The sequence below is a fragment of the Nycticebus coucang genome, chromosome 8 (genome assembly GCF_027406575.1).
Source record: "Nycticebus coucang isolate mNycCou1 chromosome 8, mNycCou1.pri, whole genome shotgun sequence".
In the NCBI taxonomy this organism is placed as follows: Eukaryota; Metazoa; Chordata; class Mammalia; order Primates; family Lorisidae; genus Nycticebus; species Nycticebus coucang.
This window is the reverse complement of record NC_069787.1, coordinates 114,419,325-114,490,810: the sequence shown is the minus strand read 5'-3', so window position 1 is coordinate 114,490,810 and position 71,486 is coordinate 114,419,325. Positions and strand designations below refer to the sequence as shown.

The window sequence follows — 71,486 nt, the reverse complement described above, 5'->3', positions numbered from 1 at the left end:
GTACTCTACAGCCCATGAGATGTACCTCCAAATCTCTCTCCTAGCCATGCCTTCCTCCCCCTTCACTGCCTAAATCTAGCCCCACATCATCTTTGGACTCTAATATTATTGTGCCCACACACGGTCTGTCTCTCAGAACCTGCAGTTCCTCCTCAACACACCTGTCACAGGCATCTTTCCTATACAGCTCTGATCTTGTCATCCCTGTGCTTAAGATTTTTAAAGGCACAAAGCTTAGCTCAAATGTCAGTCCTTTTTGAATGCTTCAAATGGTTCCCCCTGCCTAAAGGGAATTAGTCATCACTACCTTCAGAGTCCTCATCTTCATTCAGATGATAAGATAGTATTAAACACATTTATGATGTGTGATGCATAGTTATTACGTGTTGTGTTTCTCCCCTCTGAGCCCCAATTGTGTCTGCCCTGATTGTTAAGTATCTGGTCTTACTCTTAAATAGTCAATATCAATCAGAGTGCTTAGTGCCCTGTTAAATGAATGTTAACTGTATTATTGATTTAGAAATGAATAAATTATAATCATACAATATCATGTGCTAAAACAAACACTAATCATATATATTTTTCAAATATAAGAACATTTATGAGGTATTTTACAACAAATAACTCTGCTGGAAGGAAAATGGTAGTAAGAATCTGTGCCTGGTATTTCTAACCTCAAGCAGAAGATGCCGAATCTCCCAGAAACTTTGCTACAAAGAGATTTTTTTCAGACCAGGCTTATATTCTGCAACGGTGCAGAGGTCAGGTAACTAAAAGATTAACTGCACTACACATTCCTATTTTGAAGACTTATCTGACTATTTCTAAGGCTGTTTCCTTCTGTCTATTTTTGCTTTATCCTTCACACTGCTGTCATTGAGAATGTTAATAGCCTTTAAAGAAATCAATATCCTGCCATCAGGCTCTCCCAAGGAGGGCAGCACAGGTCTGGCAGGTGAGTCAGAATAGTCCTGGTTATGGAAACAGCTGCAAACCTTTCCTGGGGACATCAGCTGGCATGCAAAAGGGCAGAATGTGGCCTTAAGATGAAACTGAATGCACAGTCAAAATTAATTTAACTTATATTTTATTTATGACTCAATGAATTAATAATCAAGGATATTTGCATGGGCAAGTTTTTTTAAGCCCTGTTCTTTGATTGAATTAGTATTTCAAAAGATATTTAAAGTATTAACATAATATGGCACATTAAAACAAAACCCAAAAATTGGTTTCTGAAAATTCTTTATACCTGAGACAAGAATTACCAATTCAAATCGTGCCCAGGTAGCAAGCGATACCACACTTCCTTACACAAACTAAAGTCTACCCATGACAAATGTTGTTTTGAGGAAATGTTATTGTAAAATTGGAGCCTCTGATCTAAAGCAATGTCCTTCAGCATAATTTTTCTAACTCATATCTAAGAATCCTTTCCCGGTGAGCTTCTACTATGGTTCGACAGTGATGGAGTGGGTAGGAACACAAACTGTTTTTGTTTCAGGACACTGAGGCATGTTTAAGTAGCTCTTGATTTTCTGAAAGAGGCAACCCGTGTTACTAATGAAACTGAAACCTCCTTGACCCACCCCACACCTTTCATTTCTGTTTGACATGTATATGTCAAAAATTGCTTGCAATTACTTTCATATAAATTCATATACAGAAATAAATAATAGTTTTTGAGGTCTTTGTATTTATATCAAGGTGAAAGCATTACTATGAAACTTATTTTCACTTAATTTTGTCTGTAACTAAGAACAAATAGCCAAAAGTGAAACTCTATCTCTGCCCCTTTATCACCTGAGTAAGCCCAGGCAAGTTACTTAACATCCTCTGTGTTCTTTCTTCTCTCATAGGGTTTTGCAAGGTTTCAAGGGTACCAAACTTTTTTCTTTTCTGCTACACATTGGAAGGATAAAAGTTGCCTTGGGCCACATATTAAATTCACAAACATCAACAAAAGCCGAGGAGCAAGAAGAACCAAACAGGTTCATGCATATTTTTTCCAATATCCAATACCACAGATAAGCGAAACAGCCCTCAAATAATCTTCATGGGGTTTCAGGACTGCAGGTTGGACAGTCAAGGCTGAAAACGTTTAGAAGAGAACAGATTGCTGGCATGAAATCTGCTATGTATTGGTCGATTATTATTATCAGACGCTACCATCTCCTCTATTCTCATTAATTCCTGATTATTATTCCAGATTCTGGAATCCCTGGGGAATTCCTTCATCGGGATTCCACTGGAAATCTTCTCTATCTCTTAACTTTAAATATCTTTTGCACACTGGCAGTTCTCAAGTTTACGTTTCTGAGTTGGACCTCTCCCTTGAACTCCAGACTCACAGATAAAGCTGCCTCTTCTGCCCCCTCACAGGATGTCCAATAGACATCTCAGACCCAGCACGTCAAGCCTGTGCTCCAGACCTCCCTCCACCCACCACTCCTTCCCTCTCCTCCTTAATGATCATGCTAAAGCCCTTGGAATCTTCTGCTACTCTTTTCTGGACTTGCCATCTCACATCCTATCCATCAGAAAATGCTGGTGGCCCTCTCTTCCAAACACATACATCCATAATAGAAGCTCTTATCCCAACTTCAACCACCACCCTCTAGACACAGCTACAGCCATTCTTAACTGGTTATTGATAATAGCTCCCAACAGCTTCCCCACTGTCTCCCTGGCCCTCTTCAGCCCGTTCTCTGCACAGCATCAGCCTGATTTCATTGAAATAGGAGGCATCATCCTTCTCAGAACCCTGCAGTGGCTCCATTTCATGCAGAGGCAGAGCCAGTCTTCACACAGCTGCAGGCCTTACCTGCAAAATCATCCTCACTTCCGATCCCACACATCCACTGGCTGTGCTCCAAGAGCCACCAGGCACGCTTTCACCACAGAGCCTATGCACTTACTCCAACCCTGGAAAGATTCTCTTCCCCCAGATTGGCACATGGGTTCCTCTCTCACATCCTTCAGATATTTGCTCAAATGCCACCTTCTGACTCATAAAATGGTATAATGTACCCTTGTAAAATGCACCAAATTTACTAAGTGTAGAATATAATGTTTTAACACAATAACTAAGAAAATGTAGTGAAGGCTATGTTAATCATTTTGATCAAAGTATTTCAAATGGTATATAAATCCAGCACATTGTACACAGCTATGATTTAATACAAAGAAGGAGAAGAAGAAGAAGAAGAGGTGGGCGGCGCCTGTGGCTCAGTGAGCAGGGCGCCGGCCCCATATACCGAGGGTGACGGGTTCAAACCTGGCCCCGGCCAAACTGCAACTAAAAAATAGCCGGGCCTTGTGGCAGGCACCTGTAGTCCCAGCTACTCGGGAGGCTGAGGCAGGAGAATCGCTTAAGCCCAGGAGTTGGAGGTTGCTGTGAGCTGTGTGAGGCCACGGCACTCTACCCAGGGCCATAAAGTGAGACTCTGTCTCTACAAAAAAAAAAAAAAGAAGAAGAAGAAGAGGAAGAGGAAGAAGGAGGAGGAGGAGGAGGAGGAGGAGGAAGAAGCTGCCCTAACTTGGGATTAAATGGGGGAAACTAGCCCATGTCTCCTAGGGCTAAACCACTCAGCATTCCTTTGTAAACTATGTTATTCTAAGACCCAACAATCCTCTAATAAAATAGTAAGACCCCCCCAAAAAAATGGCATAATGGACACTGGAGACTTAAAACTGGGGTTTGGGGGAATGAGCTGGGGGTTTTGAGGGATGAAAAATTACCTACCGAGTATAATATATGCTATTCAGATGATGGGAACACTAAATCCCAGGCTTCACCACAATACAATATATACGTGTAATAGGATTCAGTTTGTACCCCTTCCCTCTTCTGAAATTTTTTAAAATGCCTCTTTCTGATCAAAACTTCTCTGATCATACTTTTTAAAATTACAACCCATCCTTCTGGCATCCCCACCCTGAGTTTGCGTTTCCTCTCATTCCCTGCTCTGTTTTCCACCATAGTACTCATTACAATCTTTCTCAGTATTTCCTTTTCGAATTTTTGTTTCTTGCCTATATCCCCCTGTTATAATGTAAGCTCCCAAGGGAAGGTATTTTTGTCTTTACCTGCAGTGCCAAGAATAGTGCCTGGTACATGCTAGCTACTCAGAAATACTGATAATAATGAGCATCAGTAAATATTTGATAAATAAACACCAAGGCACTGTGATGTATTTGCCCATTCCCTTGATGACCAAACATCTAAGTTGTTTGCTGCAATGTCCACATCTCTGTCTACATTCATTCCCTAGAGTACATTATCAAACAGTAGAAAAGCAGAGTTGAATATTTGTACAAAGTTATTTTAACAGTTACTGCCCAGTTGGCCTACAAAAAGTCTCTAACAACTTATATTTCAAAGAACGGTATATAAAAGAACTCCTTCAAAATCCACCTCTCATATTTCTGTCCTTAAATCTTTAGTTCCTTTTGTATGGAAGAGTCTCTCTGTTCTCAGCCCCTAGTTATTTCTCGGTGAAATCCTACCCATCTTTCAAAACCTACCTCAGCCGTTATTGCCAGAGGCAATCAACCCACTCTTCCTATTCTGAGTAGCACCCAGAAATCAGAATTTTTATTCAGTGCTTCCAGTAATTCTGACTTTATTCATTCATAGCACATAAGGAACACTGTTATTATGAAGTACTGAGGAAAGTACCAGGACTTCGTGTTGCAGACTCACATCTCACAAGTAGGTTTGTAAAAAATCTTGGTAGTATTAGGTGATCTTCCCAAAATCTTATGAATATCCCTAATTGACTCAGTAAACCTTACTTCAACGTAATTCAATGACTATAGTTTATCCCAATTAAATTAAGTTGAAGAACTCAGAAGAGTTTCTTGTCTCAATTTACGGAAATATGAGGCAAAAGAGTTGTGCAGCTCTCAGCTGGAAGGGAACAGGGCTGCCAGGGAAGAGAATATGGTGTCCAGCACCCGCGCACATCACACCCACACAGAAGACCTAGCACAGATGTTCCATCAATCCCCATTTTATAAAGATGGAAACTAATTTTGACAGTGACGAAGAAACTCACCCTCCTAGTAACTGGTAGAATTCAGATTTTGAACCAGATCTTTCTGGCTCCAACATTAATGCTTTTTTCCAACCATCTCCCATATGCTGCAAAAGGTATAAGTTAGCATGTAAAAAAAAAAAAATGTGTTTCTTGAGATGAAAATATATCTAACACTCATTTAATACTTATGTAACCTACCACTGGTCATTTCTTGGGGCTTCAGCTTCAGATAAGAGTAATGTATTAAAAGGATATAACCGTGTTGACTAAAGGAAGCCTGCAGAAGTGAGACCAATAGGTGCTATCTTCCAGGAAACGCCAAATATCAGTTCATGATTTCAGATGCCACTCACCAGTGCCCCCAGATAAAGACTGCCATGTGCACGGTATCCAAAATGCATGGCTAGAGAAGTATTTAGAAGAAGGCCCACGTTCTGCTTTGGTACCAGCACACAGTGAGACATAGAACTTAAGAGTGGTATCATAGTGCCTTAGTTCAAGTCCTGGCTCTCCCACTTCACTAGCTATTAGAATTCTGACAAACAGTCAGTCTGTCTCTACCGAAGTATCTCATCCAGGGAATGAGAGTAATAGTCCTTTACTCACGGGGGAATTAAATAAGCAAATGCACCTAAAGTGTTAAGTTTTAACTGCCACTCATCAAATCTAGGTTATTATTAACTATGTTTATTGTACCATTGTGTATTCAAGTAGCCAATATAGACATCTAAAATTTCCACTCTTTTGCAACCAGAAAAAAGGATTCAATATGCTTAGGTACAATGGGCCAAGCCAGCAAGGAGTGTGTGTTCAAACTCCACTCTAGTAAAAGCTTAGAGTTTGACTCATTTCCAGTTTGTGCTGATTTGGTATTGTATAACTATTAGCTACATAAAATCCTTAGGGAAATGGTAACTTTGCTTTTTGTGTGAGAATAGAGATATATGATCTTCTTATTCAAGTCGGAAAACTTGCTATTTGTTCTTTTTACTGTGAGTAATAGTACATGCAATAGTTTATTCATCTATATGACAATACTGCTTATTTGATATTATATGTATTCTCAATGTTTTATTCTCCATGTATTAATACCCATAAGAAGTTTTCTTTTTTACATTAATGCATTAAGATACTGTAAGTAGTCATGGTTTATAATAAACTGATATTTGTTTTCATAGGAAAGGTTCTGCTAAATGTTAGTGGTAGAATCAAATCTTATGCTATTCCAATTAGTAAAATTAAGATATATGTGTATAGTCATGTATTTTTAATAAATAATAATTCATAATACCATCATTTTAAATAAACTTAGAAAATTTGATGTTTGATATTATATTCTACACATTGCATAGGGACTGTTGAGTAATCTTCGACCAGTCATTTCTGTGGGGAATGCCCACACTATACACTATCTTTGTGAATCCTCATCCAAGACTAGAGTTTAATTGTATTTCAAAATCAATGCCAGGTGCGGTGGCTTACACCTATAATGCTAGCACTCTGGAAGACCAAGGCAGGTGGATCCCTTGAGCTCAGGAGTTTCAGGCCAACCTGAGCAATAGCAAGACCCTGCCTTCACTTAACATAGGAAAACTCAGGCAAGAAGATCACTGGAGTCCAAGAGCCTGAGGCTACTGTGGGCTATGACTCCATGGGCATTCTGCTCATGGTGCCAGAGTGAGACAAGAAAGAGAGAGAGAGAGAGGGAGAGAGAGAGAGATAGATAGATATCAATGTCAATTATGTAAAAAAAAAATTCTAATAATGTCTGTTCACTGGAAGATCTAATTAAGCAACTTAGTCAACATTGCTTGATCTGGTTAATTTTTAAAGTGTAAGTGATGTATGTTAATATTTTTTTGGTGAAAGCTAATTACCATTTAACTTAGATGTAAGAAAGCATGTAAATGTATTCATTTCCACAACAAAAAGTTTGTAGCAAGAGCCATTACATTTATATCTCATTAAAGGTACTATGGTGCCCTGTGACGTTTTGAAAAGCTGAAGTATTTTGAGGTCCATTTTTCTGAAAGATAATTAGTGATTTTGAACTAAATCAGGAAAATAAGGGTTTGAAGTTACCATTCTTGTTCGGAATGCCAATAACACGAATCAGCTGCCTGGTATCTATCATCCACAAAATAACCCAAAGGTGTTTAACCTCAACTTCATGAGCAAGCTTGCTTACAACAAAGCATGTGTAAGAGTAAACAAGTAATTCAATTTTCACAGTTTCCAAAAATAATTGTAAGAAAATGAAACTTTCATTTTGTTAGCTGCTGTTAATTACAAATTACTTTCATCTACCATTTCAAAATACCTTGGAAAATGGATAAAAGCCATTCGAGACCTAGTTCATTTATTTTATCTAACTTCATTCATCAAACAATCTGTGTTTCTGCACTTAAATTTCTATTTGTAAACTGCTACAAAGCAAGTTTATATTAGAACATTAGGCTGATTTTGTAAATAGCAAGTTTCTCAGTTGTCGCTATGGAGGACAAATGGAGTATCAAATTAAATTTTTCATATTTATTTTCTTGTGAGACCCAAACTAGCATTTCAGTGACTTTTATTCAAACTCACTACTGCTGAATTGCAAAATGTTGTCTTTGTCCTTAAGACCATGACAGAGAACTTTATCTGCATTCAAACTGCCTGCTGGTTTGTGGTATTTCAATAATAAAACAGCAGGACTGAAGGCTCATGATGAGAAATCTGACTAATTACCTGTTAGATGATAGATGGTTGTAACTCGGCAGTGCCAGTCACTGAAAACAAAACACTTCGAGATATCAATCAGCTTCCTGACAAATCCAATTTCCCTCACATTCACTGGACAATAAATGGGGATTTTATCTCTACCTCTACATAGCATGGAGTTTTAACTTTAAAATATGCATAATGATATTTTAATAAAGTACATTCTTAAGTAAATTAGTACTTAAATACCTGACATATTCATATTTCAATCTCGCAGCTTTTAAATATAATAGATAGATAGTGGAAATAATTAACATTATAAATCTCCATTGTATTCCACTGCACAGGGCAAGGTGTACTTAATAGTAGTTTTCCTATTTTCTTTCCACATTTACATTTAACTCAAATTATTCACAACAACTCTAATGGCTATGTTCACTCTCTTCATTTTTTAAAAAAAAAAAAATTGTAGTAAATGAGTTAGATGAAATTTTACATGAGATTCAAAAAAGCAGGATGCCCAATTAACACTGCCACATATCAGCATGTGGGCAGAGTTTAAACCGAAGAGGGACTGAAGCACGGAAATTGGAAGCTGGTCCAGGGAAACACCTCGTTCTCAATGTGTCTTGTAATTGTTCAATGTTCAAATTTCAACATTTGAAATTTATGGTTCACCCTAGTAAGTTATAACCCTCAATATCTTATTCTTTGTTAAAACCAGGAAATTTCAAGAGGACAGAATAGAGAATGGAAGAGAGACTGCTTCTATTTATAGAAGAAAAATGAATTTTGTTTGCAAAGATCTAAAAGTTTGATAGTGCATAATCTGAAACTAGGCACTTTCAAATGTTGTTGATACAATTTCATTAAAGGACAGTTTGGCAATCACCATCAAAATGTAAATATGTAGAAGCAGCAGTCTACTTTAGGAATGTCTCCAGTAATGATCTTCATATATCTCTAGGAATGCTCACTGCAGTATTGTGTTTAATACTAAAAAAAAATTGAGACAAAGTCTAACTCTGTTATTCTGAGTGTCATGACATCATAACTCACCTGTAACCTCAAATTCTTGAGCTCAAGCAGTCCTCTTGCTTTAGCCTCCCAAGCAGCGGGGACTACAAGCATGCATCATCATGCCCAGCTAATTTTTCTTTTCTTTTTTTTTTTTTTTTAGTAGAGAGGGGTTCTTACTCTTCCTTAGGCTAGATTCCAATTCCTGAGCTCAGCCAATCCACTCGCCTCAGCCTCCCAGAATGCTAGGATTTTTTAACTGGAAATAACATTGTATTTCGCCATAGAAAATTGGTTTAGGCTCAGCACCCATAGCACAGTGATTAGGGAGCCAGCCACATAGGCGGGTTTCAACCCAGCTAAAACAACAATGACAGCTGCAAAAAAAAAAAAAAAAAATATAGCTGAGCATTGTGGAGGGCACCTGTATTCACAGCTACTTGAGAGGCTGAGGCAAAAGAATCGCTTAAGCCCAACAGTTTGAGGTTGCTGCGAGCTGTGATGCCACTGCACTGTACCAAGGGTGATATAGTGAGACTCTGTCTCAAAAAAGAAAGAAAGAAAGAAAATTGGTTTAATAAGATATGTAAGGCTGGGTGCAGTGGCTCATGCCTATAGTCTTAGCCATCTGAGAGGCCAAGGTGGGTGCATTGCCTAAGCTCAGGAGTTCGAGACCAGCCTGAGCAAGTTCAAGACCCTGTCTGCACTAACTATGAAAAGCTGAGGCAAGATTACTTGAGCCCACAAGTTCGAGGTTATTGTGATGCCGTGATAGTCTACCCATGGTGACAGTCTCAAAAAAAAAAAAAAAAAAGACATGTACATTCATTTTAAAATTGTTAAAAGAGTAAACTTCAAATGTTCTCATCACCAAAAAATGATGTGCATGAAGTGATGACTCTGTTAATTAGCTTGACTTAATCATTCCACACTATGTGTGTATATAAACATTGCTTTGTGCATCATGAATGTGTACAGTTTTTATTTGTTGACTAAAAAATAAACAAATTTTAAAGATATAATTAAAACTTAAGAATAAACGATATTTTGTTCATAAATAAATGATTAATAAAATATGTGTATTCATGCAATAGACCACTACTATATAGCCAAACAGAGTCTTTAAAAAGAACAAGGCAGACCACTGAGTGTTATTTTGGAGCCCTGTACAAGACACTTTTTACATGAGAAAGAGTCAGGTACATCTGAACTTTTGAAAAGACTGCAAATTAAGGGATCTAAATACAAATATATGTTTGATTGTGGATAGAAGATTCATGGATTCATACACAGGAAAATGCTAATTATATTTGCCTAAAGGAGAAGAGTTGGGTGGGCTAAGATACAGGACATACTTATATACAGGCACATAAGTAGGTCTGTTTTACTCTAAAGTCCAATTATTTCTCGTTGTTCTATAGTCAAAAGCTTGGAAAGGAGGAAAGGGGTATGTCTTTTATAGCAGCCTGAATTCTGCATTTTTCTAACATAAGTATGAGAACAGAAGCAAAAGAGATAGCCATTGATATTAATAAGCTGAACTTGAACTTGATCACACCCTGAGGCTGCCAGCATGGCTGTGGCCTAGTCTGTAGCTGAGAATTGTGACTGAGGACTACAGCATCTTATTCAAGTCATCTGGGAGAATGAAAGTTCACTCTGTCAGGGAAGCCTATCAGCCTTATACTACATCTACCCAGCCAGGGAAAGAAGGGGATGTCCAAGAACTACAGAATGTAGTAATGTTCAAAAATTAGGAAACTCATCCCCAGCTGATCTTATACTAGAATTTGATGAAGATATTGGAGATAAATCCTTTTTCCAGAACAGTAAAACACATGTTAGTATACACAAATACACACATTCTAACATGAACATGTACACACACACACAAACGTACAATGTCTTATCCTTTTGTGCACTCCTTCCAGGACAGAATTAGACATCTGCAAAAATAAGAGAAAATCCAAAAATGACCAAATGCATTGTCAGGGCTAATTTTACCTTAAAAGAGAAGTGATGTATTCAAATAACACATGATTAAGAAATGTGTGTGCGTACATATTCACACATACACAAAGGCATTAGCAAATTAAATACGAGATCAACAGTGTAAAACATAAAAACCTTTCATCCTAATGTGATGGAAAACCGAAAGTTTGGACTTAGAATGACAGGCCACTTTGGAATGATGGCATATAGAAAGCAAAGATAAAGTCCAAGAAGATATAAGAAATTTGAAGTAAAATGTTTACCTGTTTTCAAATGGTACCCAAGGCCAGAAATGTTTAGGTACAATAGGGCTCTAGATATTAAATAACTAGAAAAAGAATAATCCCTTTACCTTGTAACATCCTTTCTTTAATTAAATTTTTATATGCATTCATATATATTTTCAAATTATGTTTAAAGATTAACTATGAAAACTAAAAAGCATTACAATGATATTAAACAAGAAAAATACAAATAATCATAATTTCATATAAGAATATAAGCAATTGATATGCTTACATTCTGGTGGGATATCTAAATTGTATATTTTTGTAGTTTTCATAAAATTAAACCTATACTTACCCTATCAACAAAGAATTTCACTCTTAAATATATCTATCCAAAGAAAATAAAAACTTATATTCAGCAATGACCTGTACTAAAATGTTCATAACACATTTGTTCATAATATCTCAAAACTGGAAATAATCTAAACAACCACCAACAAGTATATGGAGAAACAAATTATATATTTATATTATCCAGTGACTACTGTGCAGCAATAAAAGAAAGATTATGCTGAGCACATAAGTTCACATATGAAAGAACACACATTGTATGTTTTCGTTGATCTGAGACTTCAGAAAAGGCTAGAAAATTATTCTAGACATAAAGCATCCAGTCCTGGATCTAGGACTTCACGTAAAAGGATGTGATAGAATGTGTTTTTTTGTTTGTTTGTTTTTGTAGAGACAGAGTCTCACTTTGTCACCCTTGGTAGAGTGCCGTGGCGTCACACAGCTCACAGGAACCTCCAACTCCTGGGCCTAGATGATTCTCTTGCCTCAGCCTCCCAAATAGCTGGGACTACAGGTGCCCATCACAATGCCCAGCTATTTTTTTGTTTTTGTTGCATTTGGCTGGAGCCGTGTCCAAACCCACCACTCTCAGTAGATGGGGCCAGTGCCCTACTCACTGAGCCACAGGCACCATCCTAGAATGTTTTGGAGGCATCATCCTGGAATGATTGTGGAGGTTGTTACGTAAGTGTAAACTTGTCAAAAGCTTTTGAAACTTTTCCACAGATGTACTTTAGCCCAAGAGACAACTGCAAATTGTCAGACTTCGTATAAGTTAATCAAAAATACATTTTATACTTGCATCTGGGAGCAACGGCTCACACCTATAATCCTAGCACTCTGGGAGGCTGAGGCAGGCAAATTGCTTGAACTAAGGAGTTCAAGAGCAGCCTGAGGAAGAGTGAGACCTTATCTCTACTAAAAATAGAAAAATTAACTAAACATTATGGTGCATGCCTGTAATTCCAGCTACTTTGGAAGCTGAGGTATGAGGATCCTCTTAAACCTAAGAGTTTGAGGTTGCTGTGAGCTGTGATGACACCATGGCACTCAACACAAGGGCAACAGAGTCAGATTCTATCTCAAAAAAAAAAAAGAGAGAGAGAGAGTATATTTAATAATTTAATGAGATTAAAATGGATAAAGTCTAGTCTTTATTATTAATCCATACCTAGTGTATGTTTTTAGAAAATGTTGAAATTGGACCTGTGTGTGAAGACTGAATGGAGATTGCCAATATCCGTAGTATAAAGGATAAAAATTGAGACTGAGTATTCATATAAGATATTGAATAAAATCGTGGCTAGGAAACCAAAATATAAGAAAACATAGAAGGAAGTAAAAAAAGTAAAAAGGTAAGACTTAATATTCATCATACTCAGTAGGTAAAATACAAAATAAAACAAGTATATCTAGGAACTAATTACTTGTATTTCCGAACTATATATATACTGGTACTACACAATGTGCATTCACAGATATTAACAAAAAAATTAATATAAAGTTTAATCAAAACATCAAAGAAACTCGAGCACAACAAAAGTATTTTGAGTCTTTAATAAAGTTATCCACGTGTAAAGGTCATGCTTCCTTTCTCTGTGATCATGTGTTAACTCAAAATCTGCTTTAAAAAACATAGTTACAAAAATACACTTAATACACGAAAAAAATGTCAAAGTATCAGTACATGACAGAGATCTTCAGAAAATTGAAATCTGGGAAGAATCCTCCAGTTTTGTAGCATGTTAATGATATAACACACCAAAAATCACCCAAGAGGCAAATGGATAGACAAATCAAGATCTGAAAAGATTTGCAGTGCATGCAAACGTCTTGGGGACAGGACACAATTATAAGAGGGCCCTTATCTAACAAATGCAATCAGTGTAACTTAATTCTTTGTACCCTCAATGAATCCTAAACAATAATATATATACACACACACAAAGAACTGAAGGACCAACATAAAAAAAAGAAGTAAAACTGTAAACTGAGATTGATTGATTTCCATGTGGAAACTGAAGATGACAGTACAATTGATACAATTCAATCAAGTTTGGTTTCTTCTAGATAACTGCTTTCATAGATATTACCCATTTGTACATATAAATTTTGGTATCTTTTAGTTTTAAAATCAGTTTTGAAAATCTGATAATTATACCTCTTAAGTCAAGAGATGAACACTATCTAATATAGAGAATGTTTTTAAATGTCTTCCAAAGACACGCCCTATGTAAATGGACTATGGATACTGTATTTGTGTTTTGTTAACAATTTGCCATGTTTTAAATAAACCCATTTTTCTGACAAATTTAAAAAATATCTGAAAAGATGGACATGGCTCGGTGCCTGTAGGTCAAGTGGCTAGGGAGCCAGCCCCATACACTGGACCTGGCGGGTTCGACTCCAGCCCTAGCCTGCCAAACAACAATGACAACTACAACAAAAAAATAGCTGGCATTGTGGTGGGCACCTGTAGTCCTAGCTACTTGAGAGGCTGAGGCAAGAGAATCGCCTGAGCCCAGGAGTTGGAGGTTGCTGTGAGCTGTGATGCCACAACACTCTACCTAGGGTGACAGCTTGAGACTCTGTCTCAAAAGAAAAAAAGAAAAGAAAAGAAAAGATGAACATAGTTGAAGGACTAAAAAAGAAACAAACTTTAAACATATCTTTGTCTTTTTTAGACACACATATTTGGTGGTCCCCTAAGAAACAACAAGTATGTAATGATTCCTGAAAAGTTCTCAAGAAGTGACGTGTCTCTACTGTGTTAGTACCAGGAAACAAAAGCACAAGCTCCTGGTGGACAGTGAGGGGGAAAAAAGAGGCTAAAAAGAATTCACGGCATTAGAAAAAGTATGGGCAATTTGAAACATAGTGTGTTATTAAACAGGGGTAGCCTGGAGCTAAGCTAATATTGATTTAAAGAGCATTATTGAAGAATCTGGAATTTTCCTTAGAATAATACATAAGTGGGGAGTGGGTGACAGTCAGAAGAAACATGAGTGACCACTAAGTGACAGCTGCTGAAGTGGGGCCATCAACACAGAGGGAGATCATCATACCATTTGCTTAGTTTTTTTATATACTTAAAATGTTTGCTGATATCTTTTTTGAAAAGCAAATTAAAATGTAAGTGAAAAACAAGGAGAGGAAACAAAAAGGGATGCTAAGTTAAGATGTCTACATAATTTATTGTCCAAATTGAGGCATTCTGGGAATGAAAGGGAGCAGTGATCATAACTGCTATTGGACTAACCCAGGGCTGTCTTCAGGACCTCTGGAACATGGGTCCTGGGTTTCCACTCCAGGATATGTGGTCACCCACTACACTAACCATCAGGTTCCAAACATTAGGCTAATGGGATTTAAGATATGTTACAAAACAGGAAATGGAAGGAACAACTTGTTGTTGAGAACAGTTATTTAGGTCATCAGCAACCAGTTGTTTTTTCAAGTTTCTGTGAAGAACTGGTCTCACATGATTGGCATGTCCACTGATCCTTCTGCACCACATGTTACAAACTGCTGGCCAGGGATTGGATCCAGCTTGCAAAAGTGTCTGTTTTGTTTTGCAATATGTTGGGCTACAGAGAGCTTTTTTCTTTTTTTTTTTTTCCTAAAGAAAAACGTTGAAATCATTGGCAGTATTTCCAAGCTGAAAGATGTCATAGTAAAATCCAGATTTCTAGCTTCCGTTAAAAATTTTGAGGAGTACAATGCAATCCCCATTAAAATACCAACATCATACTTTCAAGATTTGGAAAAAAATAATTCTTAATTTTGTATGGAATCAGGAGAAACACCATATAGCTAAGGCAATAAAAACAAGGATGGGGCATTAGCCTATCAGACTTTAGGCTGTACTACAAGGCCATAGTGACCAAAACAGCATGGCATTGGCACAAAAATAGAAACATAGACATCTTGAATCAAATAGAAACCCATGAGATGAAACTAAAATCTTACAGCCACCTGATCTTTGATAAACCAAACAAGAACATTCACTGGGAAAAGAATCCCTATTCAATAAATGGTGCTGGGAGAACTGCATAATCACATGTAAAAGACTGAAACTAGACCCTCACCTTTCTCCACTCACAAAAATAGATTCAAGATGGATAAAGGATCTAAATCTAATGCATGAATCAATAAAAATCCTCGAAGAAAGTGTGGGGAAAACACTTGAAGATATTGGCCTGGGGAAAGACTTTATGAGGAAGACTCCAGTGGCAATTGCAACAACAACAAAAATAGAGAAATGGGGGTTTAATTAAGCTGAATAGTTTCTGTACAGCTAAGGAGACAACAACCAAGGCAAATAGACAACCATCAGAATGGGAAAAGATATTTGCATATTATGAATCAGACAAAAGCTTGATAACTAGAATCTACAGAGAACTCAAATTAAACAACAACAACAAGCCAACAATCCCTTATATCAATGGGCAAATGAGATGAACAGAACCTTCTCTAAAGAAGACAGATGAATGGCTAACAAGCATATGAAAAAATGCTTGTCATCTCTAATTATCAGAGAAATGCAAATCAAAACCACCCTGAGATATCACCTAACTCCAGTGAGAAGGTCCACATCGCAAAGACTCAAAGCTGCAGATGTTGATGTGCTTGTGGAGAGAAGGGAACACTTACACTGCTGGTGGGACTGCAAACTAATACAACCCTTTTGGAAGGAAGTATGGAGAATCTTCAAAGAACTCAAACTCAATTCCATTACTGGGCATCTACCCAGAAGAAAAAAATCATTTTATCCTAAGGACATCTGCACTAGACTGTTTATTGCAGCTCAGTTTACAATTGCCAAATTATGGAACCAACCTAAATGCCCACCAACGCAGGAATGGATTAACAAGCTGTGGTATATGTATACCATAGAATACTATACAGCCACCAAAAAGGATGGTGACTATACATCTTTCGTATTAATTTGGAGAGAGTTGAAATACATCCTTCTCAGTAAAGCATCACAAGAATGGAGAAGTGAGAATCCAACATACTCAATTCTGATAGGAGGACAATTGCTAGCACATGGTGGGAGGGGGCGAATGGGGGAGGGGAGAGAGAGTAGGAGAGAGGGGGCTAGGGGGCCACGATGCGTGGCACACCTCTTGGGGGACTTTACCCAGCAAATGTAAGCAGTGTAACATGGCTCATTGTATCCTCAATGATTCCCAAACAATTAAAAAAAAATTTTTTTTTGAGAGTATTAGCACTAGGTGGGCATTGTCCCAGGACAGGGAATTGACTGGCACCCAGCATTCTCTCCCCAATCCACCCCACATATTACCTCTCCTCAGGGATTTCTAACATTAGACTGCTCTGCTCTCATTTTTTCTTTGGTTCCTGCTGGATTTTCACCCTTCCTTCTCCATCAAGTTCTCAATGTTGAAACAATGAAAGTAAGTTTGGCTGCAGATGCTGTCATTTTATAAGCAATTGGAAATATAAAGACCACATAATTAATCTGGAAAGTTCTGAAGATTTGTAGGGGTATCGTACTACTCCTTTTTAAGAAAGCCCAACAAAGAAGCTAATTCTATTTAAAAGATTTCTCTTTAATTTTCTACATTTCATATCATTTCATAATTCCCGAGGTAATTTAGCCTGAACTTACATGAGTTCAGAGCTTACAGAAATCTCTTCCCAAAAATGACAACATCCAAATTTCACCTATTGGCAAAATGCACAGAAGCCCAGCCCAATATTACAGCTGCTCACTCTGCCTCTTTCAATAAGCCCACAACGTCAATGGGTGTCACTGCTAGCAAATCTTCATTAATTACAAGCTGCTTAGGAGTAAGCAGCTGTACGATGTGGGAGGTTGGGAAGAGACAGGTCCTTTCTTCCTAAGAGAGAATTTAGAAATAAAAGGGGTTTCCAGCTACAAAGCATTCCAAACTAGGATGAGCTGTTTTTAGAGTAGACAGCATCAAAAAGCAAAGATGCTCATATGGACACTGGTACCCAGACAACAGCTAAGGAAAGACCTTCACTCCCAGCACAAAGGAGTTGGAGAAGTCCAGGAAGATTCATAATAGTGCTTTATATAGTTTACAAATATATATATATATATTTAATTATATAATATATAAATATTATATAATAATATATAAATATTATATAATAATATATAATTTAATTATATTATATATAAATATATTTCTTGCCAAAAGATTTGTGACCTGAAGTGATGTCTCTCGTTAAGGTGATGATTGCTTCCCTGACATTGGTCCCTGTCCAGTTTTGGTTTCTGTGATGTAATTCCTGCTGCAGCCAGGTTTATGTCCACCTTTGTTTCCATATGACTATTCAAAATGCTTCAGTCTCCCCACTACCTCTGTATCACCACTGAACATTGCATCTATGCCAGTATGTTTAGGGTAGGGATGATTAAAATTCTTGGTACTAAAATAGAAGAGTTAAAATCTATTTAGACAACCATCTTTAACACTTGGTAGTCATTCTCAGAATCAAAAACCATGCAACTATTAAGACAAAGAAGATAGACACATAAATAACAACATGAATCCCAGCACATGCATATTGTTTGGTGACAAAGTTGCATAATGTTGCCTTTTTATGATTGATAACAGTATGTATTTTGTTACCAATCTTGGAATCCTCTCTATTGTCTCCATCAAAACCCCTCCTAAAACATGCACGGTCGTGTCTACCTGACTGTTGAGGTTCAGTCATTAATTACCTCTGTGTTACTGAAGGGAAAGACCAGTTATTTTTCTTCATCTGAGTTGGCCTGCCACCAATATCTGGCATAGCTGGCCACTCCCTCCTTGAGACACTTTCTTCACTCGGCATCCTGGACACCACCCTCTCCTGATTTCTTCTTTCTTCATTCACTCTTGCCCAGTCTCCTTTGCTAGTTCTTCTACATCTTAATGACCTCTAAATGTATGCCCCAGATGCAAGATTTGTACCTCTTCTCTTCCCTCTCCACATTCATTTTGGTGGTCTCATTCACAGCGTTACTGCTTTCATTATCACTTGGCCAATGGTCCATAAATCCAACTGCTTGTTCAACTACTCCACACAAATATCTGAAGGCATCTCTAATTTAACACTCCCCAAACTGAGATTCTGTGATGTGTGTGTGCACACACCTTCCCACAATCTTCCTCGTCTGGATCAATGAAAATTCCATTCTTCCAAATATACAGGGTCAAAATCTTGCTGTTATCAACATAGACTCCTCCCTTTCTCTCTCATCACAAATCTAAATGGTAAGAAACTCCATTGTCAGAATCAGTGCAGACTCTTGACTCCTACATACCACTTTTTCTGTAACTTCTTGGTTCGAGTTTCTGTGCTCTCTTGCCTAAGTCACTGCCAGGACTCCTAACATCTGCCTCCCGTCAACCTCCTTCAGTCTCATCTCAGCACAGAAGCCACAGGGATGCACTTGAAACATATCAGATCAAGTTACTTTGCTCAAAATCTTAGTGTCTTCTACCTCATTAAAAATAAAATCCCTCAAGAATGGAAGAAAAAGTGTCCAATGTACTCAGCCCTACTATGAAACTAATTTATGGCTTTCATATGAAAGCTATAACCCAGTTATAACCTAAGAATATGGGGAAGGGGAGAAGGAGGCGAGGGAGGGGGGAGGATGGGCAGAGGGAAGGTGATGGGTGGGATTACACCTGCGGTGCGTCTTACAAGGGTGCATGTGAAACTTAGTAAATGTAGAATATAATTGTCTTAACACAGTAACTAAGAAAATGCCAGGAAGGCTGTATTAACCAGTGTGATGAAAATGTGTCAAACTGTTTATAAAAACAATGTATGGTGACCTATGATCATATTAATGTAACAGCTATGATTTAATATTAATAAAAAAAAGAAAGGAAGAAAAAAAAATTTTTTAAATAAAATAAAATCCAGGTTCAGGGCCCATACTACAGTGGTTACAGCACCAGACACATACACCAAGGTGGTGGGTTTGAACCCAGCCCCGGCAGCTAAACAACTGTAACAAAAAATAGGTGGAGGGAGGGTAATTGGTGGGACCACACCTACTGTGCATCTTACAAGGATACATGTGAAATTTATTAGGTGTAGAATATAAATGTCTTAACACAATAACTAAGAAAATGCCATGAAGGCTACGTTAACCAGTTTGATGAAAACAGTTCAAATTGTATATAAAACCAGCACATTGTACCCAATGATTTCATTAATGTATTAATGTACACAGCTATGATTTAATAAAAAAAAAAAAAAAAAGCCGGGCATTGTGGCAGGTACCTGTAGTCTCATCTACTTGGGAGGCTGAGGCAAGAGAATCGCTTAAGCCCAAGAGTTAGAGGTTGCTGTGAGCTGTGACGCCACGGCACTTTACCCAGGGAGACATAGTGAGACTCTGTCTCAAAAATATATATATATTTTTTTTATGTAGTTTGTATTTTAAACTAAATGTTATTACAAGAGTCAAAAGATAAATTTTTACAGTTTATAAAGCATAAAGTTTATAGTAAGCTAAGATTAATTATTAAAGAAAGGAAATTTCTATAAATTTACTGTAACCTAAGTAGTGTTTATAAAGTCTACAGCATGGTAATATGCTGCTAGTTCTACACATTCACTGATCACTCACTCACTCGGCTGGACCACCTTCCGGTGCTGCAAGCTCTCTTCACAGTAGGTATCCCATAAATTTGCACCTTTTCTTTTATCTTTTATACTCTATTTTTATAGTAGTTCTTCTGTGTTTAGATACACAAATGATTACCGTTGGGTCACAATTGCTTGCATTATTCATCATAGTAACATGCTGTACAGGTTGGTTAGCCTCAGAGCAGCCGGCTATACAATAGAGACCAAGTGTGCAGTTGGCTGTACTACCAAGTTGGTGTAACTGCACTGTATGATGTCCATACAACAACAAAATCACCTAATGACTCATTTCTCAGAACATATCCCCATGGTTAAGCAATGCGAGGTTGTACTTAACTTATTTAGTTTTGTTTTCTTCTGTCCCTTAGAATGTAAGCTCTAGGAGAGCTTTTTCCACTTTATTCAATGCTGAATCTCCAGTGCTTTTAATTAATGTTTGAGGAATACAAAAAAGAATCTGTATAGTAGTCGATGAGTGTACATTCTATGAAGCATGTGTGCGTGTGTGTGTGTGTGTGTGTGTTTCCAAAGCAAGTTAAACTTTAGGGAGAGTAGTGTAAGTAGGGAAAGGGTGAAGGGGTCATGATTGGCAGTGAGTGAGGAAGGCTGTCAAAATGATACTCTTCCCCTCTAAGTATTGTTTCAAGTTTTAAAATGTGATATAGTGATTAATTACTTTTCCATCATGGGACAGCAATCATTTGTTAATAGTAATATAATGCATCACAAGAGCATACAGTGGACCAGGACATACATTTAATTCAAGTCGGGAAAATCAGATTATCTCTTACAAGAATTGCATTAAGAATTGGGTCATTAAGAGAGTAAGGCAGTCAGAGAACTGTGAGGTCTAGAAGCACAGGACATATGGGATTCAATTTCAACCAATGCCAAATATAAAGTGGATTTACGGAAAAATAAAGGGACTATCAGAAAAGAACGTTTATGTGAAAAGAAAAACAGAGCACTAGGTAGAACAGACATGAGGATGGAGATGCAGGTGGCCTCCTACTTTTCAGCGCAATTCATGTGCAGAAAATACATTGTTTCTTGTCCATGATGTTTCTTTTAAATAAACAACTTTTTTTTTTTGGTAGGGACAGTCTCACTTTACCGCCCTCGGTAGAGTGCCATGACGTCACAGGACTCACCGCAACCTCCAGCTCTTGGGCTTCCGCGATTCTCCTGCCTTAGCCTCCCAAGTAGCTGGAACTACAGGCCCCTGCCACAATGCCCGGCTATTTTTTTGTTGCAGTTCGGCCAGGGCTGGGTTTGAACTCGACACCCTCGGTATATGGGGCCAGCGCCCTACTCACTGAGCCACAGGCGCCACCCACTTTAAATAGAATTCAATGGCCAGGTTAAAAAGTTTACACCTGTAATCTCAGCACTTTGCGAAGCCGCTTGAGCCCAGGGGGTTGAAGTTTTATCAAGCTATGATAACCATCAGTGAACTCCGTCCCAAACAACAGAGTATGACCTTGTCTCAAAAAATACATACACACATTAATAAGTAGCATTCTATTCCTTGAATTTAGAATCTTGACTTAAATACCCAACATCTTTTCCATAGTACAAACTAAGGCAATATCCCAAGATTTTTTTTTTTAACTGCAAAATACCTCAATGTTGAATCCATGTCATTTTTTTTTTTTTTTTTGAGACAAGATCTTCCTCTATCACCCTGGGTTAGTGTGCAAGTGGAATAATCATAGCTCCCTACAGCCTCAACAGCCTTGGCTCACACGATCCTCCTCCCTCAGCCTCCAGAGTAGCTGAGACTACAGGTGTGTGCCACCCTGCCAGGCTAATTTTTGTAGTTTTTGTCAAGTTGGGGTTTCACTCTTGCTCATGCTGATCTTGAACTCCTGAGCTTAAGTAATCCTCTTCCTCAGTGTTCCAGAGTGCTAAGATTACGGGCATGAGCCACCACACTTGGAAGAATCTATGTCTTTAATAAAAAGGTAGGAGAAGAGTAAGACCAAGGTAGATTCTTGCCTCTGCAGGAGTCTTCAAATATCTGCTAATTTGCATACCTTCATTTTATCATTTTAAGGTTCATTGCTATTAAAACTATTTTTTATTCAGCAAAAGCTCTTTAATTCTGCCATACATTCTCACCAATTAAAAGAATTGTTTTCAGCCTCACTATTACAAATCCTTGATGGGGAGAGTTGCATGTAATTTGCTACTAATAACGAAGTACCTACATTTATTAATTGTTTCCCCTTTTAATAAATTCAAGTGATTTATAAATTCTCATATGCATTCATGAGTAGAGGAGAAAATAGTGGACTGCAGGTAGCTCCACACTAGCACACTGTCCTCCGCTGGGCTTACGCTATCCCAATCCGCAACCTGGAATGTCTAAAAAGTGCGTCTGACACAGTGGAGCCTAATGGTGCCACCTTCCCATCACACAGAGAACTTGCTCACAAAAGCATTATCTGGCCCCTGAAGCTCAGGTAAACAACCAAAAAATGTCTACCACGTCGCCCAATCTCTGTATTATTCCATTTATCTAATACGTTTTTTATTTGCTTCTTTGTTTGCTTGTTTTTCATTCCTACCAGAGAATATACGTTCTTTGAGACCCTAAACCCAAGATACCTGTTTTGTTCATCACCAACTTCCCAGCACCATACAATACATTCCACCTGTTACAATATAAAAACCCTTGTGAAATATTCATACACATGAAAAAGTTAAGTGAAAGATTTAATCGGCATGCCGATCTAGTTTCCGCCCAGGGCCTTTAATCTCTCATTCCTAAACTAGAAACTCCTACTCTAGTTCTTTTCACGATTGCTTCCTGCACTTTATTTGGGTCTTTGTTAAAATATTGCCTTCCCAGAAAGACCACCACTAGCTGCACTGGCTTCTCTCCCTCTCTACCATTATAATTTAAACACCAAATGTGACAGCATTGACTACCTGAAGTCACCTTTCCAGTGTATTCGTTCTGTGTTCTTGTTGTCACCCTCCCCCACACTAGAATGTAAACTTCATGAGGAACTTCGACTTGTTCATCACGGAATCTCCAGAAGGTAGAAGAGGTCCTGGCACATAACACGCATCAGTGCCTGTTTGCTAAATACACAGATGAAAGTTTGAAAATTGCAGTTTTAAATTACATATATGCCCACACATGGTATCATACAAATATTGTGATACAAACAACAAACTAAATTGCTGTATGTGCAAGTAGTTTTGTTTAGTTTTGTTTTTTTGAGACAGAGTCTCACTCTATAGCCCCTGGTAGAGTGCTGTGGCATCGCAGCTCACAGCAACGTCCAACTCCTGGGCTTAGGCAATTCTCATGCCTCAGCCTCACAAGTAACTGGGACTACAGGTGCCCGCCATGATGCCCAGCTATTTTTTTTTTTTTTTATTGTTGCAGTTTGGCCGGAGCTGGGTTTGAACTCACCACCCTGGGTATATGGGGCCAGCGCCCTACCCACTGAACCACTGGGGCCAGTGCTCTACTCACTGAGCCCAGCGCCCTACTCACTGAGCCATAGGCGTCACCCGCCTATGCAAGTACTTTTTTAACAGTTAAACTTCACGCAGATACAGATCAAAAGATTGCCAAGTTGTCTCGGCACCTATGCTCAGTGAGTAGGGCGCCAGCGGCATGCGCCGAGGCTGGTGGGCTCGAGTTCAGCCCAGGTCTGCTAAACAACAGTGACAACTGCAACCAAAAACTAGCTGGGCGTTGTGGTGGACACCTGTAGTCCCAGCTACTCAGGAAGCTGAGGCAAGAGAATTGCTTAAACCCAAGAGTTTGAGGTTACTGTGAGCTGTGACAACACAGCACTCTAATGAGGGTGACATAGTGAAACTCTGTCTCAAAAACAACAACAAAAATAGATTGCCAAGTTGTATTTCTAGATGCGTCTGTGTATAAGTGGCTTATGATCAGTAAGTGGTTCACAACTACCCTCATTTGCTTCGTTTCAAAGAAAAAAATCTTTTCTTTTCTTTCTTTCTTTCTTTTTTTAAAGACAGATTCTTGCTCTTTCACCCAGGCTGAAGTGAATATCTTGTTGCAATCTTGCCTCCCAAACAGCCAGGACTACAAGTATGAAACCCATGACTGGCTTTTTTTTTTTTTTCTTTCTGTGATGACACAGTCTCACTATGGTACCCGGGCGTCTCTTGAACTCCTGGACTCCCTCCCTCCCTTACCAAAATACTGAGATTACAAGCCTGAGCCACGTTACCTGGCCAAATTTTTTTCACACAATTCGCAAAGGAAGAAAATTTCTAATCCAAAAATTCCCTCATATGCCTCCTTCTCCAAACAGCATTAAGTCATATGTCACAACAGTCTCAGATTTAAAAGGAAGAAATAACGCAAAAAGTGGAAACCTAATAAACACACGTATATGCAAAATAAAATAAAATAAAATTTTAAAAAGGGAGAAATAGATCCTCCTCTGCACTGGAAAGTCAAAATTATCACTACCACAAGTCATTAGTTACTGAATTGGCCCATAATGAACTGACTAGAACAGTCAAATAGGGAGATAGTCACTAAGATTAGATGGGTTCTAGAGAGCAGCACCCTCCCCCGCTGTAACCATTCCCAGTTAATTTATAAACACCTATGAAATCTCCCTTACAGTCATTATCTTTTAGAAGTCTTTTCTGATTCTGACATCAACCATTTGGTCAGTTAACAGATATCTGTAAAGCATCTGTTATGTAGTAAGCATATTGGAGCACTAGAAATATATCAGGGAACAAAACAGAGAAAAATTCTCATCCTGGTGGAGCTTTCATTCTAATGGCATCAGATTCACTCTAAAGACAGGTAAATGTAGAGATGGTGAATATAAGTTTGATAGATATGACTATGTAGACTCATAGATACCACAACAGGTGCAATGGGTGATCTACTATATAAATGCATACTTACTCTACATCTCCCAGGACATTCAGAACATAACTAAGGAGCATATTTGAGATTTGAACCAGGTTATGTTGCTTTCTAATTGTTTTTCTGTAACATTATGTGTACATGTTACCCTCCTAATGGTTTCCCCTTGGACAGAAAATGCGTTCTTTATTTTCTTTGTACTGTGTTCATGGGGCAAGTTGTACAGTGCCCCTAAACAGACAATGAGTTCATTAACTGATTGTTTGTTAAGTAATACATTCCATTTATAAGGTGCTTTTAACTTTTCAGAAGGCATATTCAAGGTTGGGCACGATGGCTCATGCCTATAATCCCAGCACTCTGGGAGGCTGAGGCGAGTGGAGCGCCTGAGCTCAGGAGTTTGAGACCAGTCTGAGCCAGAGTGACCCTGTCTCTACTAAAAATGAAAACCTGAGGCAAGAGGATCACTTGAGCCCAAGAGTTTGAGGTTGCTATGAGCTATGAAGCCATAGCACTGTACCAAGGGCAACAAAATGAAACTCTGTGTCAAAAAAAAAAAAAAAAAAGATGTTTTTAGTCATTGAAGTAAAAATTAGAACAGAAGGTATCAGAGGCTGAGAACAGGAGGGGAAAGGGAGGGAGAGGCAGAGATTTGTTAAATATTACAGATTTAGAGCTGGGTAGGAGTTCTAGGGTTCTTTGACATTGCCAGCTGACAATCGTTAACGATAATATATAATTTTAAATAGCTAGAAGGAGGGTAAATATTGTTTCCAACACAAAGACATGATAAGTATTTGAGAAGATGGCTATCCTAATTACCCTGATCTGATCACTATACATAACATATACATTATACATACACTGAATCGCAATAAGGGAATGAGTGTAGCACAAACAGTATGTTTGAGACAACTAGCTTTGTTTGCTAAGAGCCAACCCGTGCTTTTTGTTTGTTTGTTTTTTTCCTGAATCTCTAACAAAGTTCAGACTCTACAAGGTGCAGCCATCAGGCAATTTTAAAGCACATTAATACAACTAGGAGAAAAATGAGAAAACTTAGGACCAGAGAAAAACTCAAATCCAAGGGAACCGTCTGGATCTTTATTCAATGATTTTTAAATTTCACTTTGTTAAAATGCAGGTTTCTGAGCACCACCCCTAATCCAGACATTCTGATTCATTAGACTTGAAGTGAAGCCCAGGCAACAAAATTCAAACAAGTAGCTGCTAGAGGATTTTGATGCAAGATTTCTGGGAAACACTGGGCTAGAGAGAGCTCACCTGATAACAAAAGTTGGGAATGTCAGTCAATTCAACGCATGCCTTCCAAGTTGGACATGTTCAGGTATGTGTTGGTAGAAAATGGCTTTTACAACAGGCATAGCACAAGTGATAAGATAAGCGATTATTTCTGAGTGTTGTAGGAATAACCACTATTGCTGAGAAGTGTGGACCAGGATCTAGTTTCAGGGAGGAAAGAACTAGAGTATTCCTAATATCTTATTCCCATGATAGAATCTAGGACTGGTTGTACCTTGGAAGGTTAAAGCAACACAGGAAAAAAAAAACAAAAAAACCTCAGAATTCCAATTTGTGGGCAAAGCAAATGCTGGGAGGAAGATAATTTTGCCACTTTCAAGGGCTCACTTGTTCTCATCCCTAATAGTCCAGATCTGACTAGAAAATAGGAAAAGATAATATAAACTAAACATAAAGGCCCGCCACGAAAACCTAAATCTAAAAATCATAATTTAACCCAAAATGTTATACTGAATTATAGCTGAGGATCCTGATGTGTTTTCAAACTCCAGCAAAAATGGCATGGAAATCAAGTCCGAAGGGCAGGTGTGTTACAGAGGAAGGAACTATGAGGTGGGAGTTAATTCTGAACTTTAAGAATTTGTTTCCCACCAGGAAAGTGGACAGACCAGCATTATGCTATAACAATAATCTCATTTTAAAATCTATAACTATCATTATTTTTGCCACACACTGAGAGAAGTTCTGTCATAATCAACGCAGGAAACAAGTACAAGTGGAATGTAGCAACTAGATTTTTCCAGAGATGTCAGAACAGTTAAGTGGCAAGCACTTGAGTTACTACATGTTTAAATTATTAAATATTTTTCTTGCAAAGTATTAGGAATTGATATCTAATATTTAAGAGCACCTAGGAAAATATTAGCCTTTATTTAACCAGTAAGAATTATTTTATACGTGTGAAAATCAAGGCTGAGAGAGGTTGGTTGGTTTTGTCCGGGGTTAGGGAAATACACTTTTACCTTTCTGATTTTTAAAGTTCAAATATTTTCATTCAGTTGACTTCTCTGCTAACAAATGAATGAGTATGTCAACCCTTTGGTGAGATTTTTCACTCTTTTTATCCCATTTTTTAACCATTTCAGTAAGAAAAAAATCCAATCCATATTATCATAAATTCCAACATATCCATCACTCAGAAATGAAATTCTTGGTTCTTCTTACAATTGCTCACCCCTCACCCAAGGTTATTTGAGGCAAATTTCAGCCATCGTATCATTTCATCCATAGTTCAGCATAGATTTCTAGAATAATAAGTACTCTCTTTCTTAAAACATAGCCACAAAATACGGCTTTATAATTATAGTTTGATAATTTAAGAAAACATGACATTTAAATCACAATGAATAAGTTCATATTTATTATTTTAGTGATAATGGAATGTTCTTCTAGGTGATTTGAAACTGAAGTCCAATGATTTTTACTGACACTTTCTCAAGCATAATAATTGAAAAAAACAGTAAAATTTCCTATTTTTTATTTTTTTTAATTTTTATTAAATCATAGCTGTGTACATTAATTTCTACTCATCAAATCTCAAACTCAGAAACTTTTGAGTGAATTATTTTGTTTCCTTATAACTCTTGGACATGGGAATCATGAAATTCCCCACTTGAAGCTCCCATTTTAATTGATTATGTGATAATCAACTGAATTATTCTTCCCTCCGGAGAACGACAGAGCTTCTTGATTCCAGTGGCTAATAAAGGCTTTGGTATTGGAAGCAGTATTTTATTCAAAGGAGTGAGAATAATGATCCAAAAGCCCAACCCAGCCAGAACACACTAGTAGTCTTTAAATATCACTCTGCTTTGTAGCAAACATTGACAATATATCAGTTAAAAAAAATAAATATTTACATAATCAATAATATGATGTCTAGGATGTGCTTTAAAATAATCCTGAAGGAAAATAGTGAATTGCGGTAGAAACAAATCTAGATTGACCGTAAGATGATAAATGTTAAAGTTGAATGATAGAAGTTTATTACATTATTCTCTCTAGTTCTGCATTTAAATTCATTCAGAATTTTAAAATATATGTATATAAAGAAAAAAGGAATTACATGAAAGTGATAAAATACACACAAAACAAAATTCTCAAACACACTTTGCAAGCCCTCCTCCCCAAATCCACTCACCCGCAGGGCTAGCAAGGACTAATCAGACTGGTGTGTGTTTCATCACTGTTCAATTGATTCAAAGAACAGCAACAAAGGAGAAAAAAAAACAGAAATCTGAATAATATATAAACTGACCTGTTATTGCTACTTTGATTACTTATAGATTAGTCCTATTTAGAGCTTTTACAAAACTTGAATGCAGCCAGTTTCAAACAATATGAATTATTCTTTGGTTTCATGGGGTGACTATCAGATGTTAAAAGGAGGACATAAAATTTTCTTGGAAAATATTCCCAGTGAATAAAATCAGCCTCTGGAAAAGGAAAAAACATTGGCTTAATATTGAGAACAATTTGAAAATCCATGAGAAATGAGTCAGTATGTTGATATTTCCATAGTAAATATTTTAAAACTGAAAATGAATAAATGAAAATAATAATAGCAAGGAAAAGGTTTATTTGTTAGGGACTGTATTTAAATAAAACATGTAATAAAATAGAGGAATTCTGCACAATCCTACAAAGTGCTCCTGGTAACTAATCAATGTCCTTTTTTCAAATATTTCCCTGGAGTTGTCAGACCATGGTCTCTGTTTGGTCTGACCCCCTTCAACCATGAAAATGGACATCCTGGGAGCGAAAAAATTCTGCTCAGCCCCTGGGTCCAGTATTCACAGGGCCTAACCTCAATCCCCAGACCAGCAGACTGCAGATGGGCGCTAAACTGCCCCCCAAAGACAAAGGCCTAGTGAGGATACAGGTAACAAGCTTGCAACATCACTGCTGCCATCCTGAGAAAGGTCTTTTAAATTTTCATATCACCTTAGGTTCCAGAGCATGAATGAGGTAAAGGAAGGGACAAGAAGGGGAAGAAAGGGGGGGTGGATGAAGGAGAGAGAGAAGATAAGTTTGTGATATATGTTGTTCTTATTTAAAAGAGCAAAGATGCCCAACATCTTCTAAAGAGAATTAAAAAGTTAGAAAATTTCTCCATTATATTTTGTTTATACTTCTCTTATGGCAAATACCATATTTTACTTTTCATTTGGTTTAACTGTGTTTGTCTCTTCTGTTATATTCCTAAAGGGAAGAAAGCATTGGGAATTTATTTTAGAAATGCCATATTTGTCTTTAATGTTTGTGGGGTTAATTAATTAATCAATTAATTGATCCATTCAGGTACAGTCAGCTGACAGGTAAGTAACAAGCACCAACTACATAACCTGTAGATTGAATAATACAGGCAATATATTTTATTTCTCTCTTCGTACGGATTCAGTAATGATAGTATGCAGATTTGTTATGCTTTCCTCTTATTTTTGTTTCTTTACACGGTGGAATTTGTATATTCGGTGACTAGAGGAGTCATATTTTACACCTGTTTACATATGGCTAGAACCTAAAGTTCACACTCTACTAAATGCATGCCCATAAAATGTTGAATTCACTGTTATCTCTATCCTGTAAGCACGTTCTACCCCTGCTTTAGAAAAATATGCTTTCTAATTAATAAAAACAAAATTTTAGAAGAGTATTTTATTTCATTTTCAAACTAAGAGAGCAAGAGAGGGTTTCTCTATCCTCCCTTGTTTAGAAGAGTGCTTTTTACTGAAACAGGTCTCAGAAAAGAAAAACCCTAAAAATGAGATTTTGCAATAGGAATTGTTGGCCAATTGCATTTATATCTATATGGGATAAATATATTGCCTTGATTTAACTTTTCACAAATAATACTTTATCTTTAAAAGTTTTTGTTTTAATCTGTAAGCAAGAATTAGCCAAATCACTACTTTGAGAGCTCCATTAATGTTGAGGAACATCTTGTTTAGGACACTGAGGTTCACAAGTAAAAAAGCTAAGAACCAAGAGTATCAACTGACTTTACCAGGTCAGAGAGTGAAATCCTTAGTGAGGCAGCACCAAAAATCATGTAACCCCATAGAACATTGTCTAAATTGTACAAATCCCTTATTTGAAAACCTATACAAACATACCCAATGATCTTAAAATTTGTCACTTCAATTATTGTCTTAAATCTGCAAATATTTATTGATTCAGTAACCATAATAATATTAGCTGACTTTCTTTTTCAATCTAGTGAATTGCCTAGGTTTTTTTCACAGCCACAGTGTTACATAGTGTGGAATATATCTTAGACTCATAAATTCAGCCTGCCATCCCCAAAATACCTGAGCCTCAGGAAAGATTTACAGTACATATAAGAAGTAGCACATAAAATAGAAAAACAGCACTGAAGTTATTGAATGCTCATTAACTATTGCCCTCAATTCCAAGTATTTTTCAATCCAGTTGACACACATTTTTTGAAATTTTTAAATACAAGTCTAAGTATTACAAGCCATAAAAATAGATAATAATTATTTTAAAAAACAGTTTTGGAAACTGAAACTTTATTTGATTTTATTTACCCAAAATGAGGTTCTCTTTCCTTTTTCTTTTTTGTACACAAGTACCTCCTTTTTCTAATATTTTTTACACACAATTCCTGGAAATTTGTATTGGTGTAGGTTTGTGGAATTAATGCAACCACTGACACTTTCTAAAATTCTCCTTCAGAAGAATTTAAATTCTACAAACATACTTTATATAACAGTGAGCGTCCTCTTTACCCTTGTCTTATAAAATAATCTTTACACACTTCTGAGACATATACATATGTGTTAAATATTCACCATATCATTATTGGTTAAAAATAAATTAACTAATTTCAGAATAAAATCATTACCATTCTACTTCTGAATAAAAATCTGTCTAGGGTAATTTAAAATTTTCAAAAGAAAATTTAAATTTAAATGTCGTTTGTTGTTTTTCTGTCTGTTAAATAGTGAGCAAATTATTTGCCTCGTAAAGTACTTTTCTTGATATTTCTATCTTCTATGGAAGATACTGGGTGTAGCATTTAATACTGACTGTATGGGTACAGACAAATTTACATTCAGATTTACGAAGGTACTTTGATATTTTCAAGAACTGGTATTTACTGACAATATGCAGTGTACATATGAGTTGTATTTTTATACACAGATTCTTCCAAATCTGTTTTTAATTCAATTAGCTAATTTCAAGGAAATTAGTTTTGACAAATATAATATTCAAGTCATTGAAATTTGCAGATAATTGTTCTCACTTATGTAAAAATTCTTTAAATTCGGGTGGGTTTTGAAGTTAAATTCTAATTTTGCTTTGTTCTTTTTTCAGAAAATCACCTCACTGTCACCTGTGGAATTCCGTTATAAATGGCGTGATTTTCTTTTTCTTTTCGGGGAAGAGTCCAAGGGAGAATTCGCTTCCCAATGACCCCACTCTGCCCTGTGATTACTAAGCAATGATCCTCGGAGCAAGCTTTTGAAAGTGTATTGGTACCAGAACCGAGAACTGGTGGGTTTTGAAGAAAACATTTCTGTGTAAAATGTACTTTAAGCTAGTTTAAGATAATTCCTTTTAAAACAAAAAGGAAAAAGGAAGATGCTTTTGATGTTACCAGTGAAAGATTCGTTTCTGAAACTGCCTTGCACTGTTCATGTGGCTTGGCCCTATCAGTAGTTAATAACAAAAATATTATCAGACCTTGGGCAAAGAATCTGACCAAAGGCAGAGTGTGAGAAGAATAAGATAAATCCACCCTTAGGAATGACTCCCTTGATTGACTGGGATGATTAAGCACTTCTTGCTTAAATCTGCGGGGAAGTTTTAGCAAAGCGGGTTCCCACATGAACTAATATTGGCACTTCCACGAAGAATCCCCCAAACCAAGTAGAAAGCGCGGAGCTCCTACCTACAAAAGAGTGGACTCAAGGGGCAGGTCTGGAGGGAGGAGGGTGAGAGGTTAGCAAGGATGCTTTGAGAAACGGAATCCCTATTTCTTTCCCTTTCCTGCTCCTCCCTCGCCAAAGGGAAAGCTTGCGCTTTCTTTGCATCATTTAGTGCCTAATAATTAATGGTACCCGCGCCGGTCGCCCGTGGCCTGGGCTCAGGTTAGAGCAGCCGGCAGCCCCTGACGTCAGCGGCCTCGCTGCCTGCGTCAGGTGCAGAGCGGCCACCGGGTGGCCCGGGCCAGGGCTGCAGGGACTCAGCGGAGGAGGCCCAGGCAGGCCTGAGGCAACCTCAGAGGGGGCAAAAGGAACTCCCCTAGTGCCCGCCAGAAAATGCTGTAGCGGTTAGAACAGCAGCTTCTGTGGCTCGGGGAACTCCGGGACTCCCCAGGCTGAGGCCGGATCGGGAGGCCCAGTCGCTGTACAGGCTCCCGAGACTAGACCAAGGTGGGACTTCTAGTAAAAGAGGCCAGGGAAAAACTTCGAGCAAGTCTGTGAACAGTGAGCGTTGCCTTTCTCTCACTCTTACATGGGTCAACGTAATACTGTTTTCCATAGACGCTAATATGTGGGCCTTAAAAGAAAGGGACGCCCCGTTTCTGCCTCACTTTAGCACAACTTGAAAGCTGGTGCTTCTGTGGTGCTTCGCGTCTCTACGCTGATCCCTAGAGATCAAAGAGATCCCAGGGAAGGAGGGTGCTAGGACCCTCCACGGAGGGAAAATGCACTGGACCTCCCAGTTAACTCGCCACAACCTTGGCTCTCTCCTTGCTCTCCTATCTTCCTCCAATCTTTCCTTCTTTTCCCACTCTTCTCTTTAACCTTAGACCAGATTTTAGTGATCTCCCACACTGAGGAGTTCTCAAGTTATGGAAAGGCTTGATTTGCCAAAGGGGGTCATGGCCTCTACTGTCCAAAAAAATGTGTTTGATCCCTGCAGTTACCCATGTAGTAAAGGTAGGGAGACTAGAGTTTGGGGGAGCCACAGGCCTGCTGCTTGGAATTGAGTCTACAACAAGCTTTATAGCTCTCCTGGGCCCTATCCTATTTGGATTTCTTCGACATAGAGTTTTGGAAAATGATTTTCCTTCCCTAGAATCCCTAAAGTATCTTTTTTTCAAGATAATAGTTGCCTTTCTCATTTAATTTTCCATCTTTTTCATCTACATCGGGAAGACAGAGGGAGTAAAAGTGGAGACTCCTTAAATAAAGATTTGAGGCCAAAGCTGTTTTTTGCATGTTTTCTCCTGGAATAAATTCAGATCCCAGGAACTGCCTCTGGCAGCCTGGGGAAAACCCGCAGTGGAAGACAACAGTCAGGTGCTGATAACTGGTACAGCCAGTGCTGCCGCCATCCTGTCCCCAGGACGGCAGCTGAAGGAAGTCCGCCAGTGGAGGCTGCAGGGCTCAAAGAACCAACATGGTTTTGTATCATCCTTCTGCTTCCACCCAAAGAGGGGCTGGGGACCAGGGCAGGAGCAAATTCCTCCCCCTCTCCAATTGAGAGCAGGTGTCAGGCTGTTATTGGGGGACAAATAAGGAAAGCATTTTCTGGTGGTCCATTTTAAAAACTTAGAGCTTTAACGACAATTTAAATAAAAGAACACCTTTTCCCTTAATCAATAATTACTGGGGGAGCTGCCTAATCCTCTAAGCAAGTGGCCTCCCAATCCTGGCCACAGGGACATCTCCAGCTCCAGCCTACTCTGTGAGGCCCAGGTTCAGCTGCTGACTTGGTGGCCAGTCTGCCTTCCTTTTCTGGGCTCGGAAGGCTGGGGATAATAAGCTGAACTAAATTAAATCGAGACGTGTCAACTTTTAAAAGCCTTCAAAAACCTGTGACTAACTCCTCCCAGAATGCCCCCACTGACTGGCAGATATAAATTGTAACACTCTAGTATCTCCAGTGAGCAAAACAAAAATATACATATATGAATAGCAAAAAAAGTATTGCCATAACTGTGACATTACCTTTACAGCCTTGACTGATGCTGGGATTTCTCAGAATTGCAATCATTAAAAGGAGATGATTAGCCTTGCTTATAAGCATCACCTCAAAGTGGAGGCTTGAAGCATTTCAGGAATTATTCAAAGAAGGTTTTTTTGTTTTGTTTTTTGTTTGTTTGCTTCTTGATGTCTTTTTTTTTTTTTTTTAAGGAGCTAGGAAGTGCCTTTTACACGATGTCCTTCGCTGCTCTTTTCAGGCAGTGATTGGCCCACCTGACACTTGATTAAGCCCCAGGACTTAGAAAGATCATTTCCTCCAACACTAATTTAAGCGAAATCTGGATTCAGAATGTAAGTTTACACGCCCAGCTCGAATGTCTAATGTATCAAATCCTCGTTAACTAACGGCTGGCTCTGTCTCCGTGTCAGCCAAAGGTCAGCCCCGTGCAACAGGGCAGCGTGGTTCAAAAGCCCTCTTCCAGCATCCTGCCTCCCCATCCAAATCCATCCTTCACGTTTTAATAATGGAGCATGAAGCTCCAAATAAAATGTTAAGGTTGTATCCCCCCACCCCTCTTTTTCTTTATGTTAGGTATATGTACACGGCGTGTTCCAAGGCAACTAGTGAAAAAGTAAGTTTATTTTTTTCCAGTGGAAAGACAGTGGAATTAGTGGACAAGATAATTCTTGAAATGTCCTTAAAAGCCATGTATATTTGAGAAGCGGTGATTCTTAGAAATCTTAACTTAAAATAATTTCACAGCTTTCAAATGGAAACTTTGATGGAGATTTTAATGAATAGAAACTGCTTAGGCAATTCCTCGCCTCTGCTTTCCCTCTCCATTTTCAGAGACCATCAAAAAGCTTATTCTTAAAAGATAGCTTTAGGGTCCACAGGATCAGGAGGATTCAGGAGTGCGGGACCGGACCCTTTTCACTCTCGCCTCTCTGGGGAGCCCCGCGACATTTCTAACTATCCTGGAGTCCTCAGCGTTCGTACACCCCAGCTGCAGAGGCCAAATTGATGCGACTGCTCCAAATCAGACCAAATTTTCAGCGCGCGCTTAAGGCCACGCGTGCGCACGCCATCGCGCGACGCGTCCTCTGGGAAGGTGGCGGGGCGGGGTAGGAGAAGAACGCGACTTACCAGGTCTGGGGTCTAGATTTCGGGCAAGGTTGGCAGCTGAGAGAGGCCAGGCAGGCAGTCCTACCGAAGACGGGCAATTGGGGCAGGGCTTAGGCACTAGTGGTGGGGGGGGAACGCCTGTCCGGTTTGGGGGTCCCCTTCACTTGGCCCCTGTCGGTGTTCCCTACTGCCGTTTCCACAGACTAAGCTCGGCCTGGCTGGGGTAGAACCCAGATCCCGCCTCGCCGGCATCGAGCCTCAGCCGCAGACCTCGGGGACGCCCGAGGCAGGGAGGCGCCTCCCCACTCTCCAGCCGAGTAGAGGGGAACCGCCTGGCGCTCCTGGAAGCTGGCGGCCAAGCTGAGCAGCCGGACAGTCCGCGGCGCCCGGCCGCCGGCTTGCAGACCCCGGCTCGCTCCTGCCTCCGCCCCTCCCTTTCCTCAAGTCCCTCGCCAAATGAAAAGGGTTCTTTGGGCCTTGGCCTTTTGGAGAAGACGCGGGAACCCACGCTGGGTTTCAGCTTTCTGTGCAGAGGAAGCCCCACAGTTCTTCATCATTAGCTTAAGAATCTGTAGAGTTTAGATCGCCCTCCCCCATATTCAAACACAAAGGGACCCAAGTCGCGAAAGGGTTTCTCCCGGGGTGGCCCCTGTGGCGGAAGTTTGATAGAACGCGGGGTTATGCGCTCCTTGACCAGACGCTGGGCACTCTGGCCTCGGGACCTCACGCTAGAAAACTCGAATTCTCGCGCCTTGGACACTTCCCTCCCAGTCACCTGCCGGTGGGGGCGGGGAATAGTGGCTTCTGCCCGGTGTCTGTGAGCCTAGCGCTCGAGCCGCCATGAGTGAAGGTCAGGGAGACAGGCAAAGACGGGCGAGGGAAGCGCTCTTTGGTCATCCTCGAGTTACTGGGTTCTGAGCCTCGGAAGTTGGGTAGAAAGAAAGGCGTTGTCCTGGCAAGAACGTTTCCAAAACCCCTCTTCCAGGGACCTCAGGCTCAACGCCGAAGAATTGGAGAGCGGGAGGTATCAGGTAAAAATGTTATTTGGCCTCATAATACAGAAGCGGAATGCCTGGCTCCGGCTTTGGGTTAGACTGCACTGGGAACCGGACAGTAACCCAAGGTCTCTCCTGTTGGCAGTGAGAGGAGTGAGAGAGCAGGCTCCACAAAATGAGTCTACCTGTTCAGTTGAAAGTAAAATCTAGGGGCGGCGCCTGTGGCTCAGTGGATAGGGTGCTGGCCCCATATACCGAGGGTGGCGGGTTCAACCCCAGCCTCGGCCAAACTGCAACAACAACAACAACAAATAGCCGGGCGTTGTGGCGGGTGCCTGTAGTCCCAGCTACTCAGGAGGCTGAGGCAAGAGAATCGCCTAAGCCCAGGAGTTGGAGGTTGCTGTGAGCTGTGACTCTACAGCACTCTACTGAAGGTGAGACTCTGTCTATACAAAAAAAGAAAAGAAAAGAAAGAAAGAAAGTAAAATCTAGAAGATTGGAACATGTCGGCAGCCGCTTCTGAGCCAGGATTCCATCTAAAACACTCACAGACATAACTTTCTAGAGACACAGGTACCGTCCACTGTTCCTCCCCTTTGTTTGCAAGTGTTGGCCTCTCCACCAGGCATGTGCTTGCTCTGGAAATGTCAGAGCAAAATACCACCCAATGTACAGAACCCAAGAATGTCATCAGGAAAAGAAAGGAATAATCCGGCTCCTGAGCCCTACAGGGGGTCTCTCAGCAAACCCTCCCTGCACGTTCCCTTCTGCAGGCCGGGGCAGTTCTTCCACCATCACCACGTTTGCACCACCTAACGGGGGGACCACCCCAGCTCACAGGGCCGCTGACTAATATTATCTAGAAAGGGTCAAGTGAAAACCCTAGCACAGTAGTTCAACCTAATGGCTCCTACTCTCCCAGAGGGACGGTCGGGGGTTGGGCCACACAGACAGAAAGCAAAAGAAATTAGGTGAAGAGAGTGAAAGTGAGGGTGAGACAAAGGCAAGCAGGCTCCCAGACTGGGATCTGGGCAAGGGAAGACTCAGTGGGCTCTCGGAAAACACCACTGCCGCCCCCCTGCCACCCTGGCCGGGTTCTGTTCAGGGGCCCGGTGAGTCCAGGGGACGTCTTCCCAGCGGAACTAACGAATATGGAAACAGCCAGGGAGACAGCCCCCAGCTTGAGAGAGGATAAGAGGCGGAGGAATCATCAGTGGCCACGGTATGAACCAGCAGCCCAGCCAGCCCGAGCACCGTCTGTGGCCTGCTGGGCTCGCGCACCCCGCAGCCCCGGCGCCAGGCTGAGGGAGACCCGGCCAGGCCCACTCGGCTCGCCGTTCGGATGGTTGTGGCCGCAGCTTGCTCGCGCCTCTGCTGTGTGCCGGGGATTGTGAACTCACTTAAACCAGTGTGGTTTGAAAACATACACGTGCAGCTCCTCCGCCACTCTACTTTGGGAGCCAGGCCAGCGACTTTCACAGGCCAGAGCCTCCGCGCAGTTTCCTCCACAGCCCGCGAGCGCTGGGGGCGGGGTGGGGGAATCTCATGCATATTCATGAGCACGTGGAACCCCGGGCCACAGGCCGCGCATGCGCGCTGCTCAGCCAGCCGGCCCGGTCGATTCGCAAATTTCCCTGCCCGGCTGCGGGGAGGAGGGGGGGGCCTGGGCGGAGGTGCTACGGAAGAGTCTTTCTATTTCAGCCCCTGCACTTACACCCAAAAGCTGTTTCCACAATTTTAAGAAATTCTCCAAAGCAAAAGTTTCCTTTATGCACATCTTACCCCACCCCTGACCTTTCTCCGAAACTTTCAGTTTCAGAGGCGAGACTTTGCCCGGATGGACAGAAAAATTGAGAAAGAAGTCGCGGTGTGAGCTCTCATCGTTTACGTCCGTGTTTTCTGTAGATTAACGACAATTGTTACACAAAAGACAGACTGTAAAATAATGGTTTTTAAACATGTTTACGTTTGCTGAGGTCGGACGCCTTTCAAGGACTTCGGCGGTGGTCAATGTTTGAAAGACGCGATTGCAATGTCTTTATACCCATGCTCAAGAGTTGATTCTTGTGTGTGCCGTAGGTGAAACACCACCTGTCACAGTGACTTTCACAACCGCGGATTCTCCTGCATGTGGTTGTAGAGATTTGCCCTACAGCCATCAGAGGCAGCCATGGACAGTTGACAGTCCTCTCTGCCATCTTCACTGCCAAATGCCATTTCCCTACTAGACAGCTAAATCTTATTTCTTAGTCTTGAAAAACTCACCTTTAATATACCATCCATTGGAAACTTCATACTGTTTTAGCTCCTCGCCCTAAAGTGGAAATCAACCCTAGAAGTTGATGACAGATTTCAGCTTGCACAGTAAAAACAGCCCCTGGTTTGGCCTCCTCGTGTTGAAGAAGATATTCTGGAGCAAACCAGCCTTGCATAAATTTAAGGAGAACATTATTCCTATGTTGTACCTATAATACCATTATATTTGCAATAAACTTTGAGGAAAGGGCTTGAATGTGACATAAGAAGTGAGGATTTTTTTTATTTCTTGCCCCAAACCAGTAGATACCACTTGAAAAATAAAGATGATTGTACATTTACCCCATAAAAATCTTACTTTCTATGTCTAACCAGTTCAAATGGGTACATATTACAGGCAATGTTTGGGGTGATTAAAAAGCTAAAAGAGAATGCACCATGGGTTATATGAACATTTAGTGGGTGGACTGGTACAATTGGGGTCAATCTTTCCACTGCCACCTTATTTTCAAGAATTCTAAAACCAAAGAGAGTGCTATCATCTTCATGAAAACAACAGATTTTCTCCCTACCACGAACACACAGTTCTGAACACTGGATGCTAGGAGGCATCAAGAACTCTGTACCTAAAAGAAGAGGAGAGAAATCTGCAAGTCGTATTTTAAGTTGGAAAAAGGAAAAGAAATGTATGCTGGGCATGTGTAAGATTTATGTCTGCATATCTAGGCCAAAAACAATCAAAGGCACAAACTCAGCGCCTCTGAGTGTGTCAGACTTCATACAAATAACTCTTAGAAGTATTGTAAACTGAGTATCTGCTCTTTAAAGTCCAGGGCCTTTTCCAAGTCACATTCTGAAAAGCATTGTTCTGAGATACCAATATCACCAGCATTGACTCATAAGGGGTCCCAGACACTGATTAAATGCTGCCCTCAGAAGGAAAGCTTCTGCAAGGTTTGAGGGCTGCAGTGAGGTATTGGGGAGACATAATCCTATGGCAAGCCCTTTAAAAGTTCTGAGAAAACTCCACAAACAGATAAAAAAAAAAAATCTAAATGCCAGACTCATCAACAAAGAAGGTTAGGGTTATTTTCATTGTCAGCTAATGCATAAAAAAAAAAAAGGCAAAAGAAGAAGAAAAAAGCAAACATAAGCATATGGGGCAATTGAAAGGTTATATCTTTCTTTTGGAGGTGGTTTGCTTCTTAAAGGTTAACGTGGATGCTTGACTTTAAAAAATCAAAATCATCAGCTGCAAAAGCTTAAAGCAGTTGGGGGTAGCTTTTGAAGAAGAAAACAAAGGATCTGAAATGTTTGAAAATTACTCAGCCCCCATATAAATGGTGCTTGTGCATTTATATGCTTGCTGTATAAATGTACACATACCACAACTCATTTCTCTCCATTTCTCAAATGTGATTGCTGGTACTCAGGCATTTTCTGTTGATAAAACATAACTTTTTAATAACTTGTTAGCTGTTCTAATCATTTGATAGTATCCAGAATACAATACAGTTGCAGTATGAACCAGGACGGCCTTCTGCCTAAGTCAAAATCTACAGCTATACACAGAAACCAGCCATTTGCAGCATCTTCAGCTCCTGCTAAATAGAGTCTAACAATATATTTTGCTGTTCACATTCATGTATTTCAAAACCTAATAGCCCATGAAGAAAAGTATGAAGAATACATCTCAAGAAGCAGACATTAAAGGTACCAGCAAAATAATAGACTACATTTAAGTTGGAAGCATTATTTTAGGCAACCTATATCATTAATGAGTTTCTTTTTGTGTGGGTTTTGGAAGAGAGAATTCAATGGGGAACTGCCATAAATGTTGGCTATTATAAAAGTCTCCTTTCTGTGAGTGAGATAATTCATAAACATACACATATACACACTGTATCCCTGAAATAGTTTTTGAAAAATTAGTTGGCCTTCAAAGTCTAAATAAATACTTGAAACATAAAGTAGTTTTGAAATAAAATTACTACTGAAAATTACTTTTAAAAATCCTACTTAAACCAGATAGCATAGTGTGACATTTAATTATTGCACTATGCTACTAAAGCAAAATAGACATCAGGTACATAACAAATAATGAGACTTTTGATTCCAAATTTGTAGTAAGTTGGAAGAATGGTAAAAGCAAATATAGTCTCATCATATACTATCTTCTTAAATCTATTTACAAAATTACAAAAGTACCATTATGATTATGATTTTCATACTTATATCAGGTGATATCTGGTTCCCAATCTGATCTCAAGGATTGTTGAGGTGTTGTCTTGCCTAGAAAGATAAGCTATCTTTACTCCCCTTTCTATTTTTGACTATGGGACCCAATGTCTGGAGTCACTTCAAGTACTACGCTGTTAATTTCAAACCTCCAAGGCCAATTAGGGCCAGTTTTGGGTTCACAACTTTTTGGAGCTAGCCGCAATTCCTGCTTAAACTTCCTTAAATCTCGCCAAACATTGCAAGGTGGCGCTCTTTTCATGAAAGGTCCATATTACTGTTATAAACAATACCATTTTTTTTTTTTTTAAAGTCAAACACCATCCTCCCCAGGTCTGAATGTGCTACAGCAATGCAGCAAATCTCTTACTGCATCAAGATGATTTGTTGACTAAAAGTGACAAATAACAAGTAGCAAGAGATAAAAGAACAAGTCAACAAAGGATTTTTAAAGAGAATTTAACATTTTTATTCTGTTACTGGTCAAAATTTCCTCTAAAATAGATGTATCATAAGAAATGTTCTTACTCTGTGGGGCTTTCCTTCTCAGAGTCAGTATGGCCTGTGGCTTTCTGAACACACATAGTGTACCAAACAAGCAGGTCCACTTTCCTCTTTGCCTACAGCAAAGTCAGTTTCTGCAGCCCATTCTAACACATCCACACCCCACACCCTTGCAGCTACAGGCAAGGGCCTGATTTGTGATCTCTGGCTATGCTGTCTGCCTAATGGGGCGATCATGCAAGCTACAACCAGAGACAAAGAAGCCTGCGTTCCAACCAGCGCAGCTAACTTCGCGGAAGCAGCATAGCCTGCAAATCTATCAAACTAAACTGCAAGAAAGACAATCTGATTTAGAGAAAAGGCGTTCTGCTACAGTCATTAAGCACAAGTAATTTAGATTTTTTTATATTGTCTCCTCATTTACAAATTTACTGTATCAACGCCAGCCAATGGAACGAATTTCTTAAGTAAATGAGAAATAAATAAAAGAAGATAGAAAGATAATCAAATTACATAAAACAAACCTCTTCTCTAAATGTATTTTTGAGAGAACTAATAATAGTGGCAAAATTATAGGAATAATAACATATAATAGGAAGTAATTAATTTAAATTACCATCGTTTGAAGAAATATAAGTAAAATGTTTTATGGCCATTTACTTTTGTACAAAGAAGGAAGGCCTGGAAACGCAGGCACTGACATCCTGAAAATTACTTATGGCCGTAAGTAGTTTAATTGAAGACAACAATTTAAAATATGATATTGTAAATCTGCAACTGGGTTTCAGCCTGGGGAATTTAATTTGGGGGGCAGCAGAACCTTCTCTGCAAGTTCATTTGCAACGCTGCCAAGCAAACCCCTGAGCTTCTCACAATTCGCCTGCATTAATATTGATGTCGCCTGCGCAATCTATTTCTGTTATTTTTATGGTTGTTATTCTACATCTGCAAAGGTCATTTAAATTATACTGCGGCCGAAAATTTGTTTCATAAATTTTGATATAAATACTAATTACACTCTCTCAGAGAGCCAGCAGGGTAGCATTCATTTATCACGTTTATATGACCTGCAATGACAGAAAGGGAAGGCTGGGAGACTGAGAGCTTTCCCCGATACCCACTAAGAGGGGCAGAAGAGGCAGCAGGTTGCTGGTGAGTGAAGAAGAAATTCCTACCACAATTACCGAGATTTAAGAATCTTTAATAAGGTACGAAAGGTTACCAAACAGTTCTGGAAACTAAAGTGTACATACGAATTCTAGCCATAAATATTGAAGAGCTGTAACATGGATAAACCGGCCCTTTACATGCGGATAAATATGGAAACTAGGGATTATATACATTATGTGGTTGTAGCTTTTGCCAAAAGTAACGGACAGTTATAGTTTATATCTTTTTTTAATATCACTTTACATAAACAAATGGAACAGTTTGACACGGAGATCCAGGCTCATACTATACGAATTCTTGACAGGACATGAAACAACATTTTACTGCACTAAAGTACTTAGACTTTGGGACGAAATGTTTGCACTTTATACAAAAAAAAGCACATTAATACCAATAATATTCTGTTAGGTCGACGTGGAGACTGTAATCGTACAAAGTAATTCACATTTTGGTACACATTTACTAGAACATTCTTGCCATTCAATACAAACAGTTGGCTTTCGGCCGGCCACCCACCCCCTCCCCCTTCCCCTCCCCCTCCCCCCACCCCTCCCCAATGCAAAGACCACAACTCCACGATCCCACCCGCCCGCTCCAACCAAGATATAACTATTTACAGAATTCAACAGTACAGTTTTAAGCTAATAATTCTGTATTTACAAGAAAGTAAAGCCAAAAAAAAAAAAAAAAGAGCTGAAGCCCCAATCAGGCAAGAAACCGGCCTTTCCGAATTGGCGGCCTTTGGTCAGGCAGCCGCCTCCTCCTCCACACCCCCCTCCCCGTGGCTACCAAGTCTTTTCCAAAAAATAAAACAATACAATAAAAAGAAAGAAAGTGAAAGAAAAAAATGTAAAATGCTTTGAGGCTTCCTCCCTTAGCGTCCTAGGTCTATTGGCAGATTTAAAAAAAAATAGGATTGCGGGATCTGTGTGGGGGCTGCTTTTATTCGCTGGGTTCTTTCAGTAACATCGTGTGTACGTGTGTCTCAGTCTCTTAAATAGGGTTCTGTTCGGTGTTTTGTTTCTGATTTTAAACGTACCATTCGTTAAAATTGGAAGAGAGAGCGCTGTGGCCGGCTGTGTGGTGGACGGCGGAGGACGAGGGGGACAAGGAGCTGGCGGCGGGGTTGTCTGTGGAGGGAGACACGATGGTGGGCGGCGTGGACGACTCGTAGCCGGAGCTGGCGGCGGGCGAAGGCTGCGAGCCCTGAGAGGAGGATTCATGAACCTGTAGAAACAAAGTCTCGTTTTTTACGGACATTAAGAGTCGGCGCGGCGGGTGAAGGCCCCGAGCACCCTCTGCTTCTGCAGCCCCGGGCCGCCCCGACCACAGAGAAGGCTCTGCCCGCCGGAATGGGGTTTAATTTTTCCTCCACAGTCCTGCAGAGACCATGCTCCAGGCAAAGACCGCGCCCCCAGGACTCACAAAAGAAAATTAGGCTGGGAAGGGGGAGACAATTGGAGGCCAGAGCCGGAAGGCCCCCTCCTTGAACTTGGCTTGCCCGGGTTGAACAGAGAGCTCAGGCCTGGGCGCAGACCCCAGCTCTTCCACCCAACGCAGTCAGCGCAACCGCCGCATCTTTGCCAAAGACAACCCACTGCTAGAGCCCAAGCTCCCAACGTCTGGGCCAAATTCAGCAGCGGCCTCTGTCTGCTCAAGGGCTCGCTTCTTTTCACTTTTGTTATGAAACTGTGAATTTCAAACGGCCCTTAACCGCTTTCCAGCCCCCGGCCCTGCCCTTCCTGCCCAGCCCCGCTCAGCCAAGTGGAACTGTCGCCTTCCCGCTCGCGCCTGCCTGTCACTCGCCTCCCCACCAAGGCCTGAGAGCAGAGAGGGCTCCTTCCTCCAAGGCCGGCGGCGAGAGCGCCGCGATTACCTTCATGTGTTTGCGCAGTGAGCTTGGGTGCGTGTAGGATTTGTCGCACATCTTGCAAAGATAGGGCTTGTCGCTCGTGTGCACGTGCATGTGCTTCTTGCGGTCGCTGCTGTTAGCAAACCGCCGGTCGCAACCCTCGAACTCACACTTGAAGGGCTTCTCCCCTGATGCAAAAGGAAAGAAAGGGGTCTGATTAGAACAAAACTCGTGGCCATTTTTTAAAAAATTAAACAAATGGAGAAAAAAGTAAAACAAAATAAAAAGCCAGCACCCCAGAATTTGCACTTTGCAAGCTTAACAACCCGGGACTGCAACAAATTCATCTATCTGCGCTGGAATTATAAATAGCTTTACTGTATGTTAACTGCCAATACAATGAGATCTGCATTTTCTTTTTAGGTTTCTTTTAAATTACTATTTGTAGTAGTCTTTTTTAGATTTCAAAGTAGCATCAGGTCTGGAAGCTGTTTCTTCTGCCTGAGGCTATACATTCAATTTCGGGTTGCTTCTACCCAGCTCTGGGTTTCTAGTTTTCGCCTTCCGGAGCCGTTTCCCCTGCAGTTTTGCTCTTCTCTCCTCCCCCCCCCACTCTCCCGGTAGCTCCATCATCGCCCCCCTCCCCCGTATACATTCACATTTTTATAGCATAATCTGGGCGGGAGGGAAATCCGCGCTGCAAATTCTTCTCTGGCTCCAGCGTTAAACCCGGAGTTCCAAGCTTAGGTCTTAGACCTTTTCGGACTAAACCAGAACAAGGAAGGAAACCGAACCCCCAATTTCTTGGGCACAAAGGGCCCAGAATGTCTTGCCATATCCCAGACTACAGCCCTGTGCTCCCGGAGAACTTTTTTGTAACTACTGCCGAGCTGTATCTTTATTATTTTTAAAGCCAGAACAGGGAATCTCGCGTTTTGCAAGTAGTTCCCATACAATCTAATGGACAAAAAGAACTTCCTCGTGTTCAGCCAACTCTCTCCACCGCTCAAATCCACTCTTAGAACCAGTCACTACTAAAATTGGGCTCTTCAAATATAAATAAGTCTCCAAAAGCCCCTTCAATCCTGAATTACTTCCTTTCCCCCAGCCTTTCTGTTTCTTTCTGTTATGTTTCTTTCTGTGTCCCTTAATCTGATCTGTTCAATTTTCTCAGCCCTTTCCTGTGGCAAAATCCGATGTTGGCAGCAAGCAAGCCTACAGATTTATCTGCAGCCTGAACGGCTGGCGCCTCCACAGTTGCCCAGAGCCGGTCAGCTTTCCTGGCTTGGATCGAACCAAGGTCTCCACCACGCCAGGCTTGGGTTTCTATTCTCCCGACATTTTTTGGTCTTCCTTTAAAATATCTATATCCCCATATCCTTCTCGTCAGCCCTTGCTCTGTGTTTTGGGGTTTTTTTTTTCATAATTTCAAGCCCCAAACTAAAATTTAGCTCACACTTAGGCTGCCTGCCTGCCAGAGTCTGTCTGATACAGGGCACCCACCAACGCTGAGTTTGTAACCTAGCTCCTAAGTTTTAAATGTTGGGGCCCAGGCCCCGGATTGGGGGGGGGTGGCGTATATCTGTTTCCGTACCTGTGTGCGTCCTTTTGTGGATCTTTAAATTCTCGGAGCGAGCGAAGACCTTGCCACAGCCAGGGAAAGGACAGGGGAAGGGCTTCTCACCCGTGTGCACGCGGATGTGGTTAACCAGTTTGTATTTGGCTTTGAATGGTTTGCCCTCGCGAGGACACTCCTCCCAGAAGCAGATGTGATTACTCTGCTCCGGACCGCCGACGTGCTCCACCGTGACGTGCGTGACCAGCTCGTGCATGGTGCTGAAAGTTTTGTTGCACGACTTTTTGGGGTTGGCCAGCTGCTCGGGTTCGATCCACTTGCAGATGAGCTCTTGCTTGATGGGTTGGCGCATGTAGCGGAAGAAGGCGCCGGCGCCGTGATGCGCGGCCATGTTCACGTTCATGGGCCCGTAGCCGTGTAGCTGCGGCGCGGCATAGTGCTCGGATCGCGGACTGGTCACTTGGCCGTACTGCTCGGGCCGCGGGTACATGTCCCCCGAGAAGCCGAGCCTCATCTGCCCATTGACCACGTTGGGCGACGCGTGGCCCGCCGCCTGCTCGTGTAGCCCAGGGAAGAGGAGGTGGCCCGCGGCGTCCGTGTGGCCGTGTGGGCCCCCGAAGCCCCCGGCCGAAGCAGCGAAGAGGCTATGCTGTGCGCTGGCTGCCGCTGCCGCGTCGCCAAAGCCCCGGTTGCGGAAGAGAAAGTCCCGCGTGGAGTTGAAGGCTGCACTGGAATAGGAGCCGACGTGGCCAGGGTGGTGGTGATGACCCAGGGCCGCGGCAGCCGCGTACCCCGGCGCCTGCGACGTGAAGGCCGTCTGGCCCGCCGAGGCCAGTTCGTGGGAACTGGGGTTGAGCTTGAAGGCGCCCATGCCGTCTGCGAACGGGTTGATGCCCAGGCCCACGTCTCGCTCGGCCACGTCGCCCGCCGAGTGGTGGCGGGACGCGCCAAAGGTGGTCACGCCGATCGCTGGGTACTGGGGGCCGGCGTCCAGGAGCATCGTGGCTGCTCGGGGCGAGCCCCGGCCTCCCCCGCCCCCCCCACCCTCTCCCGCCGAGGAGGGAAAATCGGGAGGAGGAGGAGGAGGAACGAGAGGCGGAGGAAGAGGAAGAAGAAGAGGAGGAGGGAGGGGGAGTCGACCCACCTCGCGAAATCCTAGCCTGCAGGCTGCAGCGAGGCGCGCCCGGGCGCTTGCCTGGCCAAAGCCTGGGAAGCCGGACCGCTTCGGGCCGCGAGTACCGCAGGCTCCAGCTCCCGCCAGGCAGACCCAGCCGGCCCCGCTCACACTTTGTCGCTGCTCAGTCTCTGCCGAGAGGGCCCTGCATCAAGGTTGCCCGGGAAAGGCATGGAGCATCTCAGCCCCCCAAAAAAACTTCCTCCTGGATTTGTGGCATACAGGAATGTGAGCGCCAGAGCCGCTACTGCTCGCTCGCTCTCAGCCTCGCGCCGCGCGCCCCTCCTCACTTCTCCACCAGCCCCTCGCCCTTTCTTTTCTCTCTCTCTCTCTTTCTCTCTCCTTTTCCACAGGCTTGTCTCCTCGCTCTTTCACTCTCCTTTTTTCCCCTCTCTGCTTTTTGCAAAAAAAAAAAAAAAAAAGTGGGGGGGGAGAAAGAAAGAAAAAGCCAAAGAAAAGGCGCAAATCATGCACAATATTGTCTTTTGCGGTTTATCTTCCTGGGGAGAAACTTTCACCTCCTCAGCCGGGCGGTGAGCGCGAGACTGATAGCAGCAATCATTCCTGCAGATAAATGAATTGAAAGGACGACACCGTCCCCCCCTTGATGAATGGGAGCAGGGGGAGGTGTCACGTGCTGCCGACGCGGGCTCCCATTGGTGCGCCCGCGCTCCCCCCGCCCGCAGCCGCCGCGCCAGCGGAGGGCGCGCCGAGGCGCTGCGCACCTCTCATTGGCCCGCCTGCCTCATCAATCCCAGGTATTGTAAAGCGCTTGACATCCCCTTTTGACAAACAGAGCTGCCAGGAGTAGCAACTTTTTTTTTTTAAGCCAAATTTTTGCCTTCTTCTCACGGATTTTTTTTTTTTTTTTTGCCACGATTCCTTTTCCTTCTCGCAGTCATATACATTCCCACCACTACCCCCTTTCTCCCTCTCGCTTGCGCTCGCTCTCCTCCGTCCTAAAACTTGCTTTTCGCCGAGCGGTTAGACTTCGGGCGTCGCAGAGACGAGGCTAGTAAACCGAGCAAAGGCACTTCCAGAATGTCCCGATTCAGCAACTTTCTTTCCTTTCTTTTCTCTGTTCCCCTCTTCAAGGGCAGCGAAGGAGGCTTTTGTTATTTGCTCCTTTTGAAGTTTGCTTCCCTCTTGCCTGGTCTCCCTCCTGTTTATAATTTAATATCTCCACAGCACATGGGCACTCGGCTCTCTTAACTAGAAATGTGGTTTCTCAGTATAACCCCCAGCCTGGATTTTTCTGACTTTTATCAGATCACATTTCCCGCTCACCCGCCCCCACAGCCAAATAAACACAGGTGGATGAGAGCTCTTAACTTTCCAGGTTATTGAGGTTTGATCTTTTTATGGGAATTTTTTTTGTCGATTTTCTTTTCTTTTCCCCCTGTGTGTGTTATTTCTCTCTCGTCTCCCACGTCTGCCCCCGCTAGCCCTCTCCCTTTGCACTCCTGTTCTCAACCGGGGCCCCTTTCATTCAGGTAAAACTGTAAATTTCCCAACACGCCATTGTTTCACTGGGCTGCCCAAAGCTCCCTAGAGATCCCCAATACTTTTTTGGTATTTAAATCCCCAATAGATAGGACCAATGTAAATTTTGTGACATTCAAACCTTTTCTAGTTCACAAATCAGTCACCCTTGTCACAGTTATTGAAATTCCGAAACTCGCCACACCAGGACGGTGGAAAAAGCGGGCGCGGTCTTTGTTGCCGATCAGGCTTTTGATCGCCAGAGAAAATTTACTTACCTTCAGATGAGTGAGCAGAAAAAGAAATAACACTCCCTTTGATTTAGTTAGGAAAATGCAGACATTTGGATTCAGTGCAAACATACAACTCTCGCTTGTTTTCGCGATGCGGCCCTCGATTAACCTGTCTTTGCCTAGCGCAAAGTCTATTCAGCAACTGAGCCTAGTTGCTTTTTGTCCGGTCCACAAAGAACCATTGACTATATATTAAAATGATTGTTGAAAGGTAGAGAAGTATAGCACTTAAAAGCAGGAAAAAAATCCCTGTGACTCAATCAATTAAGCCGAGAAACATTTATGCATTTCAAAAAATGCACTCGGATGCTGGGGTTTGGGGGGGGATGAAGGTTGCATTTCTCCGCAGCTCTGTTTAAAACCCAGCAGCCTGGGCCGAGGGTTTAGCCTAAGTGTCTGCATATTCATTAGGTCTAATTATTTTCTAGTAAGGAAAACACAAAAAGCCAAGAGTCGGAATCCTTCAATTTGCCCTTTGTTTCTAACTTCATTTGGCTTCTTTGCAGCTGAATCAGAGCCCTAAACTCTTTTTTCAGACAAAGAAACCTCAACTCATCTTTTCACAGGCGGCCGGGTTAGGAAACTCACCAATGCCCCGGCCAGAAGAAAATGAAAATGATTTTTTTTTTTTTGGCCTGGTCTCCAGTGAGAGCTGCACAAGCTGGAGGAAGGCAGGGTCAGTGTCTGCAGCTCCTGTTTCTGGTTTCTTGGTCTTCTCACCGACTAGATTCTCCTTTGGGACTGGCGAGTGGGGCTACCCTTTCCCTGGGTTCTTCAGTCTCAAAAGTCCACTTGCAAGTCTGGGATGATTTCCCGGTCTCTAAAGGGATCTGGCTGAGCATTTGCGCTTGTTGTGCCGGGAAACAGAAATTCGAATGACAAAAACAAAACAACAACAACAAAAAAAAACTCAATTGTTCTGTTTCCAGCAACAAGTCTCAGTCCAAAAGCCCAGCATTCCCCCAGCAGCTTAGAGTGCAGCAGAGTGAGGGGTGGAGGAAAAGGCTGGTACTTGGCTCTTTTTGTTTTAAATTATTATGCACTTTTTTAAAGATATATTGGAGCGGCTCAGTTTTTGCTACCTACAAGGGGAAGTGGGATCCTGCTTTTCCTAGAGTGGTGAAAACCTTATCAGCAAGAACTTTTCTCTAGAGGCTGTATTCCTCTCATTAGGGAGAACAAATATTGAAGCCACCTCGCCTGCCTTTCAAAAAAAACAAGGGAGGGGACCTGAGGGGGAAGGGTGGCCACTGGGAGGGGGAGAGAGAAAATAATTCTTCAAAAAAGAAGTCAGTTCTCTCCTCTTCAGTCTGTGGAAAATCCAACGGGGACGTTGACAAGAGGGTATTTTTAGGAAAGGCGTCCAAATATACAGGGTAAGAGTGAATGTGAGAAAAAAAAAAGTTGTGGGTTGTAGAAGTTATCAAGTGGGATTTGCGGCGCTCTCTGCAGGAAACACGAGCGGCTCCAGTTCAAAGCCACATGCACCAACGTGACATATAAGCCATTAAAATATCATCCTGACGGCTCATTTCTGCTTCATCATACATTCCCTAACTGCTTCCCGAAAGCTGGAAAAGGAGAAATGAAGGATGACCGCCTCGCTGGAACCACAAAAGAGAGGCTTGGAGGGATTTGTGGTCCCCCCTCAGCCACCCCGAAGTGATGTGCAGAAATGAGGCGATCCCGGCAACAGGTGGAGTGGGGTAAGTGCGTGAGTCCAGGGGGCAGACAGGCGAGAACTGTACCCCCAGCAGCTGCGTTGCAAGAGCCCTCATGGGGGCCATTGGCACCCAAACCCCAGTGGAGGAAGAGGCCCAGCCAGACTTTCTCCCCCAACTCCTTCATTGCCCCCACCAACCGTGGATACAGGCCCCACCCCGCCGACACTAAGGGGAGGAGGGGGCCCTTCCGCAGAAGGGCAGCGCTGAGAATGAGCCCATCTCTTCTTCCTAGGAGGTAGGGAGGAAAGGGGACAAATGTGGTTCCCACTGGCATGGGAACCGAGAGCAGCTTGCTGCCCGCCTGCCTTCCTTTTTCTTCCTGTAAATCCCCTGGGTGCCCCACCACGGGGAGAAGAAGGGTAATCGCGGCCCAGAGCTTTCCTCCCCAGAAGCAGAGGGGGAAGTTGCTGGGAGGGAGCCCCTGCAGAAAGCGTTTCGCCCTGCCCCCACGGGGATAGTCAGGAGGGCCTTGGCTTCCCCTCTTCAGGATCAAAGAGCCAAGTTAGCCCACCTGGCAGCGAGAAGATGGAACTTCTCCGCCCTAACCTGGCAGCAAAGGCGGGTCCTGCCTCAGGACGCCGGCCGCTGAGATTGGCGCTGTGTGTGCAGCCGACCGTGGTTGCGGGACTTGGCTTTCTTTCTCCCGGTTGCGAATCAGGGCTGCGACTAGCTCGCTGGGGAGCAGGCCGCAGCCCCTAAGACTCTGGCCCCTATCCTGGACCCCAGGGGAACTGGAAATTAGGGGCAAGTGAGAAGGCCACAAAGTTGGGCTGTGAAAGAAAGCTAGGGCTGGCGCAAAGGCTGGACCTGAAAGTGAGGGGTTGAGGAATGGTTCACTGGAACAGTTGGGAGTCAGCAAACTGTTAAGAACCTAGACAGGGCTGCCCTCGGCTGGTACTATCTCCAGGAAACTCTTTTGGATGCCAAGGTCTTATTCTCCCCTCTTTCTAACCCTATTGGCCTCGCAGCTACCCACCACTGCACCACCGTCCAGCTTTTCCTTCCTCTATCTCAGCTGCCTGCAAGTTGGGGGAGGGAAGGATTCAAAAGGAGGGTTAAATGTCCAAACTGAACCTGAAGGTGATCCGCTAATGCAGACTCTACTCTGGGCGCCCAGAGGCTTCCCAGACTCTGGCCGGAGTTAGGGAACCTGAGCTCCTCCCTCTAGGGAACAGGGGAGCGAAGGCCCTTGCACAACCCGGTATCACAGCTCCAACTCCCTAAGCTACAGGGCCGGATGGAGAGGATCCAGAAAGGAGCCAGGTGCGGCCGGCTGGGGCAGCGGGCAGCAGGCAGAGGCCCGGAGTCGTTTTCGTCTCTGGCTCCCGAATTCCCAGTTTAGGGTTTTTGCTCTGCGCCCGCCAGGGCCAAGCTGTAGCCGACAGGCGACACGCTTTTGCAGCGGCGCCTGATGGTTAATCAGTGTGGAGCCGCTGGGGAACTGAAGCCGCTGGCTGCCGCTGACCTCTGACCTTGGGCAATTCTGGACCGGCTAGGTGGGTCCCACGTCGTTCAGGTGTGCATTTTGCACGTACCCTCTGCCCCACTTTCTTTGCTCTCATGTGGCACTCTCCGTCACTGGGGCGCCCTGGTCCCTTTCCTCTTCTCCAGGTGCAGTCAGGAATGCAATTCTAAAAAGTCTCCAGGATGGGCTCTTTACTAGTAATTCTGTGGCCCTAGCTGATGTGGGGAGAACGTGTTGGGGGAGAAACCAAATCAAGACCTTTTTGAGGCTCCTGTATCCCTGCAAACTCTCACTTCAGGGGCTCTTGGGACTGATTCCAAATTTTCTAATCTCTTCTTCAGGACTTGTTTGCTTGTTCAGTAGCATCAGAATTTGAACCAAAGGAGATGTTTATTGTGTGGTTCCTTATACAGGCAGGGTCCTAGAATTCTAGGAGAGCTTCTTAAAGTCCCCATTGCCTGCATTAGACCGACCTCTGTACCGTGCATTTGCATGGCTATGGGTTTATAATGAACCAAGGACTGCAGGACTTAGGGTAGAAGTGACCCAGACCTCTTAGAAGTTGGGCTGGGGGCAATAGACAGAGGTCTCTGGGGAACCTCACACCCTTTGCCTCAGAAGAAAAAAGTAAATTCTATTATTGCCAACCAACCAGGACTTTTCCGTGCCAGACATCCTGCCATGAGGAAATTTCAGAGCGAGGACGCCCAGCATGCTGCCCTTCTGTAGGAATGCAAAGTTGGGCCTCCTTTCTTTCCTGATTTGAGCTGGAAGGAGCTTATAACCTTTGGGGAAGGATGCCTTTTGGTTAGAAACAATTGAAAATAAATAAAACCTTCTGGGAAAAGGTGAGTCTACCCCCTACCTCCCAGGCCTGGACCCAGAAAAAGAGGGGAAAGGGAAGGGTGAAAACTGCCAAGTTCATTGGATTTGGGTTGGGGGTTAAGCAGGAGAGAAAAAGATCTTTGCCTATAGAGAATTAGGTACCCTTTGAGATAACAGAGCCCCACTTGGATTTGGCCTGTGGTTCAACAAGTTAAACAACCGCTTGTTCTGTGGGCTGGAGTGTCAAGGCAGGCAGACATCCTCATTGACAGAGGACTCGCTGTGTTTGTCCAGACTGAGACCTTTTCAATGACTGTTTGTCTTTCCAGGCCAAATTGAGGGTCAAGGCTGGGTGGATGGCTTCTGTTTGGCAGCTCCACAGCCTTCAGCCTTGCCTGACAAACACAGAGGTCTCAGGATGGTTTTAAGAATTTAATGTGACCAATGGTTTGGTGGCTGTAGCCATAATGTGAGTCTGATGAGAAATGCCTATATTGAGGAGTGTTATTTCAACCCTTCTTGACTATGAAATGGGGAAAGTCTGACCCAAATGGTAAAAATAATACCTTTTATATCTAGTGAGTTTTATAATAACATAGAAAAATCAAACAATGATGACTCCCCAATGGGTCTCGGGCTGTAGATATATGAGACTAAGTTCCACACCACCAAGAAAAGAACAGGATCTGAAAATCTGGAAAGAAATTCCCCAACTTTCAGTTCCAACATTTGTAAATCAAGTTTTAACCTGCCAATCTCTAAAATAACAGTGGGATTTTCCCACCAAACCTCATTAAAGTCAATTAATAAACCTGAAAAACATAATGGGGTTCTAATAAATTCAGATTTTACAAGTTAGGGATTTTTGAGCACTGACCAAAAGAATCCTTAATTAGACTTTCAGAGCAGAACAACAAATAAGTTTCAGATCAAAGTCTAGCTGGAAAACTATGGGTTTTTTCAATATTTTTATCACCAAAGATGGATCATTTTGCAATTCCCAGCAGAGTCCTTTCCTTTAGCTTCCATATTTGAAAATGTTTAAAGACCAAAAGGCTATCTTTAGACCAACACCTTTTTTAATTCATACATTTATGTCTAAGAATCTTGCCACATAAACAGGTAAATTGTTTAACTAGTAACTGTCACTGTTTTCTTCCCAAACAGGCTCAAAGTCAGAAAATGAGATACAAGACTTCCTTAGTGATGAGGAAACGATTACGGCTTTACAGAAATACTCTGAAAGAGTCAAGTAAGTTAAAATCCTCTTCTGATTTCCTGAAGTTTTTTTTTTTCTTTTTTAAGTAGAAAGTTTTGTTTTGTCTTTTGGTGATATTGGGTTGTGATTTGGGGAGTGTTTCTTGAGTTCAAATGAAACTTAGAACAACACCTTGGTGTTCGATACATTTGAACACAAATCAATGACGCCACGTCTCACTCCCACCGGCAGCCGGCTAATCCCGCTCAATGCCTACTCATCTGGATGTTCTAGAATTAATATTTGACGACTCTCTCATTGAAACAACCACCCCTGACCTTCTGCAATTCCACTGTCACATTATTCTATGACATATTCATCTTGAATTCATTTCCAGACGATTTGATTGGAATGAGGTTTGACATGTATTGGCTTCCATGAAAGAAGCGGACTTTGATCTCGGTGATGGGGTTTACATGATATACATCATCTTTACCAGGGACACCAGCCTTCTGCAATGTGGCAGCAACGACATTCCCACAATGTGGTGTCTGAACAGGGAGTGACTGACAGCCGCTCTGTCAGGAATACCTTCATTGTGGAGAATTTAATTTAATATTCCATTTAGAATAAGCATATGATTTAGGGTTGGGTGCTTTCCCTTCCAGGCATCTAGTTTTTCTCAGTTCAACTATACCACTAGTGATGGTTGCCCCCAGAGATGTTCCCTTGTTGGTAGACAGAGTAACCTTCTTTACAAAAGTTGAATGGACAACTCAGAAATGGCTCTTTTCTATTATTTGGAGCAGGATTTGATGGCAGAAGTCTCAAGAGAGATGTGGTTATTATGTAAATTTGGTTGTTTCGATCTCTTAACGCTATTTTTGAAGATCCTTTAGCAATGTTTCCTAATCTTCTGTCAAAGGACATTTTGCAGAATTTTTACTTGAAAGTTGAATTCTTTCCAAGCATACTTTCTTCCCTACCTAGTTTCCATAGCAGAGAAGAATATCCTCCTTTAATTCCAAAATTCTGATAGTTCCCTTCTCCTTTGCACAATTTGGGCTTAGACATATGGGCCGGCTGCTGGGGCTTAAGTTATCCCTTTCTATAAGATGAGAGACAACGTCCTACTGCAGAAATCCTGAAGCCTGTCTGTGAACAGCCTCTGAGAACAGCCTCTTGTTTAGGGTGTTAACCTGGCCAGAAACAGGGAAGAAAGAACTGAACAAGTGACTGCAGAGATAGATACAGAAGATTCATATGACAAAGCTTGTGCTTAACCAACCTCTGTATAGTGGTCCTCAGCTCCTGAGACTCTACTTTGTGGATAACCTTCAACACATAATCATAATTTTGCATTGCTTGAAAGATCAAAATGGAGAAATAGCCTAGATATTGATCTGAAATTGCCTCCATTTTTTCTTTTCAAGGGAGAGAGGTCAAACATTTGAAATGGTGATGTGAAAAGCTCTATCCTATTCCTAGAAAGTTGGACTAGAAAACCATTTTTCTATGTCCTTGCATCAGTCAGGCTGGGGCAAGTAAAAGTGCTTAGGACACAATTTTGGGCACTCGTTTGCAGAGGCTTTGGAGATTGAGGGATGTTTGGGTTCTGGTGCTGGAATCTGTTCCAAATAGCCTCTCACAATAGCAAGCTTCCAGCACTTCTTTTTGACATCTGCTAAAGACCTCTGGACTGTACAATATTCTTTTTCTCTGCAAATAAAGCAGGAATGTGGGCTTAACAATACTACATCCCTGTGCATGGTTAGAAATAGAATGCTTTAGCTATGTTTCTGGTGTCAAAGGGAAGGGTAGAGAAGTAAGTTTCTGGAAAAAAAAAAATCTGAGGCTCTCTGAGGGGACACCATTCCTTAGACTGCCCAAATGATAAACTCTGAAACTTGGGCTTCTTTCTTTCTTGGCTCTCAAAGACTCAAAGGGATCCCTCTAGGATAAAATATCCCTCTAAAACATTGGTGCCACACCACCTGTCATCTGTGGTTAATTGGATACTGCTTTGGTGCTTATTTAAGAGATACAGCTTAGATATCCTTTAGGTAATTGCCCTAAGTTCTTTATCTGTAAATATTAGTGATACAAAGAAGTTTTTTCTCGTTATTGCTGTCTCTGGGGAAATATCCTTCTCAGAGAATGTCTGGTCACATTGCTGTGTTTAGCCAACCAAGATACAGATCATATGGCTCCAAGGAACTAGCAAGGATCAGGCAACCTCAGTGACCTGCTGGTTGCTTGACCCCTGGCTACTCAAGCAAGAAGCATCTACCCAGGATGGGTCCAGATGTTTTCAGCACTTCAAGGAAGACTGCATCTGAGAAGGAGCTCCACTCGGCCAGACTACTGTCAGTGATTTTGGCTGAATCAGATGTGTCTGCCCTTTTGCTGCGAGCAGGAAAAGTCATACACATGTTCAAAGCTTTTCAAAGGCAAAGTTATTAAGAAAGATTGTGTAGTATTCTAACAGTCTTCATGTATAAAACTTTAGCTTCTTCTTCCTTTAGTCCACAGAGATAGTGGCTAGAATCCAGGAGTTCCATAAACTTGGAAGGGAAAAATGCATCTTTATTTTCATAACATTCAATTGGCAGGTTAGTTTTTTATATTTTTATGAATAGAGGCAGAAAACATAGGATGGTTAGGAATTCAATGGGCTTGCTTGCCAGGCTTCCAAAGAGATCCACAGCCTAAAACAACTAAAGACCCCTGTCCTGTCAGTATTATTATTCTAAGCTTGCAATGGAATTGGGGTTACAGTGTGATATTAGGGGATTCACACAAAGCTAAAGCAGATGATGATTTTGACAAAGATCCTGGACGTTGGTTATAGATCACCCAAGTTCAAGTGGTAGAAAAAAAATTTAATTGCTGAACTATTGCAGAATAGCCCTTTTACTGAGGCCTGAATGCCACAGAAGTTCACCAAGCTCTGGGTTGAGGTATGGTCAGTAGAAACAGCTGGACAAAGGATCCCAGAGAGGGGCACATTCTGTTTTTGGGTTTGTTTTTTTTTTTGTTGTTGTTGGTTTGATGTTTTTGTTTTAGTGTGTGTGTGTTTGGGGGGGAAGGGGGTTATGAGTTCAGCCCAGACTGGCCTAAGCAGCAGCATTATTTAGCAGACACTATGAGATGGGGACTTGAAACAATTCATTGAGATGTGGAAACACTGTGCTAGAACCAAGGCCTGGCCAGGGCTTGCAGGAAGAGAAAATAGAGCAAGGGATCAGAGAGGAGATACTTCTAAGTGGAAGGGTAAAGTCTGCAAAGTGAGCCTGAGGGGAAACGTGAAAGCCAGGTTGGAGGACAAATCCTCAATGTCTAGTTTCAAAACCACTGGGTGTAAGCCCTTCTCTGTGAGTAGGAGGTATCTGGCCATCACATGCTCTCTTCTCACTTTTTTTTTTTTTTTTTTGTAGAAACAGAGTCTCACTTTCTGGCCCTCAGTAGAGTGCCGTGGCCTCACACAGCTCACAGCCACCTCCAACTCCTGGGCTTAAGCGATTCTCTTGCCTCAGCCTCCCGAGTAGCTGGGACTATCTTCTCACGTTTTAAGGCAGCATCTGTTGGCATAGATGCCCAAACTCCTCTCATCAGAGGACCAGAAAGACTTGGGCTTGTCAACGTGACAGAAATTGTTGTGAAAGTTAATTCCTACCTAAAGTGCAGCCCTGAGTGGGAAACAGCACATCATTAAATGAAAAAAAAACTCTCAAAGAACCTGCCAACCATTATAAATAAGCTAATTATTTTCCAAAATTTAAAATGTATTTACTAAAAAAAAAAAAAAATATTTACTGACCAGGAAATCTGTAAGAATAGTCCTTGGGGCTGGCAGTGGGGGGGGGTTTAATCAGTTAGGAGTCAGAGTTCCACTTCTTACCTCTGCTAATGGGGTACAGAATATTGTACTCAATCCTTAAAACTTCTCTTAAAGAATCAAAGACTTTCTCTGTTTAGAACTGCTTTCTGTGGCTGCCAGAAAGGCCTGAGCACTTAAGCTGGCATTTGGGGCTACACTGAGCAAGGCAGGGGTCCTGGCCAGCAGCCCTTTAAATTGCCAGACATTGCAGCTGACCCTAGCCAGTCAGTGAAGACAAAGGACACTTCCATCCCGGTTCCCCTCCCCCACTTATGCCACACTTGACTGGGCCAGAACTGAAGTTTTTTCCAACCAACAAACCCCACGCCACCACGGTGAGGCCTGCAGCACCGGACAGCATCTTGCTGGTGGAGGCCATGCGTCTGTAGGGCTCTCAGGGTCTAGATCAGGCAACCTGCCATCCACTCTTTACAGAGCTCTAAGATGAGAGGAGGTAGGCAAGGCTCAGCCCACAGGCAACATGTGGCCAGAGCTGAACGTGGAAGTCATCTTTAAAACTTTTTTCCCAGCAGCTCAGTCTGACCACAGGGGAAAGAGCCCAGATTAGCTCGGGGACATCTGGGGGCTAAGACCTGTTCCTTCTGGTTGCAAATCCCTCTCCTTTGTTTCTGTGGCCTGCTGGCCCACACTCCATGTGGTTTGTGGCAGGGAGGACAGTCTGAGGAGGGTGTGGGTTTGAGGCCAGCCTCTCCCAGGTCATCACCACCCCCTGCCTAATCCTGGTCTGGACAGGGCCAGATATTTGGATTTGCAGGTATCTGAGGGTGCCAGGCACCAGGCACTTGTGCTGACAAGGCTAAACGGGAAGAGAGTTGAACAGAAGACCAGGAAGGGGGAGAAGAAAGGAAGGCAAAGTGAGATGGGGATTTGCAGAAAACAAGAGGGACAAAAAGGAAGCGAAAGATGAGGGGGAAAAGAGAAATTTCAGAGAAAGTGAGAATATAAAATTAGGCCCAAGGATCTCTAGCCTAGGCACTTCTCCCATCCTGAGCACCTACTCCGCAGCTTCCTTCCCGCTCATCCCTTCCTCCTCCTCCTCCCCCCCCTCCCTAATCCTGGGAAACACTGATGAAGCAGACCCCCAGCTCCCCCACACACACCTTGCAGCCCTTCAGCCCCGACTGGGCTGCTGAGAAAACATGTGGTACACAACGCCTCCTCCCCGAAGTTGTGGTGAATAGAGGCTTAACCCAGCCCCGCTCACTTCCAGGAGCCGAGAAGCAAAGCGGATCCATCCAGCTTTTGGGAGGGGAGGAGGGGGCTTAGGGGGAGAAAAAAAAGAAGCTGTGCCCGGGTCAGAGCGCATGAGCAGAAGGGTGAGATGCTGTGGGGGGTGGGGTGAGGGAAAGAGGGAGGGGGCGAGGAGAAAGAGAGCCAGAGAACCAGAGAGAGAGACCCTGCGTGCGGCGGGACCAGTCATCACTGACGTCGGGCTCGGCCGCAGGCCAATGAGCGATTTACGCGATTGTTCCTCTCGGCGGGTCCGGGCCACGGCCCCGAATCTCTCTGCACTTGCTCATGCGCCCCGCTGCTGCCTCTGTAGTGTGCGGGATTTCACGTAGGCTTTAAAGACCAAGAAAGAGAAAGGGGTGGGGAAGCCAAAACTCAAAACTTGGGCGGGGGGGGAACTTTACAGAAGTTTGTGTGGTTGTCGTTTCCCCTCCCCTCTGTCAGGTGACGGTGGCGTGAGCGGTCTGGCACAGGGAGCTCCGGGGAGCCTGGGCCGGCGTGCAGTAGCCTGCCCTCTCCCAGCCAAGGGGGACGCCGAAATTAATATATATGGCTGGGGTGCTTCAGAACCACCACCCCTTTTCAGTATCACCACCTGCAACATCAACAGTTCTATCACCTCCATTCCTGGCAGGGCACGGGGCCTGGCAGCATCCTAGGGTGTTGGCCGCCAAAGTGCACTGGGCGCGAGGTCAGACCCCTTTGGAGCAGAGCCCCCAGCAACCCACAGACTCAGCCTTTCGCTTCCTATTGCCCCTTCCAACCATCCCGTCGCCACCATCCCATCCAGCTCATGGTGCAGCGGGGGACTCCGCTGAACAGCAAGTCCGCCCAACCGCGGCAGAAACGTTTGGCCTGGCTCTGTCCACTCGGTTCACTGATGGCGCCGTCTGGCTCCCAGTCCCACGGCTGACGGCAGAGATTGTGGTGCGGCTGGGCTGGGCCTGCCCCCCGGGGCCCAGGGAGTGCGCAGTCCATGCCACCGGTTCTCACGCATGCTATTTGTCTCGACAACAGGTAGCAGCTCTGGAAACCATGGCCCCCAGCTCGCCGCTGCTTCCAGCCCCTCGGTGTTCCCGGGCCTCCACGAGCAGCCTCCCCAGGCCTCCCCCAGCCGTCCTTTGAATGGACTCCTGCGTCTGGGGCTCCCTGGAGACATGTATGCGCGGCCAGAGCCTTTCGCGCCCGGGCCTGCAGCCCGAAGCGACACCTTAGCAGCTGCTGCAGCCCTTCACGGCTATGGGGGCATGAACCTGACCGTGAACCTCGCGGCGCCCCACGGTCCCGGCGCCTTCTTCCGCTACATGCGCCAACCCATCAAACAGGAGCTCATCTGCAAGTGGCAGGCGGCTGACTGCCCCGCGCCCTCGCGCTTCTGCTCCAAAACTTTCAGCACCATGCACGAGCTGGTTACGCATGTCACCGTGGAGCACGTCGGCGGCCCGGAGCAGGCCAACCACATTTGCTTCTGGGAGGAGTGTCTGCGCCAGGGCAAGCCCTTCAAAGCCAAATACAAACTTGTAAATCACATCCGCGTGCACACGGGCGAGAAGCCCTTCCCCTGTCCTTTCCCGGGGTGTGGGAAGGTCTTTGCTAGATCAGAAAATCTCAAAATACACAAACGAACTCACACAGGTCAGTATTCGGCGCTGTTTCGTTGGAACCCTCTGGGAAAGCGGGGCCTTGAGTTTGGATTTCCTCAAGGCCCAACTGAGGGGCGGGGGGGGGGCGTATTTTGTTGTTGTTTCCATGAACCAAGGTCATAAAATATTAATTTTGTGCTTCTATTCTTAGAATTACAGAAGTTATCTGGAGGTTGTATGTAGGGAGCATAGTGCAGAATTTTTGCTCTGGGGGACAACGGTGACATTCCTGAGTCCCTGTGTGTGAAAACATGTGCTCCCTGTTTCTAGAGTTTGATTGTAGGGTACGTAAAAACACCACTGCCCCTCCACCCCCTGCCCAAAGTCTCAAAGACATAGGAACAATTGTTTACCTCCACTAGGTCCCTTTGGAATTGTGTTGTAGTGCTTCTCCACCATTAGTCTGAAAACCTGACCCACTTGGACTGAGGGGTGAGCAGGCCCTTGATGCTTTCTTTGATTTAAAGGTGGCATTGGATTACTTTGGCCCTATTTTTGAGCATTGGTAGCCTGGTATTAGGGATGTTTGGCAAACCCTCACTTTTACTTTAGCAGAGACCCAAAGGGACCCATCCACCTTAAATGTCATTTACAGAGTTGTTAAGTGAAATGGGGACATGTGTCAACCACATCTGTTAGTTGTAGTTAAGAGAAAAAAAACAAGTCCCACAGAAGAGCCTGCAAAGTTGAACTCCTCTGGCCAGAAGCATCTCTAATTAATGCTGTTGCAAGGAGAAAGTTTTCACACTTCCAGAACAGCCTGTGAAGTTACATTAATTAGTTTAGCAGCCATTGTTTGTACTCGACTCAGCCAGGATTTTCTCCTCCCCTTCCTCCTAGTTTAAGAAGTTACCACTTCTCCTCCCCTCCCCCACTTAGGGGAGTGGGGACAGGAGAAGATGAAGTTCCAGGTTGCTGCACCATGTCCCTTAATACCCAGTGTCTTAGCTACTCATCCTTATGCTTGCTGAACACAACAATTGCAGAAGTCAGAGAACTCCCCCAGGCTGGTGCTGCCAAATCCCACCCTCCCCCAGACCCTCCCTTCTAAGGGAAGGTCCAGGGCTTGGATATCAGCACAAGTAGAGGCCATGCTAAAGTCCACTTTGAGTCTTGGACTTTGCTTTCGAGCTTCCCTAGAGTACATTTTTTCCAAGCCCTTTTCAGGGGGTTGGAAAAGTGAGTGAAGAGTGAGATCCTGATCCTGGCTAGCAGGCTTGCTACTCCAGGAGCTGGCAGCGACACCCCAAAAGTAGACACACATTCCTGAGCTGAAGAAGGATCCCATCTGAAATGACAGTTTTTTGTTTTTTTTTTAAACAAACAAACTTTTACTGCTCTTTGCCGGCCCACTGTTTGAAGTCTGTGAAGCAGAAAATGGTTAAATTCTCAGAGCGATCGCCCTACAGCAGCGAGGCCAGTTCAGCGCGCCCAGCCTGGCTCAGGTTTGCGTCCATTCAGGACAGAATTCTGTGCGTTCCTTCGGCTCAGTCCTGATTCATTATTGCTTGTGTTAAAACAAAACAAAACAAAAATCTTAGGAGCCTGGCCTGTTCTGGTCTTTCCCTCAAGCCTCCCTCCTAAGTAATGAATGAGTAAGGGGGGGGACTCAACAAAATATTTCTTAAATGGCAATAGACCTCACTACAAATTATTCATGAAGACAGTTCTAGATTCAACAGGAAAATAATTGCCTTTTCAAATATTAATGGCGTTTCATTTCCTGAAGTCGCGGAGGCTGCGAACAGGAGCAGATTTCTCAGGAATTGAGATTCTCCCAGATTTGAATCCCAGGCCTGAGTTTGGAAGCAACTGTCCCTGGAGAAAGGTTACTCTTTGTGGCGGTCACAGCGATCCTGAAACAATGGTGCGGCAGCGAGGGTGGTGCGGACCCCCACCCTCCACCCCCCGCAGCCTGCTGCCCCTCCCAAGACCCCTCGGCTAGGAGTTCGCCCCGACTTCCTTAGCGGCCGGTAGAGACAGGCTGGGGATCTGAGGTAGAGAAGCGACCGCGCCGAGGCGAAGTCGCCGAGACAACCAGACCCAGCCACAAGTGCGAGAAAATGGCGCTTCTGAACTTTGTCAGGCTGGCCTGGCGCGGGGTCGGAGAGGAGACATTCCCAGGTTAACGAGCCCGGTGATAAGATTCTGGACCTTTCCCAGGCTGCTGCAGGCGGGCTGCCAGAGCCTGGTCCAGCCCTGCCTCTCCACACTCATCCACCCGTCCAGTGCGCTGCGCTGAGAGCCTTGGGGAGGAGGAAGGACCGGAGGCAGCGTGCTGGCGACCCGGGTGGTGGTGGCAGTGTGTGTGGGGGGATGTCAAGCCGGGAAGCCTGAGTGCCTCCTGCAGCAACGGAGGGAGGAGGGGTTGGCCTCACCTGGCTTCCCAGGGGCCTGCAAACTTCCAGGCTGCCGATATCACCTCAGTGCCTTGTTTTTTTCTCTTGTGCTCTTCATCTGAGCGAAAGTACTTTTTCTGTTTTGCGTTAATGTCCAACGAGGTGCTTAAGCGACGGGATAAGAATGTGTCTTGGGAATTATTTCCGGGGAGAAGGAGGAACCAACCTCAAATTCCATTCCTCCTCTGTTTTCTGAGACAAAAAAAAAATCATTTCTTTGTAGACCCAAAATTGCATAATTTTTCTTTTTCTTTCTTTTTTTTTTTAGAATGATTTATAGAAAGAAAAGGAAGGGAGGAAGGAAAGTTTTTATCTTGTAGGTGCTGGCAGAGATGGGGGTGGGAAGGAGGGGCAAAAAGGAACATTGATATAGGCTGCACGTTTCTCGCTCGTTTTCATAAAGCGGCGCCTGTGCACTCGAAATGGCAGATGCCAGCACCTTACAGAGGGCCGGGTGTACTAGCAATGCTCCTGCAAGACGAGAACCGAGCGAGCGGGTAGCAGCGGAGCTCTGGGCTCACAAGCCGCAGCCTGCAGAGACGCGAGCGGCGCGCAGACCTCAGCCTGGGCCTCCGCAGGGCACGGGAAGGGGCTTTGTTCAAACTGCCCCAAAGCGCCTGTCTTTTCTGGAAGCCGCGGGGGAAGCAACCACAAAAGCAACATTCCTCTAGCCTTCTGTCTCTTCCTCTTCAGTCAGACGCTGGCTAGTTAGCCGTTTCCTTAACTCGAAGCGCCGCCGGACGGCAGCCCGGACACCTTGTTTTCCCCTTTCCGCAGCATTTGTAGCTCCGGCAGAAACTCGGGCTTCCGGGTTTTCGGGGTCCTTCCCTTCCCCGCACGCCGGCGAATCCATAGGCAGAGAGCTGCAGGATTGGGGCTCGGTCCGGCTAGTGTTTTCACCCTAACGCGCGCTCGCGCCTTCCCTCGGCTTTACAGGACATCGCAGCCACCGGTCGAACTCTTCGCAGGCCTACCCCGGCCTCCCGCTTGCCCTCCGGCCTGGGGAGCAGGACCTGGCCTGACCACAGCTGCTGGTCTCTTCCCAACGCCGCGGCGCTCTAGGGCGCGATTGCGGTAGAGACCTCGGATCTCGCTGGTCCTGGGCGGACCCTGCCGCGCCAACCTGGCTCCGGCCTGTGAAGCCGGATAGCTGGGTAGGGGTGGTCTGGGGAGGCCGGACGACCTGGCAAGTCTTTTCGGACTGGGAGGGCCAGCTGCCCACTGCTGGTCTCCGGGAGGCCGCTGGAGCAGTGTAATAAAATATTATTGCCGGCGCGTTTATCTGGTGGGCTCCCGGACGGTTTAGGCAAGATTTGAAGAATGCTGCTAAATATTTGCCCTCAGGGGGTAGTAAAGAAGGGGGAGGAGGCTCCATTTCCTGTAAAAATCGCCTCTGGAGTGAATCATTGCTCAGAATACCTTTCCCTGCAGCATGTATTCCACGTTATGCACACGCCAAGTGCATCGGCTGTGTAGCCTTAAATTATTTCACCGTCTTGGCGTTTGCACAAAACCAGCTTTGGAAGACAATTTGGGCCAGGACCGAGTGAGGATGGGGGGGACCGCTGGGCAGCAGTGGGGGACAGAGAGGTTTGGCTGAAGGAGTAACTTTAAATCCAGCAAGTGTGAGCTCCTCTATTAACTCTGTTCTCAGGACAGAGGTGCTTCTGGCTCCGAGTGGAGAAAATTTGGAGGAAAAAACCCGAATGGATCAGGATTTTCGAGGATGGAAACTCGACTAAGATGGAGTCAAGGTGGCTCCTCCTCCGTACCCTCCCCCAAAAGCCCAGGCGGGAGAAGGGGAGGGGCAGAAGCGCGCAGGAGAGGGCGCCCGGGGCGCGCTCTGCGCGGAGAAGGGGGTGCTCTACCCATGGTGCCAAGATATCTGAACATCTTTTGTGGTTCTTTTTCAGAAAATGCAAGAGGAGTGGGGGAGGGTGGCGAGAGCGAGCGGAGGACCGGGTCCACCCGCATTAATGTCTCTATGTTGCCTCCGCCAGGCGAGAAGCCCTTCAGATGCGAGGTCGAGGGCTGTGAGCGGCGCTTCGCCAACAGCAGCGACCGCAAGAAGCATTCGCACGTGCACACAAGCGACAAGCCGTACACGTGCAAGATGCGCGGCTGCGACAAGTGTTACACGCACCCGAGCTCGCTGCGCAAGCACATGAAGGTGCACGGGCGGTCTCCGCCGCCGCCCAGCTCTGGCTACGATTCCGCTACACCGTCTGCTCTCGTGTCGCCCTCTTCGGACTGCGGTCACGAGCCCTTGGTGGCCTCCTCGGCGGCGGGGGCGGCTCGTGGCGCCGACCTAAGCGAATGGTACGTGTGTCAGGGCTCGGCCTCGGAGAGGCTGTCCCCGCTGCGCTCCCCAGTCCCGCGCCGCCGCCGCCTCCGATACTAGAGTTGCTTCTGTGATTGCTGCTTCGGTTACTCTGCGAGTCTAGGTCGGGTTACTGAGGCTTGAAGAGAGAGAGGGTGAGAAGAGGAAGGTAGGAAAAAAGGAAGGAAAGCCTGCCACCGCTGATAGTTGTTAGAGCTCGTTGAGTATACTGATACATTGTTCATTTTAAGGCATAAATATGGTCTCCTTATTTATTCTACAGTCACACCCAGGACCACCACCCACACACAGGCCCTCAGGACTGGGTAGCATAAAACCAGTGTTAGGGATAAAGAGAGAAAAGAAGATAAGACTCAAAAAATAAAAAGGAATTAATGTGTAATCCTGGCAACTGCAGATGGCAAACGTAAAACCACAAAGTCCTGGCGTGGTTCACAGACCCGGAAATGTTTTCTTGAGGATTGGGCCTCTTTTATTCCCAGGTCCCAGACCAAGCTTCCCACTCTTGCCTCTTTCTCCTCCCCCATCTATATGAACTTTGGAATTTCAGATCTGAGAAAGTGGCAGGAGGAATTCCAGAGCCATTTTCTTGCCTACATCTTTCCCCTGTTCTGCCTCCCTACGCTTTCCCTTTCTCCAGCTATCCGTTGAAACACAAATATAGCAGTCCTAATTTTTCCAACCACATCCATAAAGGAAATACGGGGGGGATGTCACTCCATTCTCTGGGGGGTAACATGCCCTGACCCTGATGGACTGACCGGCCTGTCTGTCCACGGACTTGATATACACTACGTGCTTGGTGTGGGAAGGGAGTCCAAACGACGGGAAGGACGGACAAAAGAGCGCCAGAAAGGCTTTCGGGATTCGATCCTGTAAGGCCTTTCGGGGCCTCTTTCCCACCCCCAACCCCTAGGAAGGCGCTGGCGGTGAAAACTTGTGGGTGCTTGGGGTTTGGGGTGTGGAACGAACAGATGACGTCACTAAGTCGAGGCCTCCTCAGCAAAGGGACCTGACCTAAGTGACAATATCTTAGAAAATCACATCATTTCTGTGATGGTCTTTGTCAAAAATCTCACAACGTTGGCCTTATTTTAAAAAGGAATGGAGTAAGAAGAGACGATCTGCAGTAATAAATATTGTAAAGGCAAACACACAGTGGGTTTAGATTGAATGAGCATTTGATATGCTGGTATGAAGTCCTTGGGAAAAAAGAACCAGATGTTGCGATGGGGCTGGAGGAAGGCTTTTTCAATTGTTGCCAACCAAGAAAAAATCAGGGCCTGTTTCACACATACACACCACCGCAGGGGGAATGTAGCAGCCCCAAATCCTAGCTAAGATCTCAAGAAGAAAAGAAAAAATAAGTAAAGCTTTGGCAGACCCATTCCAGTTTCCTAAGAATTTGTGTATTGGGGGGAACAATTCCCCTTGGGAATCTCCTGAGGAGCTCACTTTTTAAAAGCTGAGCCCCCAAACAAGCCCCTACCACGCACTGAACTTTCTGCTGCTCTCCTCTTTGACACTATTAGACGGTTCTCACTTCTGCCCCAAAGCCTCCACAACTTCTATCTATTTTAAGCATCATTCTAACTTGAATGGGACTGTTGTTCCCTAATAAAAACTGCAGTCTTCCAACTATATCCTTCGTGAATCCGACGTTGGGGAAAGGGGACTGCAGCTCTCATTCCGGCTCCTCTCCACAGCACTACAATAGGGCCCGGGGCTGACTCGCCCAGCGCCGCCAGTCGGCAACAAACAACTCTTTTCCATTGTGAAGCACCAGCCCCACTGCCAAAGTGCAGAGGGCATGCTGAACTTGCTGCTTCTGCCGAAGTTACTTCTGCTCATGTTTAAAAAGTTCCACGGCCTTAAGGAGGAGTCATTTTTTTTCTATTTCTAGGCACCCCCTCTTTTGCTTTCTACCCCAATCCAAAATAATGCAATAAAATAAAAATGTTTGGTCTGCCACTAATCGCCTTTAATTTTTCATTTGCTTGTTACAGATGTCCACCGCGTTGCTGGAAAGGTAATCTCGCTCCGCGCAGCTGAGCGCCCGCATCTCCCGCCTGCGACATCAAAGGGCCCGCGCACAAAGCAGTGTTTCTTAGCCACGGTGCATCTTCATGGTAAGTTAGGATTTCTATGGCAATGGGCAAGTCGCACTGAAATCCTGAAAGGCCGAGCCTGGAGCCCGTCCAGGCTTTTCATTAAGGACATAATATTTACGTCTAACAGGCCTTTTTCCCTGTGTATACAAGTATATATTTTTGTTTGACGCGGACTAAATCATTTTCATTTAATTTCCGGTAAACAAAACCCACGCGAATGGGCACTTGTTCCCGATCATAATAAAAATGGATAATAATGTGAGGGAAGAAAAGGGCCGCTTGAATCGCAGCTCAGCCCCCTTTGTTTCTGCTTTCTGCGGTGATCAGAGGGCGCATTTGGGTTTGATGGCGAGTTTCTAAAGGCAAGGAAATGGTTTGTAAAAGGGGAAAGAAAAGGAGAAAGGTCTAATCAAGCTCGGGTTGTTCAAAGAGTTGGGTTTTGGGGTTGAAAGTGTGAGTTTGACGGTGCAGCAGCATGCCGCGTTAGGCTCGCCATGGAAATGCGCGCGGGGAGCGGCCGCTTCAAAGGCGGCACACTTCACTGCAGACACTCTATTAAGATACATTTGCGCTGACCTTTGCTTTCACGCCATTTAATACTGTCACTGTGCTCTCCAGTATATACTTCCTCCCTAGGACCTGCCTTGTCCGCATTTAGGGGTTCACTCTGAGCCCTGATGTGGGAGATTTTGACACAGGGGACGATTTCAGGAAAGGGAGGAGCTGGACTCCGTGCGTCTTGAAGCGTCCCAAAGAAGCTCCAGTGTCTGGAGTAAATGGTTTTAGGGCAACCTCAAAGCTTAACAAATGAGCATCCCCACATTGGTTTTGTGCAAATCACCTTTTTTAATCTTGAGCAGGACATAGGTGTGAACTTGACAGAGACTTGAGGGGAAGGGAGCCATCCTGGAGAGTCTGGAGAGTTAAGACTGTTCCCTTGAGACATTTCCATTCTGGCTCCCAAAATCACCCTTCTGACTATCCATTCCAGAAGTCTCTTGGAGACCCCTAACTTGTTTCTCCCCAGGGCAAGGTACCCTCAGTCCTGAACTTGTCACAAACTCAAGAGCCCAAGGCCAAGGGGATGGAGGGAAGATGGCAAGAAAGTTAGAAGTCCATGTTCCCTTAATTGTCTTGTTGTTTATTTTATCCAAGTACCCCAGTGAATAGGGGAAAAATAAACACGGTGGAAAAAAAATCAAACAGCGGAGTCTTCTTTAGTGCCAGTCCTTGTGGTTGAATAAAAAGGATGGTCCGCTTTCTATTGAGCTGAGAAATCTTTGAAGTGGGAGTTATTATCTGAGACATTCTTGCTTGTCGTCCTAACAACGCTGATGAAATGTAAAAGGTTCTTTGTCAACGATTTGTTCTCCTCTCTGTCAAACTCCCTCTGCCCCGTTAGTTTCAAACCGTTTCTAAAGAGATAAAATCAAACTTCTTTAAAAAAAAAAAAAAAAAAACCATACACTGCACCAATACATAACTTTAGGGCTAAGTCTTGCTAAGGGAAAAAAAAAAAAAAAAGCACTGTCTAGACACCAGGGTCAGGGCCTGAACTGAAGTGTGCAGATGTTGGGGGGCCTTTGGCACCAACTCTGGAAATAGGGTGCAAAGATGGTGCAAGCAGAATGTACATACCCTAACCCCGTAATTGTGTGCCTGCTTCTTCTGCTCTGGCCTGCATTCAGTCGGCCCAAGTTAGGTCATCTAGATGAGCTTCCTTTGGAGACCCCTTGGAATCCCAATATTTTTCCCTGGGATCATTGCAAATAAAAGCGGCAGCCAAGTGATTGTTAGTATTTCCTGCTCCTTCAAAGCCACTTCTGCTAAAAATAGGCCCATTGTGTGTTTCTCCCCACCAGCAGCAATCAGCAAGGCTTTTCTGCCATTAATAGGGAAGAGAGTGGCTTGCAGGAGAGAGACATTTTAATAATTTCCTGTTTTCTTCAGAGTCTTGGCAACTGGAGTCCAGAAAGTTTGGTCTACCACATAGTGACCCAAAATGCATGCAAATGCTCATCCTCCCCCCCCACCCACACGTGGAGTTCTTCATTTTATATTGTGCCTAGGAAAGAAACTTTCACCCTGTTCAGGTTTCACCAATTCTCCTATTGTGGTTTTAAAGGTGGTTTAAATAAACAAGGGTGTGCTGATACCCCCACCCTGTGTGTGCTAAATAAATGATTTGTAAAGAAGTTCTCCAAGCTGTAACCCATGCTGTTATTATAGTTGCTGCAAAATGTTGTCTCTTATATTGATTTTATTTGTTTACTGGAGGTCTCCATATGTTTGTTTATATTGCTAATTTATGGGAAATGTAATGATTGCAATGAATGTGAATTATACAGATAGGCAAATGTTTTGTAATCATAATTCACCCACAGAAAAAGATGCCTGAATGAAACCTTAGACTATGTGGTACCCTCTCTAATCACGCTGTTTGTGATTTCTCATGTGTTCCCTTAGCATCAGTTAAATTATGAACTAATATAAAAGAAAAAAAAAGTTGTTATGTATTTGACTGAAAGTGATTGTTGAATGAAAAACAACGTTGAGAGCCCCAGCTTACTCTTGTTGTAAATATGTAATTGTAAATGAAATGAAATCTGTGATTCTTCTTCCCTCCAAAAGCCTTTATGTACATGGAGCTTCATTTTGCTACATTCTCTGGAAATAAATGCTGTGATGATTCCCTTCCTCTTTTGGATCTGAGTGTGCTGTTACTGCTTCTTCATTCTGGGAGAGACCAGGGCCTGCTGGCAGCCTCCAGTCCTCTCGGTCTCTCCTCACTACTTCACAGAGACATCCCTGGGGCCTAGTCTACAGCAGAATGGACAGATCCACCAAGAGATCTCCCTCTTCCCGATTTCACTCTGACAGTGACTTCATCAACCGATTTACATGATAGTAGGAAAAAAAAATGAAAAGAACATTCTCAGCGCCTACCAGGAAAGTCAGTTTTCTTGTCTCTTGTCTGTCTCTGGGCATGACATACCCTTTGGCAAACCACTTCTGAATTGCCACAGAAAATCCTGGTAGCTGGCAGGAATCAAAATAAAGAAAGAAAAAGAGCGGGTGGGCTTAAAGCTAAACTCTTACAGAGTGTCTAGCACAGTTGCCTGCAGGGAACATTCTAAGCTGGATCCTGGATCCCTCCAGGACTCTAGGCCGTTAGGCCTCAAGGCTCCAAAACGCCCCAGGCTTAGACTGCAAGGCTACAGCCTCCATGACTTCACCCCCACCACACACACCCGATTGGGATCATTTGTGGGTTTTAACTTCTGATGCGTGCATACTCCACTGGAAATTTATTTCAAATGTGGCAGAATCACCCAAGCCAACTTTTCGATTCCACTGTGGTCATCAGACTTCAAAAAGCCGGTATCTCTTTCCCTCCCATCCCAGCATACTGCGCAGCTGCTGTATCAGAAAGCGATTCCCCGGGTCCCTTTTCGATTCCTGAGAAGTTGGTTCCAGTAGGACTGGAGCGAGACCGAACTGGAAGGCAGGGGCTCCTGGCGTGAGAATGCTAGGACTCTTTAGAGAACACCTTGGGGACCCAGCTCACGGGGTAAGAACTGTAGTCCTGGAGAAAATATTGGGGAAAGGACTAGAGCGCTCTAAGGTGCGAGGGTGACGAGAGGGTGTGAAAAAGGAGGTGACCAGGGGAAACCAAGACCTGCGCGAGTCCACGAGAGGTCCCGGATCTTAGCACTGAAATTAGCGCCCCCTCCCGTTCCTTTTGCAGAAGGGTCCCCTACTCCAGCTCAGGGACAGGTTAGAGAGGCCTTTCCTGTGACTTTCACCTCCTTGACCTGGCTCCTCTGAGAGCACTCATTAAAGCCTTTTCACCTGCAGAAGTGCTGTAGTGAAGAGCAAATGGGGATTAGGAA

The 71,486-nt window shown here is 43.6% G+C and overlaps 2 protein-coding genes across 5 annotated transcripts; one reads left to right on the top strand and one right to left on the bottom strand.

Annotated features, from left to right (window-relative positions):
- Positions 1-42,977: 42,977 nt before the first annotated feature.
- Positions 42,978-46,846, bottom strand: ZIC1 (Zic family member 1). The gene is made up of 3 exons (XM_053599717.1): positions 45,826-46,846; positions 44,256-44,419; positions 42,978-43,606 (listed from the first exon to the last, which is right to left on the bottom strand). Exons 1-3 carry the CDS (start codon positions 46,805-46,807, stop codon positions 43,409-43,411), a joined length of 1,344 nt encoding a protein of 447 aa, XP_053455692.1. The 5' UTR covers positions 46,808-46,846; the 3' UTR covers positions 42,978-43,408.
- Positions 46,847-49,971: 3,125 nt separating this feature from the next.
- On the top strand, positions 49,972-70,298 carry ZIC4 (Zic family member 4). 4 transcript variants are annotated; one of them, XM_053600311.1, is made up of 5 exons: positions 49,972-50,462; positions 53,938-54,022; positions 60,117-60,734; positions 65,142-65,460; positions 67,489-70,298. In XM_053600311.1, coding segments are annotated over exons 2-5 (1,008 nt in total). In that variant the 5' UTR covers positions 49,972-50,462; positions 53,938-53,952; the 3' UTR covers positions 67,490-70,298. The 4 variants fall into 4 exon arrangements, with proteins under 4 accessions (XP_053456286.1, XP_053456289.1, XP_053456288.1 ...); XM_053600313.1 differs by lacking the exon at positions 49,972-50,462 and adding an exon at positions 51,906-51,976 and having other exon boundaries at positions 67,489-70,281; XM_053600312.1 differs by lacking the exon at positions 49,972-50,462 and adding an exon at positions 52,503-52,793 and having other exon boundaries at positions 67,489-70,281.
- The last annotated feature ends 1,188 nt before the right edge of the window (positions 70,299-71,486 follow it).

Coding starts and splice junctions, on each gene's coding strand:
- ZIC1 (XM_053599717.1), bottom strand. CDS start 46,807: ATGCTCCTGGACGCCGGCCCCCAGTACCCAGCGATCGGCGTGACCACC. Junction 44,420..45,825: donor CCACAAAAGGACGCACACAG/GTACGGAAACAG, acceptor CTTTTGCATCAG/GGGAGAAGCCCTTCAAGTGT. Junction 43,607..44,255: donor CACTGCGCAAACACATGAAG/GTAATCGCGGCG, acceptor TTGTTTCTACAG/GTTCATGAATCCTCCTCTCA.
- ZIC4 (XM_053600311.1), top strand. CDS start 53,953: ATGAGATACAAGACTTCCTTAGTGATGAGGAAACGATTACGGCTTTAC. Junction 54,023..60,116: donor AAATACTCTGAAAGAGTCAA/GTAAGTTAAAAT, acceptor TCTCGACAACAG/GTAGCAGCTCTGGAAACCAT. Junction 60,735..65,141: donor ACACAAACGAACTCACACAG/GTCAGTATTCGG, acceptor TGCCTCCGCCAG/GCGAGAAGCCCTTCAGATGC.